Here is a 60,948-nt window from a genome sequence, read left to right on the forward strand (position 1 = left end):
GACCAAAAAGGCCTGATTTGCCCGGTTTCCTCTGAACAGTTGATGTAGACACGTGTCTGCTAATGGAACTCTGTGTGGCATTTATCTGGCTTTAATCTGAGGTGCTGTTAACTTGGGATTTCTGAGGCTGGTGAGTCAGATGAATTTATCCTCAGCAGCAGAGGTGACTCTTGGTCTTTCTTTCCTGGGGCGGTCCTCATGTGACCAGACCTAGCACTTGATCGTTTTTGCGACTGGACTAGACGCATCCCAAGTTTTAGCAATTTTTGACTGACTGACCTTCAGTTCTTAAAGTAATGATGGACTGTCATTTCTCTTTACTTAGTTATATGAATTCTAAAAATTGTCAGCTGTGTACCAACCTGACTTCTGCACAATACAACTGATTGAAGTTACACTCTGTTCAACAGAGTGTAACTATAAGTACACTTCTTTTCAAGGACTTACTCAGCACAATTCAAACTGGAACTGGAAAAACTGCATTCGGTGATGTACTCCTACACGGGACACCTTAAGCAGCTAATCAAGTTAGCCTGGATATGCTGAGGGAGCTCAAAGTAGTTTCTCATGGGAAGAAAGCAATAATGAGTTAGGACTGGCTGGTTGGCTGTGTTAGAATGAGGGGGTGGAGCCCTGAGCACAGCTCGACAGGTCTGTCATAGACAGACGTGGTGTCTTTGCAAAGACCAGTTGGTCATGCCAAGGCGATTCCCATAGTGAAACACTGAGAGAAGTTAGAAAAAGAACTTTAACGCCAAAGTTGTCCAGAAACATGAAAAATACAAATAATGGTAGGAATGGAAACACTAAAATAAAGTGAGAAACCAGTAAGGAAGCATGCAACCAAGAGAGAAAACAGGGACTGTGGAAAACAAGGTGCAGAGTAGCACACAGTACTGAGGACATTGCACAGGATAAGAGGAGAACTGAGGTATAACTACACAAAAAGTAATGAGGGAAGCAGAACCAGGTGGGAGCACAGCTGGAAATTAAAGACATAACTAGGCAAGGGAAGGAAACACAAAGAAAAAGCAGCAAACAACAGTGTGAATAATTCAGACCCTACACAGCGTTTGATAGCTGTTTATAATTTTATTTCCATTACACACAGATGCACTTTGCTTCAGCACCAGTGTCCCAGCACGGTCAGCTTTCAAGTTGTCTTCACACACACGTCCTCCCTTCTGGTCTCTGATGTCACTATAAAGAAGGGAAGACCTTGTTAAATGAATCACCTCACCCTCCCTGACACTGCCCCTTGAGCTCACTGCACCATGCCTCCCCTGCAGCTGAGCCAGGGACCACACCTCCACCACAAACAGTTAAAATAGGAAGACAGCAATTGAAGGAGGAATAAGGGTTAACTTGACTTGGGGAGAAAATAAGATCTAAACAGAAGAGCTTGGAAAGACAAAGGAAAACACAGATGAGACTCGAACACTGAGGGCCACAAAAAAAGGAACTAACTACAAGCAACCTGCATGTCAACAGTAACTAAAACTAACAAGAACCATAAAAATAGACACAACTTCTAAACACAGGGAATTAAACTAAAATAATCACTTGAGAATTAGCAAGTAAATACTAACTAGAACAAGTTAGTTGTGAGACATTATTGACAAACTAAATATATACAAGACCACAAGGGAGGCGATACAGAATAACCAAAGGAAGTAATTTTATGAAAGAAAAAAACCCCCAAACATAGGTCCTTCTCAAGATGCAGAAGAAACATAAACTCACAAAACTCAAACCCCAAAAAGAATAAATCAATGAAAAAACAGAAAACTCTAGGTCAACGACCCAGGGACCATAACAGTCAGAGCATATACCCCACAAGTTGTGTGTCAGAAGAGAAAGAGAGTAAGTGCTAAAGAGTATCCCCAGGAGGGAGAGACAGAGGAAAGAGAGGAGGAAGAGGAAGAGGAAGAAGGGAAAAAAAGTAGGATAGTCAGGGAGAAGAAAAGACAGGAGTATTGGGAAGCTAGAAAAATGGCAAAGAGAGAGGTGGCAAAGGAAAAGGCTTATAGTAAGTTGTACGTGAAGCTGGACACCAAGGGAGAAAGAATGGACTATCAACTGCCTAGGCAGAGAGATTGAGCAGGAAAGGATATGCAACAGGTCATGATGGTTAAGGATAAGCATGGAAGTACACTTCCATAGTGATGAAAGATAGACTTTTCACCCAGTCTCACAATTTTGTCTGAGAGCCTGAGGAATCGAGGAGGTGTACTGGTACCAGTTGTTAAGAACCAGCCTGATATGCAGAGCTGCAGTAGCTACAGACAAAGTTGATGAGCCATATCATCTGATGTGGGCAAGAATTATTGAAGCTATTTTAAGAACGGAGATGACAGCGTTGTCAGCGTTTATGGACTAATAGTACTTTTTATAGTAGTAAATTATGATTACTGCTGCTAATATTACTCCAACTAATGTCATAAAGAAAAAAATATCTGAAATAAAAAGTCTGTCATCATTACATTAATCAGTTGCCAGCTGTTTTGCTGCTATAAATATTAAAATATATAAATAATCTCTTCAGAGTTGACTTTACTGTTTATGCTACGCTTTGTCACAACAGTGATCTACTTTCTAAAACTACAAATGCAGGGAATTGTTCCAGCTGTTGGTCCAAAATACTGAGGAAAATGCGTCTTTATACAGAGGTGCACATGGAAACACTTCAGTGATGCAGCTGAATGCCAAAATTTGTAACCAAGTCATTCTCAGCCCAAACAGCCTTTCAGTCAGTTCTCTGCTAAAAACCCAAACACACCCGTTTCTTCTTTTGCTGTGTGGACATTGTGAGTCCTACTCACACATCAGAAGTAAAGAATCCACTCATATTCACTCTGCCTTGAAAACACTCAAAAGCCCAACCCTTCCATGTCTGTGTGTGAGTAACAGAGAGCCCATGTGATGAGAGGAAATTCACAGCTTGCCATTTATCCACAGACAAAAGCTCTGGGAAGAATAAAAGCAAAATTGGAGTGCCTACTGAAGCTGTTGAGAGGGCCCCTAGCCGAGACACAAATTGCTTTCCTCCTTTGCTCTACACAGCCCTAACATGGTTGAAGCCTCGTACATCAATTACCAGCCACCTCAATGGAACATCTCTGCCACTGCAGTACCTTTTCTGGTTTAATGCCAAATGAGTGCTGCGCCTGCTGCACATCACAGAAGTCAAGCAGCCAATACGGAAAAGACAGGTGCATTATAAATCAGCTGCCCATCCAGAGGAACTAAGTAGCTGTTGACAGGTGCCGGTAGTAGTAACAGAGAAAGCTGACAACGGTTTGCGAACTGGAGTGTGGTGCAGCTTGCTGATTTTACATAATGCCTTCTAGCACTAATGATTACGTTTTGAAGGATTTTCAGCACCCAGCTTGCCAAGCAGTTTGTGTTTTATGATTGCTCTCTGTGTTCATTAGAATGTGAAAATAGCCTCACTGCCCCCCTGCTTTGAACAAGCGTTGTGGTCTTACTCCAAATCCCCCATTCCCAGAGACATCTTTGTCCTGGCCAGTAGTCCATCAGAGTCCAACACAAGTGAGAAGGAGTGAGGAGGAGAGAGACTAAACTGAGACGAGGGAGCACAGCCATTTTGTCCAGCTTGCTACATCCCAAGCTTTCATCTCTTGCCTGGTTTCCTGCCAGATAAACCAGCAATCCCAAGACACAAGCTGGTCTGTCCTCGGCAGCTATTAAAAAACAAAAGAAATACAACTGATATGTGTATGCTATCTGCACTGGCATTTTTTCCTACAACCATTTACTGAGTCCAGGTTGGCCAAAAAAAGAGAGGTTAAAGATATTAAAAATGTCTAATGTATGAGGCAGTTGGAAGTGCGTTGGGAGGTAATGATTGATGCCTCAGTGCTCTAACATTTATGCTAAGTCGGTTTCTATGTTTTTTGAAGAAAGCAGTAATGGTTCTTTGGGCCTCTGGGCAGCTACATCTCATGCCTGTATGTATCATACATCCCTGCATGCCCATGTAAGAGCAAGATAATGGAAGGCCAGCCAGTCTGGTGGGATGACCAGAGGTGGGAGAACATACTGTAGTATAGACACTAACAGAGAAGCCAATTAGTAATTTCAGCATTTGCTTGTTTAACAAGCATGGTGCAGGGGTCTCTGTTAAATTAATATACAAATCTGAACTTGCCAAAAGGAGGTCAGGGTTGTTATGAATCACATCACAGCCACTTTAAACATTCAGCCAGAAGACAAGGCACAAGGAAACATTTAAAAGGCTTAAAGGGAAAGGAAGAAGGAAGACTTCCTCAAGAGACACCTATAGTGCAAGCTTTTTAAAAAAGTACAGTTTAGGGATTTACGTTGTGGGATTTGATTTTATTCCTACACTAGAGACTTTTGTTTAATTGCTGTTCACATAGGAAATCGCTCAGCCGTTGGGCAAATCAACAGTGCTCTCAAAATTCTGCAGACACACATACAAGCACACACAAATCCAGACTCTTACTCTCACACTATTGAGCTATACGGCACTCATTCAGCTTTCTGATTCGGTTGAAACATAGCCCAAGGGGAAATGAATTTCTAAAATCCAAACAGTGTTCAATCTAATTGCCCTTTATTTTCTGAAAGCCACTACTGCACTGTTGTTCCTGCTAGTGTAGGGACATGATGGAGATATAATGAGAATGGAGAAAGATTACTATGCTGGACATGTTGCAAGAAAGACATTTAGCTAAAGGCAACGATGTAGGCCAAGACCAGGCCTAGCAGGAGGGAAAACATGCTGCTGACTCTAGTGGTCTAAACTGTTATTCCCACACTAAATGCTAAATGTCACTGATGTTATTACACTCTCTTGAGCAGCATATATCTTTGTGCTGAAATAGGAAAATTCTCAAGTGGGATTGTGTTTGTAAATTGCAAGTTTAGTACCATTTTAAAGACAGTGTGGCATCTCTTAATCAGTCATAATTCCCTAATGATCTGTAGCCACTGAAACAGCATGACATGGTGTAAAACTTCAGCTGTAGAGCTGGTCGGATAGAGCCTTTTTGTATGTACCTTCATATCTGACTTCTGCTTCTGTCAGTCTCTCTTGAACTGTCTTCCCATGCAAAAACATTGTGTTTTGCTGATAATAGTGCCTGCACTCATTTGTCTGACCTGTTGTTATACATTGTAAACTCTGATTCGTTAATCTTAAGATTCGTTAATCTTAAGATTTAAGCGTTCAAATTGATTGCCTTTTAAAATAGGGTGTATGTGTTACATGTACTGGCGTGACTCAAGTGAATAAATTGCAGATTATTCTCTTTAAATACTCACACATATACAGTTAGATATAATAAATCAAGATAAACACACAGTTCAAAGTCTGTAATATGCACGTTTTGTTTTTCCCCTTTCTAAAACAAGTAACACTGCTCATCTGAATCTATAATTTAAAGCAGTAGTGGTATCACTAAGAGGACAGTATGTCAGTTCAGTGTGACATTTTTTGGTACCATTATATGTGGATGAGGTTCAAATGACAGAAAACTGACTTTTTCTGCCGAGTTGGCATTGCTTCCATATAAAAAGTGACAAAGCATCATGGTATCATAGTTTTACATGTGATATACTGAAAACAATATATTTATTTACTTACATTCAAACACTGAAAGTTTGTAACTCTAAAAGCTTGCAGATTTGATGTAACGCTCTTCTTTTCTGTCCCAAGTCAAGCATCACTCTATGAATAAGAATGTGTTTTTGTGCCTTTTTTGTGGTAGTCCAAGTCTAAAGCATCAGCACCAAAGTACTTCATGTTGGTTCTTGAGAATACCTATTAAAATATCTCTCCTAGAAACAAACATCAGTAGACTCTGGATCAAAGTAGAGAGGATTTGGACAGATGGGTACAGCTTTATTGGGAACAGTCAGCATCCCTAGCAGACCCAAGGCATTATCAGTGTCAGAAGCCTGTTCAAACACAAACAAAAGCAACATATAATCAATTTTTAACTGACTGTTTAAAAAATTGAAATATAAATGACTACGACTTACTTATTTTACAAAAATACAGATATTGTTCATGTTTGCAGAAATGCACGAGGTAAAATATCACTGTATAGGTTAGTTAATTAGTTGACTAATTTACTTTATGAGGTTGAGTTTAATAGTTTTTGGTAATCTTATTTTGAAAAGCCTTTAGTCTCCAGAAGCATCCATCTTCAGAGTAGCCTGTAGGGAGAGCGCTGGTTCTATCCCTCTCATTAAATATACTGGCTTGGGAGCAGAACAGTAGCTGTGTTGTTTCTAAATTAGTTAATGCCCTTCTAACCAAGAGCTAACCAAGTTGACAATCATCCTCCAAAATTATCCCAAGTGTGGAGGAAGGAGAAAATTCACGGCAAATCTTGGGGAGGAGCTGGAGCATGGGCTGCCTGTACTCTGAGGTGAAGCTAACTTACCATTAGAGCTAAAGCTAATATTCAGAGTTACCAGCACACCTGCTGTGACCTACTTTTTTTCTCTGGCGACAAAACAGAAAAATGGAGTCATCTGGACAAGAGAATTTGCAGTTGGAGGTGACAGAGGCACTATGCATGTTGTCCAGGGAGTGCCTTGTGGATTTGTGTGACTTTAACCATAGCCGGTCCAGAGCTTGAGCTGGTGGTTGAGAAAAATTAGGACAGCACTCATATCAATGATAAGCAGCCACCTTGAGTGGGAGGATTTAAAGGAATTGGAGGATAAAGGTACGTCTGAACTTCTTTGTCTTCAGGATAAGATTAATGAGTATAGCAAAATGCCAGAACCACTGGTTGCTGAGATTGTGCTCCAAACTACTGACCGAGCTAAAGAATTACAAAATGAACCGGAGCAGCACGTGTTTCAATAGAGAAGTGAAGAACAGGCTAAACTTTGTAAGGAAACTGAAGCTTTGCAGTTAAACTTGCAACTGTGAGCTTAGATAAACAGTGCTGAAGGAAGGCCGGCAGCCACTTAAACCCCTTCTTTATGGCATAAAGATTAAAAATATCTGGCCAAATAGGGGAGCCAGGGCAGAAGGATTGCCTTACATTCTCTAGTTTGGCACACCAATTTAAAAATGGCTTGGTCAAAAGCTTTCCAGAAGTGGAAATTGTAGATGCTGTGATAAGAGCGATTGCCCCTGGCATGCAGCTCTGTAGCTATCTGGAGGCAAAAATAAACTTGAGACTTCCCACATTAAGAAGAATTTGATGTCACAATCAGGAGAAGAGTGCTACAGATCTGTACAAACAGCTGAGCTCTGAGGTCCAAGTTGCGAAGGAGATGACTCAAAATATTTATCCAAGCCCTTAACTTAGCTTATTATATAACAGCTTATTTGCTTTATACGACTTAAGTACAATCCTGAGCTGGTCCAAAACGTGTTTTTTTCACGCTGTGTTGTCAAGCTTGCAAAATGACAATATAAAGCTATATCTTGAACTGACCAATGTCTCAGGTGTACTGTCACTGGAGAAGCTTAATATTCCCTGTGCATGCAAGTGTGAGAGGCAGGACAAAAAGAAGATATTAATGCCAGCTCGTACTGCAGCCATCTATTCTGCACAGACCGACAGCACCACACCAAAGAATGAAAAATCCATTCAGCCAAATCACAGTAAGTACTGAGTTATAAGTAAGTATGTGCGGTAGCATTGAACACTACTTGGCGGGCTGGTGTATGAGGGGAGGAAGACAAATGAGGAATAGCCCTTAAAATGAACAGGAGTCACTCCAGCAGGAAAGGGAGTCCCAACACAGTTCCTACTGTTACATGGAAGGAGGTAAAGTAAAACTGTGCAAAAGTATGCTTTACTGCTCCAAATCATGTCAGGCAGAACACTAAACTCATCACAAAGATTATTGTGCATAGGTGTTATGCAAGAAAACTCAAAACATCCCACCAAAACAAAAGAACTGTAAAGCCAAAGTAGGATAAACCAGTTCAAAAAAGCGCCCCTCCGACAGCCAAACCCATCTGTTCTCTGATTGGATTGTTACATTTGTGATTGATATGACATTGACCAATCAGATGAAAGGAAGAAAAAGAAAAATAGGGTCAAAATTTGTACTTGTAACTTGCAGGTGTTCTTTTGGCTAAGTCCACACACAAATCTTTTTTACGCACACACAAATTCTTTTTACACATACAAATCTTTTTTTACACACACACAAATTCTTTTTACACACACAAATCTTTTTTACGCACACACAAATTCTTTTTACACATACAAATCCTGATTTACAAGTACAAAATATTTATGACCACATTTTGAGCCCATATTTCTGGGTCTAAAATGGGTTGTGACAGAGAGATTCAAGTATTATCTGATTGGCTCATCTTGTACGGTCTACACCAACAATAATCCAGTCACTTATGTCTTATCATCAGCCAAGCTCAATGCAACGTGGCACCCATGGGTGGCTGAATTGGTGGATTTTCACCTTACCATCAAATATCGTCCAGGAAAATAAAATAGTAAAGCAGGCAGATTGTCAAGAATGTTGGTTGATATTGAGACCATGATAAGGTAATGCACGGAGAAGAACTCACTAACATGATATGGTTCGTGCCTCTTGTAGCTCAATATGTACAATTTGATGACCCAACACTTTTGACCATTTCAGCTGAAGGAATTTGTGCTGTCCAAAAAGAAGATCAATGCATTGGTAATGGTCCTTGACCTGCAGTCTGGCACAAAACCCAGAGGTCAACAGCTGAGGTCTCTGACCAGGGAGACAAAATGACTGATACGTGTATGGGATAGACTAAGACTGGACAGTGGTGGAGTTTTGAAATGCAAAACAGCAGTCAGAATACAGCTGGTACTGCCTGTGAAGTATAAAGAAACAGTTTTGACAGCATTACATGATGAGATGGGACATCAGGGGACGGACCAGACACCCTCACTTATAGGAAACAGATTTTTCTGGCCACAGTGCAAAGGACACTGGGCATTGTTTCCCTGAGCTGCTCTTGCATAAAAAACAAAAAAACCAGCAAACAGACCAGAGCACCACTCACTAGCATAGTTACAACCCAACCCTTGGAACTAGTGTCTATTGATTTTGTACAGGTTGATAGATGCTTTGGGGGCTAAGAATACATATTGATTGTAATAGACCATTTCACACGGTTTGCTTGCCCTTATGCAACAACATCTAAATCAGGCAACACAGTTGCTGACGAGCTTTTTAATGACTATGATCTAAAGTCTGGCTTTCTACTGAGGATCCTGCATGATCCAGGAAGAGAATTTGAAAACTGGTTGTTTGCCCAGCTGTAAAAGAACTGTAGCATTGCAAGCTCCAGAACAGCATCAAATCATTGTGAATGGAAATGGTCAGATAGAGCATTTTAACAGGACACCCCTGCAGATGTTGAAAACATTCACTGAGAGGAAAAATTAAACTGGAAGGAGTCATTAAATAAGCTCATTTACGAATACAACAGCACGAGAAGTGACGTGACTGGGTTTTCACCCTTTTACCTGCTTTTTGGGATGGCCCAAGGACTTCCTATAGACATCCTTTTCAGCTCAACACCAGGGACTGGGACTTCAGATCACTAACTATACATTGAAAAGTGGAAGAAGTGTATGCAAGATGCATATGAGATTAGCACAAATGAAAAAAAAATGCAAAAAAAATGCAAAAAAATCAACAGAAAGAGGAGTCATGGTAACAAAGGCCAAAGATAGTAATAGATGGATAGTAATGAAGGTTACACTAAACCCAGTCACCTGCACTGAGAACACACATGTACCCAGGAGGACATCATATTACAGAATAAGGCAGTCTTGGAGTGAGGGATGCAATCACCTGACTAGTTGGGAATGGATCAGGTGGCACTAAACAACTGAAATAGGCTTAGACTGCTGTGGGCTGGACTGCTTGATGCATTTCTTCTTCACTCTCCATATATATCACTATTGCATTTTAACAATAGTAATTAATTTTAGACTCTGGTTCTCTCCTGTATGTGTCTTTTGTCCTATTTCACTCTGCTCCCTTATCATTCTCCTCATCCCCAGACAGTCACAGCAGATGACTTCACCACCCTGAGCCTGATTCTGCCAGAGGTTTCCTCCTCTTAAAAGGGAGTTTTTCTTTTCCACCGTCTCCAAGTACTTGCTCACAGGGGATGTTTGATTATTGAGGTTTATCTCTAATATTGCAAGCTTTTTACCCTACTATATAGATCGCCTTGAGCCGACAGCTTTTTGTGATTTAGTGTTTAAAAAAATGAAATTTAATTAAACTAAATTGAATTAAAATTTAAAGTGGGCTTCCTCCTATTGGTAGAATAATGTCATTGTTTTTGTTGTGTTTACGTAAATGCTTTAGATTAACATTAAACACAAAATGAGGGAGTTTACATTTATTTTCACAGCGTAATTAACAGTAACTTAATAAAAACTAGTAAAATGCATATATTCTTCATCTCCTGACTGACTTCATTTAGTAAGTCAGGAAAGTTATTGAAATTTACAGTGTGTGAAGAGATTCAATGTAGCTTCAGTGAGTGTTATTATGCTTCAGTCTTGACATTTAATCCATGCCAATTTATCACTACAGCAGCCCACCCCAGCAGTAGTATCTGCTAGGATGGGTGGGTGGTTTATTACTTCATAGTAAACCTCTGGCACAGACACAGCGAATGACAGGTTTTTTCCTTTTATGCCTTTCCGTGTGTGTACATAGAGGTGCATGTGTTGCCATGGGGTAAGAGGTGCGCTTGTTCATATTTGAATAAAAAATAAAGAATTGTCATAAGGAAGCCATTGTCTAAACCTTTTATGGCTGCCTGGAAGCTGGCCAAGTTTGCTGTTGTAAAGAGATACAGTAATGAATCTCTCCAGTGGTCTAGGGAAGAAAAGAGCATTACAAAGATTCTTGAGAGGTTCATTAACATATTTGCTGCATTGAGGGACTAGTTGATGATCATATGTAAAACCCCAATGTGCACGTATTCATTACTTGCTTATAAAAGAAGCTTGCATCAAAAAGCCACACCTAATAGAAGCTGAATACATTCACAGAGCTAAATCTGTCATAAACAATATTTCCTTAGAATCACCGCCAGCTCTCAGGAGCATCTTCTGCATCTCCTTCGATAACAAAAAACAGATTATATTATTTCATATCAGTTTTTCTCCTCTGCCTGTGCATCACCATGATTGATTTTCAGGTAATTCACTGAAGGAGGATGATCAAATGAGTGTCCCGTAACATGGTGCACCAACAGATTATAAAGGTGACAGTTTGTCTCCCATACAAACTTCCCTAGCTGTCACAAAAAAAAGCATGTGCTTCTTTTAATAATGTGAACATTCCTAGAGAGAATTTAACTAATCCTTGCAAAGACAAATAACTGTCACTTCAGAGAAAGCTTTCCCTGAAAGACTGAAGTCAGATACGTAACTCTAGCATGAAAAAGAAAAACTTTTTTCCATTTGGTTTACAACTGAATGTAGAAGAAACCACACACTGTTAGAACTTCACAGTGATTTCCCTGCAGCTAATCTTGAGGATGGGAGTAAAAGTCAGTTATGTTGTATTTGAAGGCATTTTTGCCTTTACACATACTTTGTTTCAGCTTCCTTGGCCTTCCCTCGCTATTCTGTCTTCCTGCTCCCACACCCTGCTCTGGGCTCTCTGAGGCCCATGACCCATCACTTCTGCTAAGACCTCTAAGGGGCTATCCATCACTAGAGCAGCGTTGTAACCTGGGGATAGATTTCCTCTTCCCTTGCCCACTCATCAATCACAACAGGCTACTGTGCATACCCAAGCAGCTTGCGAAAGGTGGGAAAGGCCAAGCAATGTCATTCACTAAGCCAAGAAGGAACCTGCAATATAGAAAAAAAAGCATATATGCATTAAACCACTTTTTTTTACAGGTCAAAAATAAATAGACTAATCTTTAGATGAGGAAAAACTTGATCACATTCTTCTTAAGTATGCAAGTAAGCAACAGGCTATCTCTGTGTGTTTATGCATGATTAATTGGGAACATTAACTTAAATAAAAAGCTGAAGTTTAAACACTAAATTCAGCTAAGAGAGAGAAAGTTTCTGGTCAGTAATCTGCAACTCTGTGTCAGTCGGCTTAAACAAAACAGTATCTTCACAGCTGCATCACTTACAGTTCACGAGAAGGTCACTCAAACATACAAGCAGTTTGTGAATCATACACCACTTACCTGAAGATGTTACTAAGGGGAAAAACAAGAAACCACTGATCAATTGTGAATGAAGGTACTGGAGGGGGGGGTCACAGTGATGCAAAACAATGCAAGGAACAATGAAAGAGTCCCATGAGAGCTGAGACGAAAGGGGAGCACTAATGTCTCACAATACACAGGAAAGAAGTGGTGATGCAACAGAGTAGAAAGAGCAAAAAAAAGGGGGGGGGGGCTAGGACAAAAGCAAAGTGCAGGCACCTACAAGAAGCCATGTTCCCTGTCACTGACACCTACACAAAGAGGATGCAGTGGTGGTTAAAGCTTTTGTAAAGTCGATATAGCAAAGGCTGTGTACACTGGATGATGGGGTTGAGTCAGACAGTGCCAGGTGTCCTTTTGACATGGGCACCACTCCCCTAAATGAGTGGCTGAGAGAGAGTGCGGCTGTCACCAGCACCCTTCCAATTAAAACCTCTAATTAATCAGAGCTATTTAAAGCAGCCCATTCATTCCCAATGGCGGGAAGCACGCTGACGAGAGGAAAGATAAACCGCACATCTTTGCTCTGATTTACCTTTTTTCTAAGCTGCGCATTGGCATTATTGCTTTCTTTCCACAGCTATGATATGCAGCTGCTATGCACAGTTACAAATTTAAGAATAACTGCATCTGGAGCAGGATATGTATTTTCTTTACCTTTTTCTTTTGAGGAATAATAGGTTGCTGTATTGTATGCTTTTACTGTTGACGATCATTAATATAAGTTAAGTAAATTGTCTTTTCCCTGCAGTATACTGACAAACAAACAGGTGATGTGTGATTAAATGTCAGCGTTGAGACATCATTAAAGATTTTTGATTAAAAATAACAACCATAAAAACTGTTTTCTTATTATAATTACACATACTGATATTCAGTGTTTGGTAAAGGTGGAAACTACTAACATTTTACAGTAGAAGTTCAACTACAGGTTCAAGCTATTTAAGGGAAAAATATAGTTTGGACAAATAAAAATGCATCAAATTGTTAATCTACATATGTTTCAAATATAAAATTTTAAAAGTAACAAACAATAGCACATCAATGAGTTTATAATAAAGGTTTTCCACTTTTTCACATGTTGTTTATATAAACAAAAAATTATATACAGCATTATTTATGGGAAAGTAAGAGAAGAATGTCACCATGGGTTTTATATAGTGTTCATCAGTCTGTATATCTCACAAGTAAAAATCTTTTGTCAGTCGAGCGATTCGCTGTTATGCACTTGCTTAAGTATGCCCATGGTGATTCTTACTGAGACTGAGATCCTTATCCATGATGACGTCGCAGTGTGAGCGCTGAGCAATACCCCCTTTTGCACATACACTACACAAAGGTCAGATGTGTGGTCTAGTGAATGCTTTGTCTTTATAATAGTTAGGGTGGAAGAAGAAGGTGATGGAGGTGGTGAAAGGGGGTTAAATTCAGTAGAAAATGATAAACATATATGTTTTTTTCTGTTTATGGCTCTAAAATGATCATAGTTCCTGTGGTTAATGACATGACAACGTAGCAAAAAAGGAAATTAACTACTTGAATCACAATTATACAGTCAAATGGAAAATTCACAAGATTCCCATGAAACACCCTTACTGCTTCTGTAGAAAATAAGAGGGTAAGAAGCAGCCAAGTAGTGCTAATCAAATGCACTTGATTAAAGCATCATCTGCATGTAGGACAGCCTCTATAAAAAGAGAAGTTTTTGCGGTTTCTTTGGTCTGGAGCATTTGGGTGTGTTAACATAATGCCACAGTCTTACCAAGAGTGGAGACCCACTCTGAAAATGGGTCATGCAAACAGGACAATTATGTCAAGCACAGGAGCAAATCTATAACAGAAAGGCCGAAAAAGAAAAGATTTTGCAATGTCAAACTCCAAACTTCAAAGTCAAAGACCAGACCTCAACCTGATTGAAATGCTGTGGCGGGTCCTTAAGAGAGCTGCGCATAAATGAAAGCCTGTAAACCTCAATGAGCTGAAGCAATGTTGTAAAGAGTAGTGGGCCAAAATCCTTCCACAATGATGTGAGAGACTGATAAAGTCATACAGAAAATGATTACTTAAAGTTATTGTTGCTAAAGTTGGTTCTACAAGCTACAAGCACTGCATCAAGTCCTGTAAAATCTCTGTTTCGCACATGACTGCAAATGTAGTTAAATTACCAGAAAGATACTGCGAAGGTAATTCTCCACTACTGATGGTGAAAATACATCACATGAGCATTTAAGAAAATAGCCCACTATTGTTTAAAATGTTCAGTATTTTCTGGTAACTAACAGGGTTTGAATAAGTATGAGTGCAAGTGACTGTCAAGCAGAAAGAAGCGTGGTTACTGGTAGTATAAAAGTAAGATGTCATTATGTATATGGTAGAATTTAGAGACACTAGTTTTTTTTAAAAAAAGAAGTTGGATTTCAATATGGAAGGAGGATGCTTTTTTCATTTGGAACCATTTGGGGGTTTTTCTTTCTTAAGCATAACACATTTTCCCAACAAAACAAAATTTCAAGCCTTATCTGTCAACATTTTAGTTCTCAGTATCATCTCAGCATCCATCTCAGTTATTCAATTTACAATACACAAACTTAGAAAGCAAACTATTACAACGACAGTTCTCCAGTGGCACTGGGGAAGTCGTAATTTTCATGCTTATCTGTCTAGACCCAAGCAGAACTTAAGCTCATTTTTCACCATATGCTTGTAGCGCTGTGCCATAGTATCAAGTTTGTTTGTGTACTTTGGTTTTTCTTTTTACATTTGATTCATTTTGTTTGTTTTACTACAGTTTTGAATGTATCTACCTTCACATAGGTTGTATTTTCCTTAATGTTTAAGCTTTTCCCTATTTACATGCTTTTTTTGTACCATTTCCAGTTTTGCTAGTGCTTTCATGTACTACATGTGCTCTCGCCATAGGGTCAGCCACAGCAAAGGCCTTCTGGAGGGTCAGATCCAGACTGCTTTGTGTCACGTTGGAGATAATGGACAAACTGCATATAGTTGGCACTTAAAGTAAAAAGGTTGACAATAGTTAGTGCCAAGGTGAAGAAACAGCAGAAAAGGATCATGAAACATGTGGATAGAAATGCCTGGAGTCACATATACACAAATGAGATGCAGAATTTCCTCAAGCTGAAACAATCATTTAATCAAACTCAAAACTTTCTAGAAAATAAAAGGAAAGAACGTATTGACACCCTTTATTTTCTCCCTGAAAAGAGCTCATTAGCTTCTCGTGCCCTCAATTGAGCTTCCCAGACAGAACTTCCTCTCACACTGAATACAGATCTCATCTCCTTGTCTTAGATTGAGACACTCAAACCCTAACCATAGCCATAGCCCTCAGAATGCCAAACAAATATAACCAAAAATATCTCATAATTAGATGAATTTTTAGTGAGCACTGCATGACCTGCAGGCATGATGCCTACCTGAAGGGATCAGTTCAGGATGGAAGCATTGTCTCTAAATGAAAAGATTTCCATTTCCTACACCTTTACTATTTACTTTTTTACTGTTTGCATATTTATTTCTGAAAAACATACATGTGTCTGTCAACGGTTTAGTCAAATGTCTCACCAGACAAATTGCCTCCCTCAGTTAATCACCCCTATTTACATGTAAAATCTGAACTCTGCCTATTACTCATTAAGTACCTGTCAGTTTGACTGAGGAGCAATTAAACTGAATCACCCCCATTACACAAATAAGTAGTAAGTAAGTGGTGGCCTCTGTTGTGTGTCCTCTAATTCAATTTAAAACAGTAATTCATACAACTTGCTATTTAGAACTCTTATTGAGTCTGGAGCGCCATTTAATAATGTGGAATGCGAATGGCTGAATCCTTTTCAGTCTGAAGATCTCAAAAATATTCAGGGGAAGAGAAAACTACTGTGAGTAATTCAGGAGGTGAGGCAGAACTTGCACAATCATTTTATCATAAAAAGTGTAGACATTTTGATTTAATAATCCTCTTTGAGTTAAAAAAAAAAAAAAAAAAAAGGTCAAATACCCAAAAGAAGTTTCACTAATCTTGTGATTGATGATGAAAACTGATGATGAAAACTAGTGATGGAAATAAGTAAGACAGACCTGTTCCACCAGAGTGATTTTGAAACAAAACAGTAGGTAAGCACATGTTAGTGTGGCATAAATTATGGTTCTCTGCTATTACATATAGAGCCTTAATAAATGTGAGTAACACTCGTGTTACCCTACCACTGCATGTCAGTGAAAATGTTCTATTAAAGTAAAAATGAAATGCTTAAGGGAGTCAGGGCGAGTGTAATGTCTGATTAAAAAAAACATGTAAATGTAATTGCAAAAGTGAATTGAACCTTTCAGTACTAGAATAATAAAATAAATAGTTTTTTCAGTTTACCAGATCAGATCCTACTGTTGAGATTTTTTTCTGGTGAGATCAGCAGAGGTGATGGTCAACATGAAGGTGGAAGTTAGAAAAATAAAAATGAAAGTACACAAATCAAAAAAGTGCCATCCACGTTTTAATCAAACATAAAAACTTATTTTAGTTCTTGGGATGGAACAAATGTGGCCATCATCCTGTGATTATGAACAGTAGCTGGAGATGGCGGAAGGTAGGTAACACAAACTGTTACCTATTTTTTATCCAAGACCCACAGTCATACAACAGTGTGGAAACAAGGGCTTTTGTTACATGATTGACACTGGAACCCAGGTATGTGACATCATTGCAGAATTTTTTTCACAAACACAGCCATATCCACACTCTACAGAGAAGTGAAGCTTACAGCTGAGCGTAGTTTGAATATAGTGAAAAGAGTTGCATTTCCCCTAGATGTGTTGAAAAAAGGTCCATCCATCCATCCATCCATCCATCTTCTTTCGCTTATCTGGGCCCTGGTCACGGAGGCAGCAGCCTAAACAGAGAAGCCCAGATTACTCTCTCCGGCCACCACCTCCAGCTTGTCTGGATGAGGCGTTCCCAGGCCAGCTGAGAGATATAATCTTTCCAGCATGTCCTGGGTCTGCCCTGGGGCCTCCTCCTGGTGGGACATCCCTGGAACACCTCACCCAGGAGGCGCCTAGGATGCATCTTTATCAGATGCCCAAACCACCTCAACTGACTCCTTTCGATGTGGAGGAGCAGCAGCTCTACTCTGAGCCCCTCCCAGATGGCTGAACTCCTCACCCTAAGGGAGAGGCCAGCCACCCTTCGGAGAAAGCCCATTGCTCAAAAATGATTTATCACTGAGATTGATCACCTTCAAAAAAGATAATAAATCACAATATATGTTACTGCAATACTTTGCCAACCTGAGAATTCAAAATCAATCTAATATCATTGTAAAGTATCTTAATGATATGGTACCATGGGGTCTCGTGGTGATTCACACCTGTAATCTTCACCAAAATTCAGATTCAAAAGGTTAGACAATGCTAGGATCATTACTCATTCCTTGTTACTTTTCTTAAAAGTAATGCAATATGTTACTTAATTACTTGCTGGAGAAAGTAATTAGTTACAGAGTAAAAAAATATAAACTTGAGTTTCTACTTCCATACACCAACACAAATCAGAATGTAACGAGGCCACACATACAATCTTTCTTGCCTTTGTTTTGAAACAACCTTAATCTCCACTTTTCGACTTATCAAAATAGTATTTTGAGTTTAATCTTGAATTTTCAACTTTATTCTCAAAATAAACAAGAATATTTTTTAATGATGCCTTAATGCTGCTTTGTAAAATACAAACAAAGAATCTCAGTGAACAAAACAAAAAACGTGCTTTTTAAAAAAGTCTTATAACCTAAAATTGTGACAGCAGCATTCAAACCAAACAGGTAACTGTGCAGAGGAACAATGATGATCTGACTGAGGGAGGACAACCTTTAGTACACAGGGGGCTGTTTGGGAATGAGTTGTACATGGATTCCAGTGTTAGAGTTACTTTTAAAAAAAAAGTTACACATCGCATTTGTAGCACACTACTCCATAAAGTACTTTTGCATTACTTCATTATGTGGCCTGTGATGATTCTCAATTACCCGGTAATGATAAAAACCTTGAGTCAGAGACCCACACACTGACACAAGTTCCTGTCATCTGAGGACAGAGGCAGACCTTTCTTTTAGTGTTTAGGCATGAACACAAAGCCAATATTAAGGCTAGAAACCCAAACAGCACTTAACAGCTACTGCCACAGCAATTCTACAGTATAAACAAGCACCGGTAGAAATGACGTTAGAAGCATCATCACTGCTTTGTTAACTGTTTAAAATCACACTCTGGTTGTCTGGCTGGGGCCTGCATACTCTCAGCTAAATTCTCTCTAGCTTTTGTATCCATCCCGTCAGCAGACCCCTGAAAAAAGTCAGTGCTGTGTTAGCAGCAGTTCCTTCTAACCTTGGTGCAGTTTTCACTTTATGTTCTTGTTATTTCATGAAAGGACTAATATTCATATCTCCATTCCTCAAAAGTTTTAGACCTCCAGCATTCACATTCCCTTAGCCTTTGAAACTCAAGTGGAGATAATTGGAAGTGTAACATGATTAATGATTTGAGTACAGTAATGTGTTGCAGCAAACATTTAATATGATTACACCAAGCACTGTGAGACACAAGTGGAAACAATTAAAGCAGGACAAACACTGTGGGGGAAGGAACAAAAGCAGGAAGTAAAACCAACAATAAGATGCATGAAAAAACTAACTTACAAAATAAAGTGAGAATGAAAAAACAGAGAGGGACACCACAAACAACGACAAAGACACCTAAAATAACAACCGTGATATGTCTCTTGTATTAAATTATTATAAAATGTCATCTGTTAAAGGGAAGTGACAGCTTGTAAGGAACTCTATGACTCATCATGTTTGGGTTTTATATTTTTTCTTTGTTGTGAACAGACTGCAGAAAAAAAATGGGACGAGCATCTTTAAAAAAGACTGTGGTATACAGTCTGTCGACATTTCAGGGGCTTTAAATATATATATATATATATATATTACAACACTGTGGTGGGGAAGTCGTATTGGAAGTCAGCTGGCATTTGTGTTTCTGTGAAAGTAGGTGGGTGTGCTTGAACTCCTCACAATGTCGTCTGCATACTGAATGAGTAAATTAGTAGGTTGGGCTGGAACCATCTTAGAGTGAAGTTGTTTTATTTTTTGTTGTATCTCGAAAATCTCCAAAATGAACCTTTAACCAGGTAACCTAAACAGGTGCCATAGCCACCTTTGCCCTTAACCTAGACTCATTTCAGTAAATACATCCACTATCAGCCAAATTCCTTGGATATGAGTACATGTGTCAGAACTTGCGGCACTCTTTAAATTATGTTCTTCATCTATTTAGAATAAAAATGAAAACACTGAAAAAATATTTCCTTTTGTTTTCCACAGAAAAAAAAAGAAAGAAAGAGAAAAGTGAATGGCATTTTTACACCATGACCAGCCTGAGAAGCTGAGCAGTGGGGTTGTGGCTGTGAAGGCCGGAGGCGCTTCTGTTTAAAATGAAACTTAAAAAGAAAGTTATTCACTTCTGTTGGGATTTTTTTTTTTTTAAATGACGATGATATTAAAATTTGATTCATTTTGAGGTCTTGTGGAGCCTCAGAGAGAATTACATGCCTCAGTATTACACTGATCAATATTTACTGGTTATACTCAAACAGGGTTTAGTCTAATGTTTAATAATTTATGTCTGAGTAATGAAGCTGACAACTTAGTCGAGGCAGTTTTGTGTTACTCCTAGCTCTGCTGGCTTGATGGTAGTGTTAAAATACTTTTGATTGGTGGAGCTTATTAAAAGCTCTTTGGGTCCACATATGCAGAATGGCACAGTTACGGGGGGACAAGCTTCAACAGAATGGCTGTGAGAAGACAGAAGTTGTAAACAGACAGAAAATTGGCCTCAAGCTGTGCCGCAGGAATGAACATGAGGCAGTGATTAATCTGAGGGACATTTATTTATTTATCTACAGCAAAGCTACAATTACAAAGCAGTTGACTCTGACTCTGTTGTTTATTTGTGGATTTTTGTACATGTCACAAAGCAATCGACTTGAGTGAACCGGAAACGTTATTTATTTAGAGATTGTCCTGCTTATCTTGTAAATTGCCTTTTCAAATTTCTTAACGATGTAGTTTGATCATTCTCTCTTTGACCATGCGGAGCTGATGAAAAGCTTAAAGGTTATCCTGCATATTTGTCTTTATTTTCTCTAGCGACTCCTGAAAGATCTGTTTCTTAAATCTTTAATCACCTGTGGTGCAGAAGGGTAGAGAAATAATTGCTTATTTTGTAAACCACCGCAGTAAAATGGAACTGGTGTTTCACTTAGAGTGACACATAATGCAGTTACTGAATTCCTGCCAGGGAATGCTTGTTTGGAGCATTTGTGCCAATAATCAGCCGAATAAAAGGATTGCTAATGGTGATCAGGTTGTTGTCGATTTGTTGATCACCACTAGAGCGTTAAAATTATGTCTGAGCGCTATTAATTTTCTACAGTCTCTGATTCTGCAAGAACAAAAACAAATATTAGTTAAACGCAGGCAATTCAAAAAACCGTGGCACCACATAACTGGCGTTTGAAGTCCAACAGCTAGATTCATCTTTCCCACTGGACATGTGTCAAAAGCAGCATTAATACACCAGGCACTGTTAACCAAGACAACATGTTTTTATGAGTCATTTTTTTCCTCACATTTTTATAGTGAAATCCTGTGCAGTAGATTGTGATCTATTTTTATGTAAGGTTAAAGAAACATAGTAGATTTTAAAAAATGAAATGTGGGTATCCATATCCAATTATAGGTATCCATAATGGATATTTTTGGTCAATCCCACATGGGAATTAAAGTGTTAAACTTGATGTGAAACTATTATAGACACATGAAATCAAAGATTACACTGAGTGGATATGCCTGATGTCTGCTTAAATAAATAAGTCTTTAAAGATTCAAATAAAATAGGGCACATGAAAGCCACTGCCCAACTCTGACTCGGTTCATCCTTCAGGTAAGTTTGTTCTTCTGTCCAGAGAAACCGTTTAAATGTCTTCTCTTGTGTATCCTCCCCATTAACATCGCCACTAGGGTGAGACGAGAGGTACCAGGATGCAGTGTTGTCCCCACCGAGCTGTAGGCAGACGGAGAATGTTGGCTGGTTCCTGTTAGCTGGTTCCTGCTAGCCTTATTTAAAAGCTGACCTTTCATGCATCTTGAGAATAAAGGCTTTGCATACAAATAATGATCTTATTCCTCAGTCAGTCAGGGCCACACCAAACTGATGCACTATCATTTCTGCCAGTGATTTTTTCCCCCCATTTCTATAAAAATATGATGTATTATTCATTTAAACCTTGTTTTGAACTAAATTCACATTCATTGCCTTTTACTTCACTTGTGTGGTATTGTGAATGAGGTGATACGAAAGTGGGGCACATGCCAATTTTGGGTTATTTAATTAGTCATTATGAACAGTATGGTTTTTTGAAGCCAGTGCAATTTAATCAGGTATGCAAATGCATGGCCTATATTGAAAACATAATTATGCAGAAGAGAGTAGATGGCAGGTCTATGACACAAGTTGCATCACTTAAGAAATGATGCAACAATGCCACCTACTGAGAATGAGCTGCATGTAATCAGTTAAGAGTGTGAGACATACCAATGCATTCTGGGCCTCATTTCTTAAAGCAGGTACTGGGATTTTGTATTTTGCAGTTGGTTGCAACACCATCTCAATTTGTATTCCTAAGAAAATGCAGCTAAATTCCTATAATTGCTATATTATATATAATTCAGATTTTTCTAGGTCATCTATGTAGATGGATTGCCTTGTGATTAGATAAAAAAGAAAACACATTTGGGTTTGGGGTGTTTACATTTAAAATGTAACAAAATAAAAGAATAAGTCTTTGCACACAATAGCTCAGTCAGCATATTGAATGTACAGGGTGGGCCATTTATTATGGAGGACCACAAGAGCCACGCGCATCGAAATAAAAAATTCTGTGCTTAATTTTAATAAACTGCATTTCAAAATCCTTTTTCGAATTCCACTTTAATAAAAACATTTTCGAATTGGACTTTAATAAACTGCATTTCAAAAAACATTTTCGAATTGGACTTTAATAAACTGCATTTCAAAAAACATTTTCGAATTCCACTTTAATAAACTGCATTTCAAAAACCTTTTTCGAATTCCACTTTAATAAAAACATTTTCGAATTGCACTTTAATAAACTGCATTTCAAAAAACATTTTCGAATTGCACTTTAATAAACTGCATTTCAAAAAACATTTTCGAATTGCACTTTAATAAACTGCATTTCAAAAACCTTTTTCGAATTCCACTTTAATAAACTGCATTTCAAAAACCTTTTTCGAATTGCACTTTAATAAACTGCATTTCAAAAACCTTTTTCGAATTCCACTTTAATAAACTGCATTTCAAAAACCTTTTTCGAATTGCACTTTAATAAACTGCATTTCAAAAACCTTTTTCGAATTGCACTTTAATAAACTGCATTTCAAAATCCATTTCCCTTTCCTGTTGGCTCAGGGATTAACATGTGGATTAGCAGTTGGATTAGCAGTTGGATTAACAACTTCATTTTAAAAATCCTGCTGCTATTCAAATTAGCCACACCGTGGGATGTAAGGAGCTCTCTGATTGGTTGGTCAGACACAGGCTGTCTGCCAGCCTGGATTTTTCTAGCTCATAGCTTCGCCCTGCTACGAAGCGTGTGTGCTTGTACAAAGGCCGTTCAGCCTCGGGATTTACACTCGGCTCGACACGGATATGTGAAGAATGAAGGGAGCCTGCAGCGAAACGGAGAGCCCAACCTCTGACTGAGTGCCCGTTTACTCAGTCTGACCACCTGTTGAAGGTAACGTGCTAACATGGCTAACGCTAGCATCACCGCACGTAGCCCCGTTATTTTAAGGTCATTTTAGCTTATGAAAATTTTACGTCGCAGCTGTACGAGCTAGCTACGTGTTTTGTAAGCTGCTGTGCTCTTCACAAATAAAGCTGGAAGCAGCTCAGACTGTTAGAACCAGCACTGAGGCCTGTTACATTTATACAGTGTTAGAGCAATGGCTGCAACCTACAGCCTTTAAACTAGCGATTAAAATGCTGACAGTAAACTCGTCAGTCCAGATGTTACCACATTACTTTGTGATACTTGGAGTTAAAACAACTGAGACAGGCTGATTAAAATAACAGCTGTCAGTTCTCTCATTCCTTATATCAAGACTGGAGATCACACTACTGATTTCAGTTCATTTACTATGTGAGTGCACAGATTCATTCTCAACTGGACATAAATGATGATCAAAGGTTGTATATATGATGAATTCATCAAATCCCAGCCTCTAACACAGTGCGCTGAATCTTAGCTTTGGATGTCCAGTATATTCTAATCAGTGCAATTTAAGCATTCACTGAACCTACAGTATCTACACCTGTGTGGCAAATGTGTGGTAAAGATACAGATAATGAAGTTTAATTATTAATACAATATACATCATGAAAAACAAAAGCTGAAATTGATTCAGTTTAGTACTTTCCTCTGTATGCTCTGTGATTATAAAGGCCTTAAATTCTGTGATATATACTGTAAATGATTTTCACAGAGGTCTTAAAGTACTTAAATCACTTAAATCACTGCTGATAGTCTGGTTGTTTATATTTTCATGTTTTTGTGTCTGTAGGGCTGTTTGATGACGATTTGGACTCCTCTGGGAGATGAGGACACACCCACATCTGTTCCATACTGCAGCCATTGATGGTGTTACGGCTCTGAGTCAGCTTTGGGCCATCAGATGCACACACTGGAAAACCAGCGCCTGTACTTCATGCAGGAGAGATGACCTCAGTGATGATTGACTCTGCATCCTCTACTTTACCTCCTAATCTCTTTCTCTTTAACACACAATTAAAATCACTCCAAAAGAGTGTAAACTTACTGAGGAAGTCTCTAACTTGTACACATTTGTACTTTTGTTTTATGAGTTATTTTTAAGAAGAGTAAAGTTATTCACAAAGTTTTTATTCTTCTGTATTTATTCTTTTGTATCATGTACCACAGTCATACTGAACTTTATAGACCTGGTGAATTGGGGAAAAAAAAAAGTCATATATATACATGAATGAATCATTCAGCTTCAGCAGTATTTCTATTCATCTTATGAATTCCAGTCTAATGTCAATTCACTGTTTGAGTTCAGTTTTGGTCTCAAACTCCAGAGAATACCACCTGGTTCAACAATCTTTTTATCTGATTATTTGCAAAACGGTTTTCTTCTGAGAGATGCTGCTAGAGCTGAAATTGAGCCCAAAGAAACAACAACAAAGTTTAGTTCCTCTGGATTTTCCATGGAAAATTGTTTTATCACTCATCCAGGTGACTTCTCCAGTGTCACGGATGAGTGATGAATGTATCTCCCACTGGAAACCATTGTGTCCAGTTAAAGTCAATCAACTTTTTTAAGGAGAGTTGTTAGATGCTGTGCTCATGAGGACAATGAGTTTTAACTTGGAGCACAATAAAAAGCTGCCATATTGGATCAACGAACAAAACACTTAATTGAGCAGAATTAAGTCAAAATGTAATATCCTCATATAATGACACTTCACACATGACCCAGCATTGTTCTAAGAATGCAAACTTTCTTATTGGAAGTTTTCACAGCTGCCAGAAAGTGACAGATTTCTGTCTGGTCTTAATGAGTGGTCGTTGCTCTCTCGTTTTCTCTGGAATTGCGGCACAGAGGATGTAACACCCATGATAAGCGCTGAGGTGTGTGTCCTTGTCAGGAATCAGCCATCCTCAGCTTCCAGGTTAAGAAAAGTGGAACCAGAAGATATTCAAATACATCTCTTCACAGCTGCTGATGAATTCTACAAAAAACAAAGTTTGTTAAAAACATTTGCAGGTGAATCACCACTGATTTATTAGTGACATCCATTTACTCAAAAATTACTGACAAGTGGATAACTAGAATATATAGTTTATAATTTCAACAATGTACTGTACAAAATGGAACTGTATATGACAAATGTGGTGTGGTGCTTGTGGAATTTTTAACAAGGGCCCTACAAAACTTTACAGTACTCATGCTGCCAAACTTCTGATGGCTAGGTGTGCAGTTCCTGCTTTAAATGCATTCACTTTTAAGATTAAGAAATCTAAGTGATAAGAGGCCAGAAATGTTTGAACTCGCTTATGAACCTACATCACTGAGGTCATCTCTCCTGCATGAAGTACAGGCGCTGGTTTTCCAGTGTGTGCATCTGATGGCCCAAAGCTGACTCAGAGCCGTAACACCATCAATGGCTGCAGTATGGAACAGATGTGGGTGTGTCCTCATCTCCCAGAGGAGTCCAAATCGTCATCAAACAGCCCTACAGACACAAAAACATGAAAATATAAACAACCAGACTATCAGCAGTGATTTAAGTACTTTAAGACCTCTGTGAAAATCATTTACAGTATATATCACAGAATTTAAGGCCTTTATAATCACAGAGCATACAGAGGAAAGTACTAAACTGAATCAATTTCAGCTTTTGTTTTTCATGATGTATATTGTATTAATAATTAAACTTCATTATCTGTATCTTTACCACACATTTGCCACACAGGTGTAGATACTGTAGGTTCAGTGAATGCTTAAATTGCACTGATTAGAATATACTGGACATCCAAAGCTAAGATTCAGCGCACTGTGTTAGAGGCTGGGATTTGATGAATTCATCATATATACAACCTTTGATCATCATTTATGTCCAGTTGAGAATGAATCTGTGCACTCACATAGTAAATGAACTGAAATCAGTAGTGTGATCTCCAGTCTTGATATAAGGAATGAGAGAACTGACAGCTGTTATTTTAATCAGCCTGTCTCAGTTGTTTTAACTCCAAGTATCACAAAGTAATGTGGTAACATCTGGACTGACGAGTTTACTGTCAGCATTTTAATCGCTAGTTTAAAGGCTGTAGGTTGCAGCCATTGCTCTAACACTGTATAAATGTAACAGGCCTCAGTGCTGGTTCTAACAGTCTGAGCTGCTTCCAGCTTTATTTGTGAAGAGCACAGCAGCTTACAAAACACGTAGCTAGCTCGTACAGCTGCGACGTAAAATTTTCATAAGCTAAAATGACCTTAAAATAACGGGGCTACGTGCGGTGATGCTAGCGTTAGCCATGTTAGCACGTTACTTTCAACAGGTGGTCAGACTGAGTAAACGGGCACTCAGTCAGAGGTTGGGCTCTCCGTTTCGCTGCAGGCTCCCTTCATTCTTCACATATCCGTGTCGAGCCGAGTGTAAATCCCGAGGCTGAACGGCCTTTGTACAAGCACACACGCTTCGTAGCAGGGCGAAGCTATGAGCTAGAAAAATCCAGGCTGGCAGACAGCCTGTGTCTGACCAACCAATCAGAGAGCTCCTTACATCCCACGGTGTGGCTAATTTGAATAGCAGCAGGATTTTTAAAATGAAGTTGTTAATCCAACTGCTAATCCAACTGCTAATCCACATGTTAATCCCTGAGCCAACAGGAAAGGGAAATGGATTTTGAAATGCAGTTTATTAAAGTGCAATTCGAAAAAGGTTTTTGAAATGCAGTTTATTAAAGTGGAATTCGAAAAAGGTTTTTGAAATGCAGTTTATTAAAGTGCAATTCGAAAATGTTTTTTGAAATGCAGTTTATTAAAGTGGAATTCGAAAAAGGATTTTGAAATGCAGTTTATTAAAATTAAGCACAGAATTTTTTATTTCGATGCGCGTGGCTCTTGTGGTCCTCCATAATTTATATGGATACACCATAATAAAATGGGAATGGTTGGTGATATTAAAGTCCTGTTTGTGGCACATTAGTATATGTGAGGGGGCAAACTCCTCAAGATGGGTGGTGACCATGGTGGCCATTTAGAAGTCGGCCATCTTGGATACAACTTTTGTTTTTTCAATAGGAAGAGGGCCATGTGACACATCAAACTTATTGGTAATGTCACAAAAAAACAATGGTGTGCTTGGTTTCAATGTAACTTTATTCTTTCATGAGTTATTTACAAGTTTCTCTTTGTTCACAGCCATTGACATGTCGAAGAGGTTAACATGTGAGGAGCGGATCGAAATTGTGTTGATATCTGGCGAACGCAATAACCAGGTCATTGCAGCAGATTTCAATGCAAGACACCCTACGAGACCACCCATCTCCCATGCTACAGTTAGCAAACTGCTTGCTAAGTTTCGTGAAACTGGTTCAGTGTTGGATTTGCCAAAATGTGGACGCAAGAAAACTGTCACTAATGAAGAAACATCAGTGGCTGTCCTAGCTTCATTCAGCAAGAGCCCACAGCGTAGCACTCGCTGCATGTCACTGGAGAGTGGCATTAGTCGAACATCCCTTCGGCAGATATTAGCTACTCACAAATGGCACCCTTACAAACTCCAGCTACTGCAGCATCTCAACGAGGATGACCCATATCGGCGCACAGAATTTGCAGAATGGGCAAAACAAAAATTGGAACAGGACCCTCAGTTCACGCAGAAGATTTTGTTCAGTGATGAGGCAAACTTTTATATGAATGGTGAAGTTAACAAACAAAACCACCGCTATTGGTCTGACACTAACCCACATTGGATGGATCCCTCCAAGACTGTTGGAACAACAAAAGTGATGGTTTGGTGTGGTGTATGGGGTACAACGATAGTGGGTCCATTCTTCATCAATGGAAACATCAAGGCCACTGGATATTTGAAATTGCTATATGATGATGTGTTTCCCTCTTTATGCACTGAAGCTGGCACGTTCCCTGAGTTTTTCCAGCAAGATGGTGGACCACCACATTATGGGTGCCAGGTCCGAGCATTCCTAGATGAACAGTTTCCTGGAAAGTGGATTGGTCGTCGTGGGCCAGTTGAATGGCCCCCAAGGTCTCCCGATCTGACCCCCTTAGACTTTTATCTTTGGGGTCATGTGAAGGCAATTGTCCATGGTGTGAAGATACGAGATGTGCAGCACCTGAAACTATGGATACTGGATGCCTGTGCTGGCATTTCTCCTGCGGTGTTGCTATCAGTGTGTGAAGAGTGGGAGAAGAGGGTTGCATTGACAATCCAACACAATGGGCAGCACATTGAACACATTTTATAAGTGGTCAGAAACTTGTAAATAACTCATGAAAGAATAAAGTTACGTTGAAACCAAGCACACCATTGTTTTTCTTGTGACATTACCAATAAGTTTGATGTGTCACATGGCCCTCTTTCTATTGAAAAAACAAAAGTTCTATCCAAGATGGCCGACTTCTAAATGGCCACCATGGTCACCACCCATCTTGAGGAGTTTGCCCCCTCACATATACTAATGTGCCACAAACAGGACTTTAATATCACCAACCATTCCCATTTTATTATGGTGTATCCATATAAATGGCCCACCCTGTATAGACTGAGCTGTTGTCAACTTAAATCAGTGACACAATGGCACAAATATTACCTTATATGACCAGATTTCATGTTTTATTTATTTATTTCTCCAACTTCAGAAATGACATAACCACTTCAAACTCTGAAATGTGCTTAACATTTATTAAATCTTGGAAAAAAAAGAGAGAAAATATTTTATATGCAAAAATGGTATATACACATTGCTTTTAACCGGAAAGGCACCAAAGACACATAAGCAGTTACTTGGATAAGTAATGCTGCTAGCTGGCTTCATGACAACATAAAAAAGACATTGTATGACAAATTAAAGTGTGAAAAAAGTAACATTATCAGCCATACAATTAACTTTCAGTTTTCTCTCTAAAAAGTAAGATTTTTTTTTTTTTTATTTGAATGGTTAAACCGCTAATAAGACAATAGTGGTGTCGCAATAGCTAAAATATATATTACTTATTACATAAATACAATAGTCTTAATGAAATACATTTTATTTACTCCCTTTTGTGGCTACAAACTGTCCACTATGTGTGCAAGCAAAAAAGAAGAACATAAAAACATCCTTAATACAAAGTACAACTTCTTTCAAACATGAACATTTGCGCATCTGCAATAAATTATTTTTCTCTATAACCAGGATGTAACCATGAGAAAAGAATAGGTCCTGCATATCCTTATTACTGCTAAAGGTCTGAAATTAACTTAAGTGAGAATGATATGGCTGTGATTGTCTGAACATTAAAGTGTTTGTATGGTTGTTTGAATCTGCTATGACGGGAGAGCCGTCCTCAACTTCTGGTGCTACACACTGCTAAAAACCAAAAGTAAAGTATTCTCCCCCAAATGAAATTCACCATCTGGTGACACAAGCACTATCAAGGGTAGAGAGTGGCATGCTTGAAGCAAATAAAAACTAGAAGTGGAGTAGACTGCCATGAGCCATAGGAGGTCAGGTTTTTAACTGAAAAGGTAAACAGGAGAAGTAACTTCCTCCTAAGTATTAATGGTGTTAACACCCAGTGTAAAGATGGCAGCAGCACTCCTCCTACTTTACTTCTTCCTCTCACTCTCAGAAACTAATGCCTCATTAGTCTGTGGAATGAGACAAGCACTTGTACCATTAATGGTGCCTGAAAATGACTTAAAAAAAACAACAACAAAAATGACAACTGTATATTGTGATGCAAGACTAGAAAATAGAAAATAAAATGTCTTAGTGGTTCAGGTGGCTTAGGTAACTGGGATGGGGAAAAATGTCATTGAAGCCATGATGAGCACACTGTTAGCACCATTCTTCTTCTTCTTCTTATATGGTGCACCTCTTTCAGTCAAACACGTCATCTGCATATTTCTGGTAGTCTTGTCCATTAGTGCGGTCTTCTTTATGATCAGTCCAATAGGAAGAATTGCATACAGTTTTTTTCTTTTGAAATGTTAATGTGTTTTTCACTTTTTTAGAGTGATGGTAACATAAGATGTAGGTATGTAGCCTTCATCTCCATTGTTCCTACGGACACGGGTCCAACCATCCCCTTTGTCCTCCTCTACCACAGCTAGCACCTCCCCTTCCTGCATAGCGATGGTCCCTTCACTGGCACCTAAAAAAGAAAGACAGGCTAGAGATGATTTTTGCCGATGTGCTGACACAAACCTTGCTCAGTCAAATCTAGAGGGGAAAAAAAATTGACTCATAATTTTATGACTGACTTCTTATTTTGTGTTTGTTGTGTCTGAAAGTTTATTTGATAATGGTATAATTATGCTACAACCTACAGGGAGAATTTCAAAAGCCAAGCCAGCACTATAATTTTAAAATCAATATGCATAGACAACTGACAAACACACTCCCTGGACTTATTACTGTCAAATAGCATTCTGTGGCCATAATGAAAACTAAGAATAAAATTGTCATTGTACATGTACAACAAAATTGTGGGTGCGCCACACCAACTGTGTTGGAATGAAATATAAACAGCAGACAGCAGGAATAAACAGCAAACAGGAGAAATATATACAAAAAAAAAAATAAGAGAAATGCACACATTGGAAAACAAAATAGTTGCAAAGTGCTTGGAAGTAGTGCAAAGAAAAGACTTTGTTTGAACAGAGTGTGAGTGGCCAGAATGATGGGGGTTACTCCGACCATGGCTGAGATTGGCGAGGTGGGTGAGCAGGGGTGGGGGCGATATTGTTTATTGACAGTCCGAATGGCCCAGGGGAAGAAGCCGTTCGTGACTCTGCAGGTGTGGGACCTGATTGACCTGAGGCGTTGACCAGAGGGCAGCGGGTCAAACAGGTAGTGAGCAGGATGCAAAGGGTCACCTGTGATGGCCAAGATTTTCCTGAGATAGACGGATCTGGCGATGGCCTCCAGGGTTGGCAGAGGGCAGTCAATGATTTTTTGGGCCAGTGTTAATTATCCTCTGTGCAGCCTTCCTGTTCTCAGTAGTGGCCCCTGCGTACCAAACACCCAGGCAGTAGGAGAGCACGCTCTCCACTGAGGACCGGTAGAAGGCCAGCACCAGCTTCTGGTCCAGGTTATTCTTTCTCAGGACATGGAGGAAGTGCAACCACTGCTGGGCCTTCTTTACCAGGCCATTGGTGTTGTGGATCCAGGTGAGATCAGTGGAGATGTGGGTGACCAGAAACCTGAAGGTGGAGACAGATTCCACCCGTTCTCTATTTATAAAGAGAGGGAAGTGGACCTGTCTGTGTCCATCTTTTGTATTGAGGACGTTCAGCTTCAGGTTATTTTCCAGTGCTGAGTGACTATGGGTGAGTGGGGGGGGGCAGATCAGCTGACACCTCACCTGATACCCTTCTACACACGCAGTTAGATTTACCAAAGAAAAAATACACGTTGCAAACCACGTCCACCTCAGCTTCTTCTTTCATGTCGTTTCTGACTTAATCGGTGTCATGTCTGCTGTCATTAAGGTTCGCTTTCTTCTGTAAGCGAGCCCTTCTGCTGCTCTTGTTGCCTCCAATTTTCCATGTATGAACATGGAAGTCTGGAGACATCTCAGAACAGAGCACAAATATTACAACCAAATCCTAAAAAAAAAAAAGTTAGGACGCTGTGTAAAATGTAAAAACAAACAGAATGCAAGGTTTTGAAATCTCACAGATTCATATTTTATTTACAATAACAAAGAGGGAGCAAAAAAGGGTGTAAAGTTGTATTTAAAAAGAACATTTGGTAACTGATTAGGTTATTTGACAAAAGGTCACTAAAAGACATCCTTGCAAGATGATGTAAGACAATGTTAAATATATGACATATGACATCTACTACAATGACGTAACTTTGTAGTAGAAGAGTCTGGATGTTCAACTGTGATGCCTGCAGTCAGAAAAATACGACCAAGACAACCCGGGATTATTGAGCAGCAAACAAGAACAGGACAAGTCCAGCAACTAGTCTCTCGAGTTCCCAGATGCTTACAGACACTGTTGTTAAAAGAAGATGGGACGCTACACGCTGCTAAACTTAGCTCTGCTCCAACTTCCTCCAAATGTGTAGGTGCCATCAAATTCAAAATAACTTCTTTAAAATGATAATTTTCTCAGTTTAAACATATTATATGCTTCCTCTATTCTGTTGTGAATAAACTATGGGTTTATGAGATTTGCAAACCACTGCATTCTGTTTTATTTGCATTTTACAAAACATCCCAACATTTATTGAAAATGGGTTGTGCACCTCGCAGGAGAATAAAACTCTTAGACTGTAGTGGTTCTTACTAAACAGTGAGAAATAATATTTCCATAACTCAGCTTTTTAGGAGTGCAACTCTTGTAATCACACATCCTAGCATACAGCATAGACTCACTATGCCTCATTTTCAACAACAACAGTAAGTCAGTGAGTCCATCAGTTAAAAAAATGTAAGTGTATTACATACCAGGGAAGTTGTACATGGCTGTGCATTTCCCAATAGGAGCAGCTAGGTCCTCATCCTCAAAGTCATCATCAAACTCAGCATAAATGGCTTGGGAAGGATCAGGAGTGCTTTCATCGGAGTAAGCGCCATCAGGGCTGGAAAGAAAATAGACAGGGTTCCTGTACACAGTAGACAACAAACCTGTGTTTCAAAGCAATGTCTACAAGCAGAATGTAATCCTACCTGTGTACATCATTAGCTCCATTATTGTTAAATGAGTGGGCTTTATAGCGCAGCGTGTCTCCTCGACCTCCAGCTTCAGCGAGCCATGTCTACTCGAGAGAACGGTCCCAAAAAAAGCAGAAATTTCCCACAATCCATTATTCTGCAATCCGCGTTTGTGTGACAACATGCTTTAAAAACTTTTAATTGGTTAGAAGAAAAGGCTGGAAACCTGTTGACCTAATAATTTATTAGAAATAACATATATGAGCCACATCATTTGACAGCAGCAGAGAGCTAGATTACCTCATATTTGCTCTGCTCTCCTCTGAGCCGCTCTAAATTCTGGGATGTCTGGTTGATTTGGGATGCCAGGCTAGCGGGGTCTCCCATTTGAGGATTTTTCTCATAAACATCTTTCATCTTTCCCAGCGCTTCACTGAAAAGAGAGAAAAAGAGAGCGATAGACAGAGAGAGAGGGGAACAAAGGAAGAAGAGGGAAAGTGACTTTCAGTAGAAATCAGTTCCCTGCAGACCTCAGGAGTGGGTAAACACACAGAGACACGGCACAGTTGTGTACTCTGCATGAATATTATATCCACTTTCCCGGTGGAGAAGTTCTAACAGAGATGGTTATTAATACACAGAAGGATCCGCACATGTGTGTCTAATATACGCACACTTCACACACACCTCTGATCAACTTCCTTTTGCAACTCTTTGCAGATTTCATCCAGTTTCTGTTGTAACCTTTTCCTGCGCTGCTCCGGAGGGAGGTGGCCAAAGTCCTCTGACACTGTAGGCTGCAAGAGGGCACAGGAAGGGGGGGTGGGGGTGGTATTAGCACTGAACGTCTTCTTACACTTTCATAATGACAGTTACCGTGGTGTGAGAACTGGACAACTGCGGAGGAAGCCTGTGGTTTGTGTTCAGCTCAGGAGACGTCAAACTAAAAACCATTTCAGCTCTTTGAGTTTCATGTTTGGTTGGTTTTGAGTTGATATAAAGCCAATGAAGTACAGAACATCAGTGAGCTGAACACAAAACCATCACCCATGGACCAATAACCACATTCCAATAACTTTGTACAGTCCCATCTTTTATCATCTTCACATTGAAAAAAAAAAAGTCTTGATTTACATGTGTGACACAGAAAAGTGCACGATTAAGGCCATTTGGAAAACTGGGTTACTGATTGCTCAGTGTTTCTGTGTGCCACCAAGCGTTCCTCCCTTCCTCCACCACCAGGTGGCCACCTCTTCAATACAGGCTTAATAGGACAAGTCCTAGACCACATTAGGTTATGCAGGATGCGGCATATTGAGGCCGTTCAGGGCAAAAACCAGCAGAAACTTATGAAGTTCCTGCTGCTTTCTGCTGGAAACTTCATAACTTTCTGCTGGTTGAGAAGGGAAACTACAGAGAATTTACAATGAAATGCGAAGGGAAATTACAATGAAATGAGCCATTGTAAAGAAAAGGTGGCTACTTTTTACGAGTCAAACACCTCCACACCCCAGCTTTGTTTCCCGTATTACCATTATCCTCTCTGGAGTAAACTTCTGAGGGGAAAAAAGAAAGAGTATGTGTATATAAAAATGGTGAAATAACCTTAAAGTGGGTTTCTTGCTTTTCACTTTTTACCTTGACATTAATTTTAATTACATTTTTATATACATAAACATTAAAAATCAGACTGTAAGTTTAATACAGCATGTTCATGTCCTAAAAATATAAATCAAATTATTCATTACAGGAATTCAGTGACTCTTGCAGAGGCATGAACACAGGATGACGTGTAAGCCCTTATGAGTGAACGTCTCCTGGCACCCGAACGGTCTTCTGTGGTGACTCACCGATCTCCTGAGTGTCCGGAAGGAAGAGATTCTGGGTTTGACTGTCTTATTGATCTCCTTCAAACAGTACGACAGGGGGTCCCGGCCAAACTTGGGGGAAGGGGGTCCGTTAGGTGAAGGGGCAGGGGGAGTGGAGAAAGGAGCGAGCACTGGAGAGGACAGCTGGTGTGGGAAATGAGCAAAGTACCAGCACCCAAAAATAAGGTACACAGACATAGATTGGTGTATTGGGGAAGGAGAAGGGAAGAATAATTGAAAAGAAGAAGGGGAAGACATGAACAACAAGATGACAAGGGAAAGAAAAAGACACCGTCAACACCTTAAAGCACACCACAAAGCAAGGAAGACAACACTGAAGCCAACCCAGCACATGAGCCCAATAAGCATGAAAGCACAAAACACTCTCATAAACGCATACATCAAGTAATAATTACAAATAACCCCCCAAAACACTAAGATTACACAGCAAAACAACCAACCACAGCTCCCACATTGGTGCCACAGCAAACCTGCAGCCAAGTTCAAGCCCAGCTGATGGGCAGCCTGAGCTCCAGTGAGGAACTGGCTGAAGAAGGCCTGCTAGGTTAAAATACTTTGCATTTTTTACAGCTTTAATTGTTTACTAGTAATAGCAGTAATATAATCATTCATAATAAAAACATATTTACTACCCAGTTTCAATGCTAACAATAACAAGACCTAGGTTTGTAATTATGGACTGGATATGATATCTCTCAATACACCCAATAGGCTATGGTTACTGGCTTGCTGAGTCTCCATAGACAGTGGTCAGTATGTTTTTCCAATTTGGATGTGATTCAGTTACACTGAAAAGAGTTATTTTGTGATGAGACGAAATTCTAAGAAAAATGTTTGATCCAGAACTAAATATATATGTTTAAAGTTCAACCAGTACTCTTAGAAGTCTGACCTATATAGACAGAAAATATCAATTCACATACCAGAACAGTAGCTATAAATAGCCTGCTTAATTACCGCAGTGGGATTCTGCACATAGATTTTCTGGGGGGGTCTAATGAGTGCCTTCTGTGACCTATTAGAAAGAGGTTAAATTGCAAACATGTCTGGGTGAACTAGACGCTGAGGTGTACATAAATGTAGTAAGGTGGGTGGGGGTCTATTAGCTAAATTACACAGGAGGCTGATGGCTTCTAGTCTCCAATAATGAATGTCTAAAAGAACCACACACGGTTTCTTGTGTAAATACTGTGAGCTAGAAGTACAACATTGTTATTATGTGAACATCTACTGAGTAGGTGCTGCTTTTCTTCAGGGTTACGGGGGCCTAAATACAGGAGAGGAGTTAAGAATGGGAATGTTTAGGAGCTAGACATAAACCAAGAGCTCACTCAAGCCAATATATTCAGCCTCCTATTCACACGGCCGAGTCCTAATTGGGAGAGCATGACTGATGATACAGAGCACTGTGCCACACACATACACAGAGCGGGAAAAGTGCACAGCCAGTAAGACATGCAGAGAGTAGAGGGGTGCTGAACAAGCAAACACTGCAGGGAAGAAAGAAGGGATCATTTAGAGCTAGGACTGGAGGTGGGGGACCATTAGCTTGTTAGTGGTCAGCCCTCATATCACCGGCTTAATTTTGGACCACAGCAAAAGTGCTCCATTGAGATAAGATTTTCAATGTAGCGCAGCTCTCTTGCTCCAAACACAAAGTCATACGCAAGAACATAAATGTCAATGAAAACATTCAGGTCATAAACGTGTGACTGTAACTGGTCAGGGGTTTGTTTTTTTTTTACCTACAAAATGTGGTATCATTCTGAAGTTGGCACAAAGATTTTATTGTGATGCAACACATAATGGCAGGTTCTGCACAGTATAATAGAAGCAGTGTGTTTGTGGATGCCTATAGAGAAAAATTCAATGTTGTTTGGGTCCCGTGCTGATGAAAGCACAAGCACAGCAGAATGCTGACTGCTAGCTGACCTATTGGAAACCAGGGATAGGGAGGGTGTGGGTGGGCAAGGTTTATACACTGACAGCCAGTCATAGAGTCATGCAAAAGACCTTTTCCAGAAGTGTTGGGGTGTGTGAGAGTGCCCGTATAACTCAATGGCAGAGGGTCATGCATTATTATTCTGAGCATTAAAGGTAAGAAGGGTGTGTATGTGTGTGTTGCAAGTGTGCGCAGCTGCAACCACAGGTCCACCACGAGTGCTCTCTGTAGGGGATTTCCTGGCTCTGCCATGCAAGGAGTCACACACTAATCTGCCTGATTGCCAACCTGAAGACTCACTGATTCATTGAAAAATTTAAAAAAAAATTACAATAAAGGACATCTGTGTGAGTGTGAGTCCATGTCATTAGGCTAAATTAGCCTAATGTTGCACGCTATAGTAAAATCTCCTACCTTACTTCGCTTGCTGAAAAGCCAAAAGTTATTGGTCTTCTTCTTCCATGGCTCCATGGAGACTTTAGGTGTACCGAGGCTACTGTCCGAAGAGGCTCGATTGATCCCCTGACTGTAGTCCTCAAACTCCAAATCTCCCGGACGCTCAAAGCCCGACTTATTCTGCTCTATTACAATCATGGAGTCCTGCATTAAATGCAATTATGGATAAGAGCAATTAAGAGCTATCGTCAAGCAGATTTAAGGCTAAAACGAATTAGCTGTACAAAGCCATGCTTCACATTAATATCTGTTCTTTTTTTTTTTTCTTTTCTTTTTTTGAGATCCACTCACATTCTTCTCATTAACATTAGTTCCGGCTTTAGTAATGCCTTCCAGGCACTTGCCAATGATGGGCATCACATGCTTCTCTGTGTCTGAGAACAAGATGTAGCCTTGTGCCAACTTCTGTGTTCGCTTCTCATCCAAATCCTGCAATTTCTAGTGAATACAAATTAACAGTTATTTACAAACAATGCCATTATTAGAGATAAAACAAAGCACAATAGATAGCACCTAAAAATGTGTATTTTAAAAAAGAAAGATCAGGTTTATACTAAAATATTGAAATCATATTCAACTTTATCTGAAACAAAATACAAAACAATAAACAAGTTGTAGCTGTTTATGATTTTCAAAAACCTTAAAAGTGTAAGTTTGACATACATATTTTTTTACATTTCTCATTGATTCATAATAACTAATACGTGTTGCCAGTTGGCTTTCTGCTAAAACCTAAAATAATGGTTGTAGGTTGTCATTTTGTAATAGATAACTGACTTACATTGAAAATGAGTGGCATGTCACTAAAATAGAATTGGTTCTGTTCTTTGTTGTATTTCTGGAGCTGAGCAGCATAGTCGTTCTTACACTCGTCTGCTACGTGTGCTCTCATGTGAGCTTGCTGTTTGGCCTAAAATCATGCACAAATAAAAACAGGTTAACAAAGCGCATCTAGTATTACTTTGGACGATGTCAAATAGGATATGGATATTCAATATGTTTCCTGTTTACTTTTTCAACATCAGCTTTTGTGGCATTGATGTCTTGATCTGTCTTTTCTGCATACTGTGCTGCACGCTCTGCTTCTCTCCACTCTCTCTCAAAGCGCTTCTTACTCTGGTGTGGATGGAGGAAAGAAATAGAGAAAGAAAAGGAAAAACATTACATTCAGTTCATTTAGTAAAGAATTAACTCTTAAGAGGTTACACAACTTTAAGCAAAGGACATGGCAGGTTTGACGGAAAACAGGTCGTGTAGTGCGAGGCGGTATCTCTGTAATACTTAAGATTCTGGACTTCTGACCTACTTTAATACATTACTTCAATTTTATTATTATTTTGGATTACATAAGTGCACCTTTATATTGGTTTACAGCTACAAGTAAAATGTAAATAAGGTACACACATTTAACTGCTCTTTAACACAATTATCAGTTGGTCACATGGCAGCAATTGAGTGCATTCAGGCATGTAGGCATGATCGTGATGGCCTGGTGAAGGTCAAAGCACAATGGGGAAGAGAGGTGATTTAAGGGACTTTGAACGTGGCGTGGTTGTTGGTGCCAAATAGACTGGTTTGAGTATTTCAGAAAATGCTGATCTACTGGGATTTTCCCCTCACACAAGCATCTCTGGTGTTTACAAAGAAAGATCCAAAAAAAAAAAAAAAGAGAGAGAGAGAGAGAGAGAGAAAATAGCCAGTGAGCAGCAGTTCCCTGGGCCAAAATGCCTTGTTGATGCCAGAGGTCAGAGAAGAATGGCCAGACTGCTTCGGGTTGATAGGCAGGCAAGTAACTGAAATGATCACCAAGCACAGAGAAAAGCTTCCTGGAATGCACAGCACGTCAAACCTTGGAGCTGATGGGGTACAGAAATAGAAAACCACGCCGGTTATCACTCTTGTCAGCTACAAACAGGAAACTGAGACTGCTATTCAGTACCCTTAGTACCAACTGAGTACAATTAGCACTATGGTACCATTCAAACACCACAGCCTACCTGAGTATTGTAACTGACCACAGTGTGCCCATGTCGAGATGGCTGCTTCTAGTAGGGTGACTCGCTATCTCACAAAGCCCCAATTATCTCAATCACAGACACCAGGATGTCAATCCAACGGAGCATTTTGGGATGTGGTGAAATGGGAGATTTGTATTATGATTGCGCAGCTGACAAATCAACTATGTGATGCTATCATGTCAATAAGGACCAAAATTTCTTAAGAATGTTTCCAGCTCCTTGTTTAATCTATTCCCAAAAGACTTCTGAGGGGAAGTCAGTTCCGAGGGGAAAAATGAATCCAAACTGGAACAAGAAAAGTGGAACTAATAAAGTGGTCAGTGAGTGTATCACGAAAAAGAAAAAACACAAAAAACCAAAAACAAAAGAATGAATTCATCTGCAATCAAGATCTGTTTGGTACAGGAAGTCCTCAACAGGCTGCTTAGTAACCTTTTGCAATATGCCACCATTTGTTTTTTCTATTCTTTCTTAAAGTCAACAAACAGTTTATTAGAATTTAAAACTCTGTTTGCATACTGGAGTAAAAGGCAACTGGCTGGTGTCCCAACACCGGTAGTTGTAGCCACTTTGTGTGTGCTAGGCCTCACATCCATTAATTCAAGTCACTGAACTAAACCTCACTGCCATGTATGTGCTGCTGGTAGTTTTGGAGCATTCAGTGTTGGTTTACATGGGTTCCCTCTCAATGCCAGCACAGCTTGTCCATTGACCAATGTAATAATAGTAGACAGGTTCTTGAAATGCCACAGTAGCGTTTTTTACTTTTCACCTTTATAGTGGTACTTGGAAAAATATGTTTTAATTCATGATGTTAGTGCTGGCATACCAGTTTGTCCAGTATGCCGCCCAGCAGTGGAAATTCAAAGGGAGGCTTGCTTTCCACTCTGTTCATCTGATTTTACTATAGACAAATGTAGTCACCTGACTGAGCACACAGAATCTGCAACCATTCACTTTATCTTTCATTTTTTGCACTCAAATCAAACACTCTAGTTTTGGTTACACAGAATTTTTTATTTTTTTTGGTGGTACTTTAAACGTTAACATGCATTGTAGAAATTACTTGTGTGCTGTGTTCACCAATCTTTAAATTCTAAGAGTAAACTTACACTGTCAAGCTGCTTGTAGGTGCTCTCCAGACTCTGCTGGGCCTTCTTGGCATCCATCAGATACTGCAGACATCCATAAAAATAGAGGGAGAGGAGGGTCAGATGACAAAAAGAGAGACAGCCATGTGCAGGGGCAGACAGAATAAACAATGACTGCCTAAAGCCACACAACACAACAGACAAGAAAACAAATACCAGTGTGTCTGTTTGAGACATCACGTCTTCAGTAGAAGCCTGTACATGGCTGCTCTGTTCTAACAGGAAAAAGCCAAAGCATTCCTCACAGAGAAAAGGCACACCACCACTCAGACCATGCCTCCCTCAGGAGACTCTAAGTGAGGCTTCTTTCCTGCCACAGCAGTAAGATCTCTGCATCTCCACTCCTCCTTATCACTGTTTGTTGTATATTCTAAAGAAAAACCCCATTTGGCATGTTGTCAGAATGTTGTTGACTATGGTGTAATAGGCACATACACAGTGAGTTCTAGGTGTTTTCATTTACGTCATTCACATAACGGGGGCTTCCAGTGTCACATGGTATGACTCAACCCAAGAAGTAAACAACAAAACTGTTAAAACAGCATGGAAGTGAAACAAAAGATCAACACAGTTAACCCTCTGCAGGTAAAGAGTATGAATGGGACTGTGGGAAACAAGACCAACGCACAATGAAAAGATCACAGTTTATCTTTGTTGCCACAGATTAGAACTTTAAAGACTCTAACACTCATCCATTTCATATTAAGCTCACCGTCTTTCGTTCCTGCTTAAGCTCTTGCAGGTACTTGGTAAGATCGATGCAAATATTCATCATCAAGTTCTCAGCAATTAGCTCTCTCTGCCCCGCATAATCGTTCATCTCAGTCAGGATGTCCAAAAACGCCTGGTAGCTGGACAACCTATCATTTAAAGAGGTGGAGAAAGGAAAGGGTGGAGAAAGAAGGACACTGTGATGAGGCAGCTGATAAGATGATAAACAGACAGGTTAAAAGAGAAGTTTGCAGTGGACCACGGCACGATAAGAAGTTTATGGCTTCCTTATTCCTGCTTCCTTCTAAAGGCATTTAAATGGCAAAGAAAACAGCAATGCACTACTGCGTGGATAACAACACCAACTAACTGCTTGGATAACAGGGGGAAATGAAGGGAAAACCTTTAGTTTCAGATAGCAAATGAACTTAGGGGCTGCACCAAAGTCCAGTATTAGACAAATAAGGATTATTTTTAACTAGAGATAATGCAAAGGTATCCTAGTAGATTCCACAAATAAAAATATATAAATATAAATAAGGGAGCTCTTCTATACGAAAAATCCTGCCACATAACCAACAACAACTCACCTGCACTCGGGCTCATCTTTGCTGCTTCGTTTTTGGTTATACTTCTTTGAAAGGTTCCTGTGAACAGTGACAGATCATTAACACAATCTGAAATGGGGAAAGGGCTGAAACGGCAGATGGCAATAGAAGACAACTCGCTGACTTAAAATGTTCTTATGCAACCACTTGATTCGTTTCCACACCATAGGATCAACAACAGCAGTCCACTATGAACATATTTAAATAGCTGTTCTTCCTCCTTTCACTCTCCTTCTGACCACTTCCTGTCTATCATGCGCCAGTCTGCTCCCGCTTCCTCTCCTTTCCAGCAAAGCTCAGCACTACAACAGATGGGGGCCTGCAAACTGGGAAACAACTGGGAGAGGAAGGACTATGTAAGAAAGGCCAGAGGAGAGAGAGAGAGAGGGGAAAGATACAGGGACAACAAGCTACAGCTGGAGAATCGAGCTAGTGTTTCACAGACAAGTTAGATTCTGTCCCACAGTGGTCATAAGACCAACAAGGATTTCATAAACAGCCTTTTAACAGGCACCCATGCAAACACAAAAGCACACATACGCTGCAAGCTGCTTTGAGCAACACACTTGTACACAATTCTTTGTAGCAGTTGGGCAACAACAACATGAAAAACATAGAAGAAAAAAAACAAAACACAGGCCTACCTCAGTTGTTTGGCATAGTTTTGCTCAATCTCTGTCCTCTCCTTCACAAATTTCACATACTTCTCTACCAGCTCCAGGCCAGACTGTGTGTGCTTTTCGATGATGTCATATTGGTCCTGGTGGAAGGAGCACGACACAAATAAGGAAAAGACAAAACACAGCGAGATACGGAACATGTGTAATGACCGGGATGTTGCACTGGTCGACTTTGAGGTCACCAAATTGCATCTTAAGCAGGGGGGAATAAAACAAAAACACATCAAGGTTTGTTCTTGCATGCTAGGCCCCAAGAATGCTCGCCACATGTGCACAAGATATTGGCGACCGTTTCTTCACTTCCGCTAGGCTTTAAATCATGGGGGACCTGCGTTTTTCTTACGAGGGGGAGAAAACTGTCAGAAGGACACAGAGGTCATGCTTCTCAGGCATTAAAGAAGGAGGTGCTTTTCTCTTCCTTATGTGGTCAGACTGTGTGGAGTGAATAGCAACGTGACGCCTGATTCCCTAGAAAAAAATTTTTCAAGCCAGTTCCATTTACAGCCGAATTTGCTGACTTCTCCTCATCATTATGCAGTATGACTGAGGCATATATGGTTTCTGTTCCTCTTTCACTGCTCTCTTTATAACACCTTCAAGCTCTGACAAGCCTACTAAGAGTGAGAAACAATGCTGAAGACTTGAAGCACGGGCATGTTGAAAGGGGATTCCTGACGTGTTGAGCCACGTTATTCTACACCCTTCCCGCTCTTCAGGTAAAACAAAAGAGTTAAAGCCCACATAAATGAGATGGCATTTAACCTAACTACAGTACACAGTTCAAAGTTAAGAGTAAAGCCCGCAATCCAGAGCTACAATGCCTAGCCAGTAGGCAGTTTTGGGGTTTTAATTAAGGGTCAATAATTGTGTAACTGTAGTAGAGAAAAGGAGTCAAGTAAGCAGGATTAGTATATTGCCGAAAATGTTTCCCACTTAAAGGTAAGTGGTGACAATTTATGCATCATTTAAAATTAAACATTATTGATGTGGAGTCGAGTGCAGTAATAACACTAATAATAATTCTTTTACTATATGAATAAATTTGGATTTGCAGCATATGATGATTTACCACACAGTTTTTGGATAACAGTAAACTAGCCTCACAAGAATCCTGGATCACAAAGTTAGTGCATGTGACAATGAGTGATTCCAACATCAGGCCCTGGGAATTAAGGGTTAGATTCATAACTGGAGAGGTGTCAAAGTGCAAACCAAATACCAGGAATACACCAATTACAAAATTCAACTCATGTTTAAAATAGCATTTTTTTTTAGTTTTTGCTGACATTTCTTCCCCATTTTGGGAACTGAAGTAAAATAGACCTCATTACACCATCTCTGAACATTTACCTAGCACCAACTTTTTATGACACAAGACATAAAAGTCAGCCACTGCCACTTATAAATGTCACGCCCAAGACCCTTATTTGGTAAATATATTAGCGCACCTCTATCAAAATCTATTTACACATAAAGTAACCAAGAAGCTAGAGGCAACAGGAATAATAACACAACTGAAAGCCATATTATTCAGTCAGGAAATTGTAGGAATAACTACATGTGTACGAACTAAAAAGCACAGTAAGCTATGAGCTTACAATACCTGTTAGCACCCATTCAACTTAGGCCCGAGGCCTGACCTAATGCCGTTTTCAAACTCTTAAGCTTGATTTAGTCTTCTGCAGGAAGCATCCTAACTTACGATGTAACCGGAAACCCCTCTTAACCACAACATTCCACGCCAGTCAAGTCACCGCAGGCGGCGTGTAATTACATTTCTCAAGAGGTGCAAATCAGGTTACGGCATAGGGTTAAAAGGGGTTTCCAGTTACGATGTAGACTTCCCACTGAAGTATAAATCAGGCATTAGTAGCACCCAAGACAGATAATCAGAGGCTTTAAAATAGTGTCCAAGACTGGACAACAGCTGGTTAGTCAAAATGCACTACAATGCAGTGCCTTTGACTTGTAGGCAGATTACTTCTGACATATTACAATTACAAATTGATCACTCTGATGGGTTTATTTTTTAGATTGTTAGTTGCATGACTAAGACAGATGTACTCATCATATTATGGAGACTTGGAAAGTTGTAGTCTGCCTCTGTAGTCTGGAACAGGTCATTTGAATAGATAAGCCCTTTATTTGCATATTCAGTTTGTGGACTGCCGACCAGCCTGTGGCACAGTGTGCAAAAAGCTTACTACTTACTGTGGAGATTTAAGGGAAGGTTAGAAACTACAAGCTGTGCTAGGTGTAACCTCTTTGTGTGGGTTTGTCCTTAGTCCAGTATTTAGGCTCCAATTTCAAAATACTATACTTGAAGTACTACTGCAAATACTGAGTACCATTCTAACATTGAGACACTTCAATTGAAAATGCAACTGCAGATACTTGCAGCTGGAAAATATTATCGATCCAGGAAATGTCACCATTTCTACATCAAGATAAAGCAATGCAGAGCTAAAGGTTTAAAGGTCTGACAATCCTTTAATGGTTATTTAATAGTTGAGGTATACCTGGTATATTTTAATAAGGTCAGTGGATATTTATCTGGTAAAGCTGTATGCTCTCACTTATATTGTCTGGATGTTGGATGTCCAAGTGTGATGCTAAAAATAATTGTGATTAAGCCCTTTTTTTGGTCAACATTTTTCACATTGATGAAGAAAACCCTTTAGTGAACCGCCTGTTTTATAGATCCAACAGGAAAATGACACTTTTAAACTTTTCATTGGATTAACGCTCATATCAGAAGTCTGTTTCAATTTTTTTTTTTTTTTAAAGATGTTTGGCTTACCAGTATTACAAGAAAGTCTTCACATACACACTAGCCCATCTGTCCTGCAATATCACCCCTAAAAAAAGCATCTACATCAGTTTGTTAAGTAATTATGAATAAATGACATGATCGAAGAAGAGTGGGGGGGGGGTTTCCACGCTAAAAAAAAAAAAAAAAAGATGTGAGAAATCTTAGTGTGAACCCCATAAGACACACTCTAAAACACAACTTTAGGAATAATTTCAAATAAATGATTAAAACCATTTCTAGGTAAATATTCAGTTTCTATAAGTTCCAAAAATTACATTCTGCTTTTTTCTTTAACATTTTAAACCACTTTTTCTAGAAATGAGGTTGGATAAAAGAGCTCATAGAGCTCATCTAAAGACCGTGTTCTTCAAACTTTCCATCTGAGGAAAGTGAAGTAGAAAACATTTTTAAACTTTTTAATGGGTGTTGCTACCATAAAATTCAAGTTCATTGTTGAAAAAAACCCAAATGTTTCAATCTTTGCTCTGTGGTCTTTGGACTATTAACAAAAAAATAAAAACATTTAAATTGTGTCCTCCTTTTATTCAACATTCATTTATACAACAACCCATCTCCCCTGTGATGGACTGGTAACCTATCCAGCACCCCCTGCAACCTTGAACCGGCAAGTGGCTAAGAAGACGGATGGACAGAGAGTATGCCAGATTTCTTGTAAGCAGTTTTGTAAAATGCTGAATAAGTCACATTTGGTTATCTATAAACTCAAGATAACTTTAATCTGAACAAGAACGCTCCACTTAAAAAGCAAAACCATTAAAACTATCTTAAAATAAATCAAAACAACTTGAAAAGATATAATCAGTGTCTTCTCACACACCATTCAATGCCACAGTCAAAGTTATGTATACAAGTCCCCACAGAGCTTGTACTGAACTGATTTTCATAAGACTCAAACAACTTTAAAATGAGCGTGTTTTTGTTTTGAAAGCAAATGTCATGGTGGTGGCTTGCACGACTGCTTTTTATTTGCACTTTTAACTTGCCTTTACCTATGGTTCTTTTTTTTTTTTTTTTTCATGGAGTAATCGCTCCTTTCCTCAGGAATACTTTGAGCCATGACTAGCATCTTTATCCTCCTCTTATTTCATCGTTTTGAAGGATAGTCTAAATATTCTAGTTCTGCCCTGGTAATTATACAACTTCCAAATATAGAGAGCCATAACCTATTTTGTACTGCACAGATTTATGTATGTGGGGTGCGTTAAAAGTGTGACAGTTTACTTTGTGCTTCAACTCCCAGGTCTCATCTAAACCAAGAGAGAAATCCAAAATGTATTGTCTTCAAAATAATGCCAAAAGAGAACTGGCATCAAGTAAAAGCCACACAATTTCTAAAGGAGGCACCCTGAAAGTCACCAACCTACAATGCTTGGATGGATATTTCAGCCTTGAGTCACCCTGTCATCTTCAAAATGAGGGGCCAGGCCTGGCCAGACCAGCCTTACTGCAGTTCTGAGGAGTGCCCTGGTAACACTCACTATCACAGTTAATGCCCAGACAATGATCTTGTACTCTGTAAACTAGTGCCTTAAAATAGCCATTGGATTAACGACAATCAGGGGACAGATGTCATAGAGCTGATTTGGCCTGAGGGAGGGCCCTCTAGCCAAACATTAAAAGAGCCAATTATGCCTGCAGGGCTTTGTCTAACCAAGCAGGTAAATACATCAAAGTGCCTACAATGAGATTTTTTAATGAAATCTATATTGACTGAAAGCAGAACAGTTTGCTTTCCTGTGAGGGATTTCCTCTAAAACTAGTGAAACAACTACATGTTCTAAAACAGGAAAGCCTTACAAAGAGACAAAGCCTCTGATTAATCCTGGGGTACCACATTTCTCTGAGTCAATCAAAGTAGGGCAAAACTAATTAGGCTGTGTTGCACCAGCACATAGGATGGAAAAGGGACAGGGGAAGAGGCCTAGGGGGAGATCGTAATGAGGTCACAACCTCACTATCCTCATCTTTGCAGTGCTCCATTTTACATATTCAGGTTTGTTGAAAATGTGCATGAGCAACAATAGGCTTTGTCTGGATTCTGGATAATGTCATTGCCTTTACAGCTGCATCCAGGAAGTGGCTTACAGCTGGCTACCTAGCAGTCTGTAAAACACAATTTATACAAATCCAGTATTTTACCAAATCATCGCAGCACATGGGAATAAAAATCTCTCTCAATCTGCACTCTTTGTTGAATAAAAAAAAGAATCATGGCACTGAGGTGGACACATTCAGGGATTTACTCGTGAAACTTGCTCACAAGGCAAATCACAGCATCTGATTTCATCTCTATGGAAGCAAGGTGTGCCAGACTGTACACAATGAACCATCCCACGGGGCACAACCCACCTCTGCACTGTTTAAAGGCCTTTCTAGATGTGAAATAGTGTTTTTAGGCTGATATCAGACACAACTGTTAAGAGTCATCTGGGTCATAAATAGTCACTTGATCCAATTAATTAATTAATCAATACTTAGATTTGGAGAAAAGAGAGGGACGAAATGATAAAACAAAAGGTGTAAAAAAAAAAAAAAAAATTATAATATCCAAAACGTGGATCCTTCATTTTCCAAAAGTGCTTGTATGGTGTTGTATGTAAACTTAATACCTTTTTTACGTACTAAAAGTTGAAGAAATGTATGGAAACATGTTAGTATAATCATGAATGCACAGCTGTGCACACAGGCGGGTTACACCGCTTCTGGATACATGTATGCTTCCTCGCCGGAGGTCGTGTAGCGTTTTTCACTTTCTCATCCCGCAATGCTTAAAAAAACTGCACTGCAACCCTGACACCCAGACAACCTTTTAAAATATCAAAGGAGACAGAAGCGAGACAGATGATAGACTCACCCAAAGCTCTGTGCCCCAATCCATGTTCAGCTTGTTGGCCAAGCTGTCTGACTACCCCGAATACAAAGAACTTCTCCAAAAGTTATCCCCACAGCTCGGAGGACGGCCCTGGCAAGTATAATCCCAACGTGATAGATCGGTCGTAAACACTGCCTTCTCCGGCTTTTTCTCTCTTCAGCACACACAATACATCAACATCATGATCCTGCAATTAATTAGGTGTGCCAGTCGTTAGTCTGATTCTTCTAAATATTTTACATAGCGAGGGAAACAGGGACAAACTAGCTTTCGTATCCGCGTCACTCCCAAATCCTAAGCCTTAAAGGGGCAGTACCCCGAACCACACACGCCACCAGCCAGGAGACTGTGCTGCATCCTGACAGCATGCACTGGTTAAAGTTACTTCTATTCAAGACGTGTTCTTGTCTAAGCTGGTTATTTAAAAAAAAAAAAAAAAAAAAGTCCCCTGTAGGCTATACGCTTTGGGAATTCTGTGCTTCCCTGATAGAGAGCGTCCCCTGGACTTTCCCACATGAATCATATCATTATGTTCATCATCGATCAACAAGTAACACGCTGACTGATTCTGGCAATGCCTCACCGTCTGATTCAAATCATTAATGACTCACAATTAAGTTCTCATGCAAGAAAATAGGCTACTCTGTTTAATTTGCTTATATGCAATGACGCCGAATGAGGTCTACAATGAACACATCCAATACTTCCAGACTAAAAAACAGCCAGACTGTGATGGGGGAACGAAAGACGGAAACTATAAATGTAAGAAGATTTAAATTCAAACACAACACAAAATAAATATTTCTTAATGTTAACAGTTGTTTTTTTTTAAACCCTGATTTATAGCACTGCTCAGCAATGCATTATTAGTATTATTACCTTTAAAACATGAGCATTTTTTTTTAATATTACTACAATTTCTTTTGAAGCTACGAATACTTCATACAAAGGGAAAGTGAAAACAGTTTTTTTTTCACAGGAAAGAACAGACAATTAGGTTACCCGTGCAGTTAAGTTTTCACTTCAGTTTTGAGAATCCTGTAAACACCCTTAGCCTTATCACTGGTTGATGATAAAAGGACATCTATGCCATTTGGAATTTTGTCTCTCTATATTTTTTTCTTCTTCTGTCATTTGAGAAAAAGAACTAGGAGGATGAGAACGATGATGGCCAATGGCAAAACCCAACAGACTGGAAAGTGTGTGTGTATGTGTGTGTGTGGTGGGGGTTGGGGGGGATTCGGGGGGTACTTTTACCTGTGAGATAAGCAAAATAAAACATAATATTTCTTCTCACCTCTTGACATTGTTCAGTTACCTTTTCTCTTTATTTATTTCCCATATCTGTTCTGCACAGTCAGCAATCATATCTTTTATCACCAGTGTGACAAATCTTGTCTTTCTTCCAACTTTATTCTCTCCAACACAAATGTAAACACCAGCATTGGTAGACGTGGCTCTAGTGATAGTGATAGACGTCTGGCGCCTCTTAGTGGTCTCATTTCACAGCAGCTGTGAGCTGTGTAGATCCAGCAGATGTTTGAGGGAGGGAGGCTTACTAGAGCTTCAAATAAAATCACAGTGACTGACGCTGGATCTTCAAATCTCACAATAATTTCAGAAGGCGAAAGTGATACAGGGCAATTTTCTACAAGTAGACTTAATAAGTTAGAGCTTTTCTTTTCTTCTCTTTTCTAAATTAAGAAATAAGTCAACAGTATCCACTGAACGGCTACCCTGAGGTACCCCTGAGCAAGATACTGTCCCATTATTATTAAAGGATGCATTAGCATATTACCTGTAAGATAAACAGTGATTTATATGACAAGGTGCAGGTTGCATTGCTGCATTGGAATGATCCTAAGATTGTTTGTGTTCTCCCCATTGCATTTCCAGTTATAGACAAGAGGAGGGTTTCCCTTGGTTTCACAGCTCAGGGTAATATCAGTGCCCTTAAGTTGATAGATATCATTGTGTTGAATTTAGCCCAGGAGCATCGAGAGAGACACAGTAGGATGTTTACTCACATTGTTCAGAAACACTGTGTGACTGAGAAAAAAAAAACAGGAAGTTGTGGTCTCTCCCTTAGTTATGCTGCAATTGACGTGGGGCTGCTGGGGGGATTTTTATGATACGCTGAGAATTTATTCATCTGTTTATCTCTTTAAACATCTCTGTGTTTATTTAGCCTTTTTGTAATTAATCATTCTTTGGCCTCACTCCAACCTGTCACAGCAGATGTGTGTCCTTCCCTGAGTCTGGTTCTGTTGTAAGTTTCTTCCTGTTAAAAGGAAGTTATTCCTTTTTTTCCCTTTCCTATTGTACAAGTGCTTGCTCATAGAGGGTTGTGTGATTGTTGGGGTTTCTCTTTGGTATTGTATAGTCTTGACTTTACAATATGAAGCACCATGAAGCACCTGTTTTTATGAAGTGGCACTATATAAATAAAACAGAATTAAATCGAACTACATTTTTTTTCCTGCTGATGTTGACTCTTAAATTACAGGATTCATTATTTAGTTGTTTGGTTTGATTGTTAAATGAGTTGTCACAATGCTTTCATTGTTTTCATACGTCAGTGAAGTACGAACAGGAACAAAACTGATGACATCACACTGCAGCCAGTTCTGCTTTTTTCTTCCATTGAACAACTTTTGGATTCTCTGGCAAACAACAATAGATACAAGTTAGTTACATATACATCATCATTTTAAATTTTCTTAGCATTACAATGTATTCATTTTAAATCAAATTTTTTGTATACAATAAGTCTTTACTGCAATTAATGAGAATCATCTAGCTTTATTTTTGCACTCGAACTTTCAGTCTAACAGTAGCAGTGAATGGGAAATAAAAATGTCTTTGTCTTTAAAGCTGGAGCTTTTATTTCTCCTTTCAGTGTGCTGGTACACTTTACAGAGAAAGGATTTTCTCCTAGTCTTCTACAATCTCAAGTGGATCCAGGATCTTTGCCTCCCTCTTGTGGTTCAGGCCACTAATGCATTTGACTAAAGCTTGAGCTGCAGCTCCTATCCTCCTATGTGTAATGTTATATGCACAATGTTTTGATCTTTTAGCTTCAACAACTCTTTCCGCAAGTTCATGCCTTCAATCTTCTTCTTGAAAATCAGTATCAATACACTTTTCAGCTCCTTAGGCTTCCTCTCATTCTTCAGGATTTTGTTAAACAGTCTGGTTAGAGTTGACTGTCCTCACTCTACCACCACAGGTATGTCATCTTAACCAACCACCTTTCCACTCATCATCCTCTTCATAGCTGCCCTCACTTACTAATTGGCTGCACTCCCTGATTCTCAGCTAGTCTTTGTCTCTTTCATTTTCTGCATTCAACAGCTTCTCAAGTACTTCTTTGAATGTTGTAAATAAATACAGAATCACAGTGATCACAGATACAACAGCAGAAATGACCTTCCACCCTTTGAGAAACTCCGAGGGGCTCAGAGTTCCTCTAAGCTGGTTCTTCTCCAGAGTGAAAATAGCCAGTTGAGGTGGTTCAGGCAGGAAGCGTCTTATGCGCCTCCAGGCATGTCCTACCTGGAGAAAGCTCAGGGGCACATGAGGCAGTGATGATCAGGCACTTAAAACAATACTTTGAATTCCATATGCAATAGTATCTCAGATTATATAATCCATTCACAAAAATGGTGGTTTGAAATTTCTATTGACACGAATGGCTTTTTTCCTTCAGTACTTTGAGTAAATCAGTATCATGAGTAAACAATTAATTGGGGATGCCAGTCATTAGTTTGGTTCTTTTTCACCAGTGTGACAAATCTTGTCTCTCTCACAACTTGCAACACACATGTAAATCCCAGCATTGGTAGACGTGGCTCTTGCGACAGTGATGGTCTTCTGGCGCCCCTCAGTGGTCTCTTTTGCATTCACAGCATCTATGCAGATCCAGCTGATGATAGAGGGAGGGTTGCCTTCAGCACTGCAGCTTAGTGTAACATTCTCACACATTCTCAGGGTGTAGATAATCCCACTGGTTAACATTTAGTTTTGTCTTCAGTAAATGAAAACATGCTCTGTTGGATTGTGCTAAGGTAACTGGCTTGGCCAATGAAGAATATCCAATTTCTTTAGCTTGAGAGATTTCTGAGTTGCTTTAAAATCTGCTTTGGTTAATGATCCATTTGCACTGTAAAGTGGTGTTGGATCAGATTTGCATCCAGCGTTTTGTCTGAGTCTGAGCAGAGAGTATAGCCCTGTGCACTTCAAAATTCATCTTGCTACTTCTATCAGCAGTCACATCATCAATAAATACCAGTGGTCCGATTCCACTGGCAGCCATACATGCCTCCACCTTGTTAAACAACATGCTTCGCATCATGAGTTGTTTTTCTCCTTCTCTACAGATTTATCTTCGTCCGTGTCAGAAGTTCACCTTGTTTATATCTGTCCAGGCTCTTTTAGATGCTTTCTGCCAAATCCAGTATTGCCTATCAAATGCAAGTTGAACAGTTGAAATCAAGTCCAAATTGTTTATTTGCAAAATCCTAGGAAACAGGCATCACCTGACCACAAAACTACTTGTCATTCAATTGTCTTTTGAGCCTCAGAAAATGCTCCTAAACAACTAATGCAATAATTTTGTTAAACCTCGTGACTTAAAGCTTAAACTTTAAGTCATGAGGTTTGGTGTTTTAAGTACTTCAATCACATATTGATTATTTAATGTAAAATTATGGTAAAATGATAGGATCATCAAAATGATGGTATAAAGAGACAAAGTCGCAATAAAATGTATTTAATTATGTATAGCGTTAACTGTATGTATCGGACACTATGACATCAAAATGAGAAGAAGGCAGAGACAAATTAGTAGGCATACGTCAATGTGTAATTCCCCAAAACGTTATTGTTTTTTATTTCTACACAGTGGTACAAACACTTGAATGAGAGCAAGTACAGGCTACTAATACCATCGAGAGTGAGCAATTAAAGTGACTATTCTAGCAATGAACATCATTCTACCAAAAATTGTATCAGTTCATTTGAGCAATGATATGATCCATGTTTTCTGGAAATGTATACATAACGATAAGCTGTGGCAACACAACTGTACCTTTATCTTAGATAGTATTACTCTGAAACCTTTGTTTTTCTTTTGGTTTCTGTGCTTTATTTTAAAAAGACACCTTCATCCTCATGATTTCATGACTTTGTTTGAACTTTTAAATTCAAGTACATTTCTTACTGCAAAACTTACTTTATTTGCTTTCATTAAAATTAGAGGTTCTAGAGTTTTTATTCATTTAAATTTTCTTTTAAATTAAGTGCCACAGGGCAGACCATCAGAGGTGCGCCACGGGAAATCTGAATATTTAATTTTGATTTTGATTTGATTTTAGTTTTGATTTTTATTCTTCCAGTGATTCTGGTTCTTGGTGTTGTTCAAACATACATCTGGTTTAATTTTTTTTTTTTCATTAGTAATCTGTTCTTCTTATGTTGTGGGTTCTGGTTATTCCTCTAACCTTCTAACTTCATTTATCTCACCTTATAATTTTATGTGTTACATTTAAGTTATTTATTATGGCACCTTGTGAGAGGTCATTTTGGTTCCTACCTGGTAATGTTTATGGTGGAATTGTTTTTAGAGTGTAACATCCACTGTGTGCCATGCGTGTCAGGGAGTGAACAGAGTAAAGTTCACAGTTTTGGTATTAAGATAGAAGAGACTGTTGCCTCCAACGCAGCCACAGCCTAGAGCTACCACAAACAGAAACAAGTATTTATCCCCTCAGTGTTCCCTTTGGGGATTTTGTGTTGCACTTTGTGGAATTTTACAACCACACTAATTAAAGGGGCCACTTTTTTATTAAATCCTGCTTGTCTCCTAATTTTACTTTTGGGTCTTTATCCTGCAAATTGTGACAGATTTGTATAATCTATGTATATTTAAAGTAAGTGTGCTTTGTAGAATGTTACTTTTCAGAATGGTATATAGTATTGTAGGTGTGTTTTTCATCACCATTAGTAATCCATCCAAGTGACATCAAAGGGGAGCAATCATATATCAGTGGAGGGGTTATTCCGCTCTAACTCATAATTAACAAAAAAAACAAAAAAAACAAAAAAACAAAACTGAATTGTTGATTCAAAATGGCCTGAATCTAGAGACTGAGCCATCAGTGACAGTCATCAAGAAAGGGTCCGATGAGGCTCCGTAAAGTATTACAGGACTGAGGAAGGCGTCTCTTCTTCTTCAGAAGACTTAGGGACTTCCATCTGCCACTGAGGGTGCTTAAGAACTTCTACTCCTGCACCATCGAGAGCATCCTGACAGGAAACATCTGCACCTGGTTTGGGAACAGCACCAAGAAGGACAGACGAGATCTGCAAAGAATGGTGCGCTCGACCGAACACATCATTCGGTCAGAGCTTCCTGACCTGCTGTCCATCTACACCAAGCGGTGCAAGAACAAACCCAGGAAGATTAGGATGGACCTCTCCCATCCCAACAATGGACTCTTCTCACTGTTGGGGTCTGGGAAGTGCTTGCGCTCCCCTAAGGCCAAAACAGAGAGAGTGAGGAGGAGCTTCTTTCCCCAGGCTATTTGGGCACTGAACCAAGTGTAGGACTGGACTCTCATACATCACGTCGCTGTTTTTATTTGCACACTTCTCTCTTAAATCTGTAAATTTTGTCATAATCTGTAAATTCTTTACCGTCATTTAATGGTCGGGCATTGCACAAAAATAAGCACTTCACCACTTGTCTGTGTATGGTTGTGTGTGTGATAAATAAAATTTGAATTTGAATTTGACTAGGGTTCTTTTTTGTAACCTTAGACACCAACTGGTGGCCCTTGAGTTAAAAAAAAAAAATCCATTTCTAAGTTGCTTTCAGTTTTCATATTATGACCGTTAATCTCATTTTTCCTCTTTTCTTCCTCTATTTAATATCATGCAAGCGAAGCAGATTATACACTCACTGAAAGCTCTTTGCAAAAATCAATTTTCAGGCCAGTCAGATTATTCAGAAAGCAAAAAAGCTTTTCCAAAGTTATCCCAGCAATTTGAAAGAAGGTCCTGTTGAATAGGATCCAAGCACAATATAAACACTGACTGCTCCAGCTTTGTCTTTCTTCAGCACATATAGCTGATTAATTGTTTAATAACCATCACACTTAAACAATTAATTATGCTTGCCAGCCTTTAGCCTGGTTTTTCCAAATATTTAACATGATGAAGGAAATCAGGTCAACATAGCTTTCCTATTCACATCACTCTCAAAAATCATAATAAGCCTTAAAGAGGAAGCGATCTGATCTCCACACAGGACGCCAGCCAGGAGACTGTGCTGTAACCCGACAGCCTCCACTGGTTAAAATCATCCTATTGTTTAATCCGTGTTCTTCTATGAATTATGTTATAAAAAGTATTCTGTGGACTCTGGAAATCAGTGATTCCCTGACAGAGAGTCCTGGACTAGCAGATGATCATCCTCTAATTCAAATCACTAATAACTCGCCTTTAAGTTCTGGCAAATGAAAATAGGCTACTTTGTTTAAATGCAGTAATACCAGTTAGGGCTACACTTTGTGCTTTTAATATTTCACAATTAAAATGAACTGTGAGTCAAAAAACATAAAAACAATAAAAAAAATTAATTCAAACATAAGACATAATATTGCTTAATGTTAATTGTTTTTACAGCAGTTTCGTGCACTGTTTAGCAGACATGTACATAACATTATTATCGCTGAAGCATAACCTTCCTATTATTTTAGATATTTCTGCTATTTGTTTTCTGGTATATGAAGTTGTTTAATTCAAGGAATTAATTTATGGAAAAATTAAATGTACATTTATACAATATTATTGATTGACTTGTAGGAAAAATCATAAATTACATATGCAATTAAAATTTTACTTCATTTTTCATAATGCAGGAAATATCCTAAGCATTACTACTGGCTGGTGTAAGAGGGACATCTGTGGCATGTGATACTGTGTCAAGAAAAAAATGCCTGTTTCTATAGTAAATAAAGACCAGGAGGACGATGAGGCCAATGGCAAATACAGCGAGCAACACTCCAATGACTAGCAAAGGGACTTTATCTGTAAGACAAGCAAAATAAAAACAACATTAAAATAAGATCAGTTCTCGATGTCATATATTGTTCATTTTAAACATCAGTTATCACTTTTCTTTATACATTTCCATAGCTGTTCTGCAAAAAGTAATCATACCTTTAATCACCAGTGAGATGAATCGTGTATTTCTCCCAGCTTCATTCTCTGCAACACAAATGTAAATGCCTGCATTGGCAGACGTGACTCCTGTGATACTGATAATCTTCTGTTGTCCCTCAGTGGTCACGTTTGAATTTACAGCAGCTGTGTAGATCCATCTGATGTTTGAGGGCGGGTTACTGTCAGCACTACAGCTTAAAGTAACATCCTCACCCTGGAGCACCTCCTTGCTTTCATTTCCTTCCTTGAATTCAGGGGCATCTGTGGAAGAAATACAGGAGAGATTTAATAAGGTAAAAATAGTATGCTTCAAACTACTATAGAAACATACTACAATACACTACACTAAAATTACGTATATTCAATATTGACAAATTATTTAAAAAAGATCATGTGATTCTGTTGCAGAGCTCTGAGGTGGAAAGAAAACGTGAAATATGTGGGTGGAAATCTTACAGAGAACAACAGCAGTGTAAGGTGGTGAACATATATTAGGGAGGAACTGTGGTCCTTTGGGTCCGAGGTGCAGCTCAGCCTCACATCTAAAAGTTAATCCACTGTAATCTCTCTTAGGGGAGATTCTCAGAGTAGAAGATGTGTTTACTGGAGTCATATTGAAGTGATTAAATGTCTCTGTTTGCACAGTTTCATTGCCTCTGTACCACGTCACTGTGAGATTCTGTACAGGAGCCACACTGATGACATCACATTTCAGATCGTACTCTCTGCCCTCCACCATCGGACCATGATCCATGTCAGACACTGACACAAAGTCTGGAGTTTCTGTAAATAAAACAAATTTTGTTTTTTGGTATTGTTGATTTACAATGTAAAAACCAAATTTAATCTCTAACATTATTACATGAATGTGCTGGTACTTTAGTTTGCAGGTGCCAGAGTCACTTTTTGATTTCCACATAAGTAACATTTGAATTGGATCAATTACAGGCTGCTGGACTTTATCATGTCTCAGCATTTAGACCAGAAATTTCAGGAAGTTTAATCATTGCTTTATTACATATACATTTTCCAGTTTATGCAGGTCATAACACATTAACACAGTCTGTGCACATGTACTTACTATAAACAGTGATGAGTGGACTCACAGTACACTGGGATCCATCAACCAAAGTAGCATAGCAGGAAGGGCTTGGAGTCCACTCTTCCACTTGGTCAACCCTCCAAGTGACAACAGGAGGACGTTCAAATCCTGTTCCTCCAAATGGAGCCTCCCAGCCCATTCCTTCGACATCTGTGGCTGATGTGCTGCAGTTGATTGAAATTGGATCTCCAAATTTCACAACAATTTCAGAAGCTGTCAGTGTTAAAGGGCAACCTGTCATTCACAAGTACACATATTAACTCTTTAAACTGATTTGGCATAACGTGTAATACATCAAAAGTTAACATTTAAAACTGATTTTGGATATAAAAAGACATAAGTCCCTAAAACAAGGACAGTAGTTGTAAGGTAAACAGGAATGTGTACCTCTTGGTTCAGCATGAACATGGAATGTCTTAGTTATGTTTCCTAGATAACTGGTAGCTGTGCAGGTGCAGGTTGTGTTGTGTTTTACTAGGGTGATATTGAGACTGTTTGTGTTCTCCAACATATTTTCCCCATCACAAGTCCAGTTATAGACAGGATGAGGGTTTCCCACAGCTTCACAGGTCAACATAATATTAGTGCCCTCACTTGAAGACATGACATGAGTACTGTTTTTTGTCTTTAGTTCTAGAGCATCTGAAAAAAAGAAGAAAACATAAGATTGTTATTTAAAACAGTTATATATATGGCACCTAACTACACTTGTTTTGACATCGTTTTACTGACTCAAAATTGGAAAATTAAGTGAATGTTGTATTTTCCTAGAAACAGCAGGATATTTACTCACAGTGGTCTGAAACACTGTGTGTTTGAGAAACGGCATGAAGTTTTGGTCCACGCAGTCCAAATTCCAGCTGAGCGTCACATCTGAACTCAACTACATTTTTCTCTCTGGTGATGTTGACTCTCAGAATAGAGGACTTATTTACTGGTGTTTTGGTTGTGTCATTGAAGGGCTGTGTGATGATCCTTTCATTGTTTTCATGTCAGTTGCAGGTAAGTAATGCTACTGTAGCTCCTATTGGTCATAAAGTTTCCAGTGAGCAAAGTTTCAACCGACAGACCAATGAATTGTCGTGAATTGTTGATCACCACACTCACTTTATTAATTGACAACAGAAGTTTGTTCCGCAATAACACATACCCGTAGCTCTTCCATCAATGGTAATTTTAATTTTTTTGTCTTTTGTTCAAATCTCAGTATTTACAAATCATTATTTTTATTTTTGCTGTTTCCAGTTACCTTTACTTGTAACTCGTGGAAGCCATTGAAATTAAATTTCCAACAATAAACTAAGAGTGAAGTTAAAAGGGAAAGTTAAAAGTTTTGTCTCTAACCACTAAATGAATTAATACACAGTATATCAGATCCACAGAGATATCTTCAGCACTCACCACACAGTGAAAAGATGAGCATGAGGAAGCCCAGCATCGTGACAGGCAGCATGCAGGATGATGGAGGTGAATGGAGGAGATAAGGTGTCATTCAGGAACGTCCAGAGAAAGTTCAGTTTCAGGATTTGCATTAGATGTCGTGAAGCACAGGAGTGAAATTTATCACTGAAGGTCCTCAGCTGATAATCATTAAAATGGCAGTTACTGAAGCTCAAAAATACATTTCACAAAATGCAAATCATTTGACTGTATCAGTTTCCAGTTAGAACTGTGACAAGTATGCAGTGACCTCTTTCATCAATACCAGGCTAGTTGTCTTTTTTTTTAAGTGCAGATATTAATGTTATATCATTTGGTTTTAAAAAATGATGTGGTTTATGGACTCGATTGACCAAGAGGAGGAAATAGCTGTAAAGCTAAGATCCAGATAAAAACTAACTATTGAATCATGCATCAAGGGTTAAATTTCAAAAAGATTCACTTTGAACAAAAGCTGCATGTCAGTAATGTAAAACCCACTCTTCAACTACTGAATGTTTAATAAAAGACTGGGAAAGCATGGGGCCGTGTCTATGAATGCACAGTTTTGCAAACATAAGAGTTTCCACACATTCATTTCTTAACAGAGGACCTCTGGTGTTAATATTGACTGTATAAAAGATGGATGCAGCCACCATAATACTAACTATTGGTTAATGAAACTGTAATTGGTTTTCAGTGGTACTGAGCAATAACATTGTGAACACACTCCAAGACGGTTTTAGTTTCTTAAGTTTCTTCAATATGTATCTTTAAAAAGACATCCATACATGTACAGATTCTAATGAAAAACTTGACTCATACTGGTGGATCTTAAATTGACTGGGATATATACAGGTCTAGTTTGACCCAGATCAGCCTCGGTGTACAAAAATTTGCAGCACCTGTAAAACAAGACCAAATTTAATGCTTTCAGAAAAATGTAAGGCTTTCGTGTACATTTTGGGTCAGTTTAGGACATTTTGGGGAGTTTTATACTGGCAAATGTCAAAATGGGCCAAATTTGATTTGCCCTACCCATGATCTCATGCAATGGTGTTGGACATTGCAAGAATAACAGTAACTCTAATATGGGATGTACAGGACTTATGGGAGGAGTGTCTTGAATTTTCCTACTTTCTGACTCTTAGTATTAAAACTATTTATAAAATTAAGTTAATGTTCTATTCAGCATGATAGGAAACCACTGACCGAACTAAAAACACTTTTTGTATTAAACAGAATGGAGGGATTAAGCACTTCTAAGTTTACTTGACATATTGTGAAAATTACACACTTTCTTTCACAGCTTGCACTGCTTTAAAAAATTGCATTTTTGATATGCAGACAATATCATACAAGCCAAGCAGCTGACAAACTCACCCAGTGATCTCTGCCCAAATCAAATATTCAGCTTGTTGGTTAAACTGTCAGATTATTCCAAATACTTTTCCAAAGTTATCTCAAAAGCTCAAAGGCCAGCCATGGTGAGTATTATCCGAGCACAAATGTAAATACTTCTCTGCTTCACCTTTTCTTTTTTGTGCATGTATACTGAATCGGAATGCTCAAACTGTTAATTTGGGCTGTAATTCGTTAGTCTGGGTCTGGTTAATTAACACAAGGAAGGAAATATGGGATAAAAATAGGTTTCCTATCCACGCCACTCCCAGATCCTTATAAATCTTAAAGGGACATCACCCTAAACCACACAGAGACTAGCCAGGAGACTGTGCTTCATCCTAAATCCCTTAACTGGTTAAAGTGATACATTTATGCAAGACGTGCATGTTCCACAACCTACACACTCAAGGAATTCTGTGCTTTCCTAATTGACCATCCCACACTTCCCCACATGAATCCCGCCATGGAGTTTATCCACGGTCATTACATAACACTCTGACTGATGCTGGCAGACACTTACTGCGTGATTACAACGATTAACCACTGAAAATTAATTTTTTACACCTTAAAATAATCTACTTTATTTAATTTGTTTAGGTTGCAGTAATGCCATCCAAAATACACATCCAACGTTTCAAGACTGAAAATCAGCTTTAAGGAAAAACAAGTAAACCATAAATGACATGCAAGACAAATAGTTAGGATACAAATACCATTAAGCTGCAGTTCAGATGCAGCAAGTATCCTAAGCATTTGCACTGACTGATGTCAAAGGGATCTCGTAACCAACTGGCCCTTTGTCAGGAGAAACAGTGTAATGACCATGTTTTTTCTGCCATTT

General features: G+C 39.1%; 1 protein-coding gene and 1 long non-coding RNA gene across 9 annotated transcripts; both read right to left on the reverse strand.

Annotated features, from left to right (window-relative positions):
* Window positions 1–28,750: 28,750 nt before the first annotated feature.
* On the reverse strand, window positions 28,751–48,328 carry trip10a (thyroid hormone receptor interactor 10a). 5 transcript variants are annotated; one of them, XM_025906317.1, is made up of 16 exons: window positions 47,939–48,328; window positions 42,216–42,331; window positions 41,554–41,610; window positions 40,965–41,112; window positions 40,214–40,276; window positions 38,095–38,199; window positions 37,865–37,993; window positions 37,375–37,521; window positions 37,042–37,227; window positions 34,647–34,808; window positions 34,329–34,349; window positions 33,484–33,593; window positions 33,097–33,229; window positions 32,812–32,900; window positions 32,590–32,723; window positions 28,751–30,282 (listed from the first exon to the last, which is right to left on the reverse strand). In XM_025906317.1, exons 1-16 carry the CDS (start codon window positions 47,960–47,962, stop codon window positions 30,131–30,133), a joined length of 1,776 nt encoding a protein of 591 aa, XP_025762102.1. In that variant the 5' UTR covers window positions 47,963–48,328; the 3' UTR covers window positions 28,751–30,130. The 5 variants fall into 5 exon arrangements, with proteins under 5 accessions (XP_025762102.1, XP_005468784.1, XP_005468785.1 ...); XM_005468727.4 differs by having other exon boundaries at window positions 34,329–34,352; XM_005468728.4 differs by lacking the exon at window positions 34,329–34,349 and having other exon boundaries at window positions 47,939–48,327.
* Window positions 48,329–55,519: 7,191 nt separating this feature from the next.
* On the reverse strand, window positions 55,520–60,619 carry LOC102076556 (hemicentin-2). Of its 4 annotated transcripts, XR_003219750.1 has the most exons (8): window positions 60,087–60,615; window positions 58,686–58,864; window positions 58,078–58,308; window positions 57,672–57,926; window positions 57,264–57,518; window positions 56,639–56,965; window positions 56,180–56,443; window positions 55,520–56,047 (listed from the first exon to the last, which is right to left on the reverse strand). It is a non-coding gene; the product is annotated as a hemicentin-2 (long non-coding RNA). The 4 variants fall into 4 exon arrangements; XR_003219749.1 differs by lacking the exon at window positions 58,078–58,308 and having other exon boundaries at window positions 57,264–57,497; window positions 60,087–60,619; XR_003219747.1 differs by lacking the exon at window positions 58,078–58,308 and having other exon boundaries at window positions 60,087–60,617.
* Window positions 60,620–60,948: the final 329 nt, after the last annotated feature.

This window comes from Oreochromis niloticus, linkage group LG4, assembly GCF_001858045.2.
Source record: "Oreochromis niloticus isolate F11D_XX linkage group LG4, O_niloticus_UMD_NMBU, whole genome shotgun sequence".
Lineage (NCBI taxonomy): Eukaryota > Metazoa > Chordata > Actinopteri > Cichliformes > Cichlidae > Oreochromis > Oreochromis niloticus.

What these genes read in the sequence shown, in the direction of transcription:
- trip10a (XM_005468727.4), bottom strand. Translation starts at nt 47,962, where the DNA reads ATGGATTGGGGCACAGAGCTTTGG. An exon ending in TTAAGCAGGAACGAAAGACG is followed by an intron (nt 40,277 to 40,964) that starts GTGAGCTTAATA and finishes GGATGTCTGCAG; the next exon opens with TATCTGATGGATGCCAAGAA. An exon ending in GAGAGCAGAGCAAATATGAG is followed by an intron (nt 32,901 to 33,096) that starts GTAATCTAGCTC and finishes TCTCTCGAGTAG; the next exon opens with ACATGGCTCGCTGAAGCTGG.